Source organism: Choristoneura fumiferana, chromosome 3 (genome assembly GCF_025370935.1).
Source record: "Choristoneura fumiferana chromosome 3, NRCan_CFum_1, whole genome shotgun sequence".
In the NCBI taxonomy this organism is placed as follows: Eukaryota; Metazoa; Arthropoda; class Insecta; order Lepidoptera; family Tortricidae; genus Choristoneura; species Choristoneura fumiferana.
In genome coordinates this window covers 14,044,598-14,115,466 of record NC_133474.1, presented here as the reverse complement: position 1 = coordinate 14,115,466, position 70,869 = coordinate 14,044,598, and the positions used below count along the sequence as shown (strand labels likewise).

Sequence of the window (70,869 nt, the reverse complement as noted above, 5' to 3'; positions counted from 1 at the left end):
TCGGTACTCGGCTTGGACTAACGAACGAATCTTTCTCTCTCTCACGAATCTGTACTTCAGTTCAGTCAGCGGGTGGGGCACCGCAGTACCGTACCGACACCGACCGACCGAACCGAGCCGGGGCGGATCGGCCATAGATAAATTAATAATCGCTCGAAGAACCGGAGTCAATAAGGAATCGGATCAATAAGCGGATTCGGTACCACACCGGAGCTGGATCTAGTGAGTCAGATCACTTCGCGGAGTTGAGATTACCCATGTCTATAACCACTACGTTTTAAGAGGCGGGACTCCCATACCATGACGAACGAACACATCAATCAAGAATGAAGACCAAGTGACAATATATGGGTGGATCAACTATTTCTTGTTGTTATTCAGTCGCGTCAGCGAGGACAAAAGTAGTACAGTTTAATAAAAGAATATTGTGTCACATTATAGAACATGCTTATTACATGACCAAATTTTACTTATAATAGAAGGGCCTTAAAACTAAGAAGAAAAGAAGAATGTATACATTTTTATTCAATATTTTATAGACAACGCTCACGGAACTGCAATTTACTAATTTTATTCAGTGGGTTGAAACTCCATACAAAAATCTAATGTATGGAGCTAGTGACTTTTTTGTACCAACCTCTCCAAAATAACTTATTGGTTGCCATATTTATGAAATGATCTGTGTTTAGAAGATTTCACTTAAATTATAATATTTGCAATTCTTCACATTTAAGCTGTGAAAAAAAAAAAATAAGCGGAAAAAAATATTACTAAGATAAATAATACAATATAAAATAATTCTGACTGGATATCCTTTTTTATTTAAGTAAATGAAAAAAATTAGTTCTATTTTTCAATTTTATATGGCAGCCCACAAACCTTCATCTGCTGCGTGGGAACGGACGCCTTCGCGAGATTTGTGTTTACTGTTTGAATTTTCGTGTATTTTGTGTTTTTGTTTTGTTAATAGCGTTGAGTTTGAGATTATTTCTCCTCCGCATTAACTTTTCTTTCACTAAAGTGCATTTATTCGAGACAGGACTAGTTTTTACCGTTATTTTCACGGCTGTCCTTTACTAAGAAACCATTCAACATGAGAGATGCGAAATTTGTGTATTCAAGAAAAAACATTGTGAAAACAAAATGTTCTTTGCTAGATTTCCTCTAAGTGAACATGTGTAAGTAAAGTTACTGATAAATCTGATAATAGGTGTTGAGTTATATTTGGCTGGCCGACGTCAATTCGTATTATATAGTATCACGACAATTAAATTTATTTCAGTTGTAAGCAGTGGGTGAAAGTAGTTGGCAACGAGATTTCACAAAATCGAAAACCCGGCTGAAGAAGAAAGCCATACCAAATTGGGACTTCCCATGCCACCTCTTTCTGAAGAAATTCTTGAAGGGTTTCCCCTAAAGATGGCAAGAACAGCCAAGGTAAACACTTTATTTTATTTTCAATTTATCTCTATTGCAACTTGACTTACTGCATCTTATAAAATAATAATAAATAATAAAAGATATTGATTTAATAGTTTGTTTACAAATTCTACATAGGTACATAACAAATAATAAGTACAATCAAACTATCAAAAGGGAAAGCGACTCAGCTTATGCCTGCACCTTGCAGAACAAAGTCCCTTGGCTAACAGGCGCTTTTTTCAGTCGCCCCCATAAACCATAACCCTAATAAATACCATCAATACACATGCACATATTTTTTTTACATACAATATATGTTATAAATTAATTGCTTCGTCATCAAATAATAATGCTAGGTATTTTGAGTGTATAGTATAGTTGCCGGTCAGAGCATTAGTAATAGACAGAAAAATTGGCTATACTTCACCTGTATAAGTTAGTGGAAGCTTCTGGCTAAATTAAACTTTGTTTCAGGTTCAGCTTTGGAGTTGCCCAGTGTGGAATATTTACATGCACAGCCTTCTACAAGTGGTGCGCAGTGTAAAACTGACAATACAACAGGTAAGCTATCACTGATAAAAATCTATACCTTATAGCATAATTTAGAATTTTAGAGTTGATCTGATGATAAAGCTAGCGGGTGACCATAGGAACACTGTGATAAACAACACAACTGCATCGAGTTGGACTCGTTTGTCGTCTTGACGAGTACTTTGGTAACCAGGGCATATAGTACAGTCAGCAAAAAAAAAACTTATATTAGAAGAATTTTCAGAAAAACTTTTATTGAACTGTTTACGAACCTTTCATGTACGAGTCCAACTCGCACTTGATCATTTTTTCTGTATTGTCTGTGTTTATGGTACACTTCATGTAATAACACTCCTCTTTTTGCGTTAGGGGTAAAAATAGGTTGAGCTGCTTAGTAGTTAGAGGAGATAGAAATGGATATGCATACATACAGGTCAAAATTAATCCTCCTTTGGGCTTCACCAGAATCGGGTAAAAACTACAGAATTAATTTCATTACATTTGGCATGGCAAGTAGATTGTTTATCAGAGGTATACAAAATTATGTATTGTCAACTAACTCCAAGATCACCTTCATTTCATTTCATTCATTGACAAGTAAAGACATATTTGACAATAAGGCAAGAAATTGTAAGAAAGTTGTCTAGGTAAACATAGTCATTGACCTGCAATATGACAAAAATTGGATTGTGCGTACCAATTTTATTTTATCTTGCATTAGTTAGTGTAAGCTACTGGCTAAATTTAACTTTGTTTCAGGTTCAGCTTTGGAGTTGCCCAGTGTGGAATATTTACATGCACAGCCTTCCACAAGTGCTGTGCAGTGCAAAACGGACAATACAATACTACAATACAATACTTGTGTAACGTGAAACTGTATTTACCTATGTAAAGAAAAACAGATCCATGACATGAAAATAAATTATTATTAAGAAAAACAACTTTTTTTTCTTTAATTCGATCATTTAATTAATAAAAAGCGCACCACTACGTGCCGTTTTTGACAATATATCGATAAAAAAGCACAACACTGCTGTTACAATATCGATAATATCGACTGTTCCTAACAACACTACTTGTCAATGTGACTTTTTCGGCCCTGTTTAGTCTGTGCAGTTCGTTTCTTATGTTGCACCAAAAAGACACTGAATTTCATACTACAATCGTGGTATTGTTTTTGTATGAGAGTTCGACTCTTAAAACGTAGTGATTATATACTCTTTGATTTTATTTATTTCCTGGCAATGGTTAGAGAGGGACACACTGCTTGCGATTTCATCCGAACCGGAGGGAGGCCCATTTAGTTCTTATGTCAATGTTGTTTAGGTCGGTTTTTGCTTGTCTGCTTTTGGCGAGTGTTTATTCTTGTACGTAGTACTTACTATTTCGATGACGCGTTATTAGGGGCTAGGACATTATTTATTATTTATTACTATCTTATTATGCCCGCGACTTCATCTGCGCGGATCTAGGTTATCGCGCGGTGGCGCCCTCTACCGGAATAAAAGGTATCCTATGTTGATCCTTGGGGTTCAAACTTCCTATATATACCAAATTTCATCAAAATCGGTTCAGTGGTTTCGACGTGAAATCGTAACAGACAGAGACAGACAGAGTTACTTACTTTCGCATTTATAATATTATAATATAATATATAATAAATAATAAAATAATAAATAATAAACATATAATAATAATAGTAGGGAAGTAAGGATTACATTTCGGGTCGTACCATAACAGTGTCTTCTCAATCAAATGGGTGACACTCTTTCCCGGCCCATATAATACCGGGATGGAAATACCGACCCTGTTTTTCGTGTACACGCCCATAGAAGCTCCTATCACTCCTTTCAGGCAGGTTACTCCGAAACTCGAAGTTCGTGTCGTGCGGTCCCTCTCGCACTCGTATTAAACAGTGTAAGTGTCAGAGGGACCGCACGACACGAACTTCGAGTTTCGAGTTTCGTAGTAGCCTTGCAGTTTCTATGGGCGAGTATACTAAAAACAGGGCCAGTATTTCCATGTCAGTGTTATCCGGGCCAGGAAAGAGTGTCACCCGTCACCCGATGAAATGTCAAGTCAACTGAACATTCCATGATTCCATTCCATTTATTTGATGTTATGCTTTTTCATAGAGTACATTTTGTGCTTTTTCTTATAAGAAAGACCAGCAGTCTTGTTGAACATCGTGCTGTAATAAATAATCAAAAATAGTCTTTCAAAAGTGCATAATTTTCTAACTTTGACATTAAATGATTCTGTCAAAATTCGAATTCAAAACAAAGTTTTAGTTTTGTACTTTTAGATGAGTTTTAGGCTCGGAATAAAGGACATAAATACATAATGTAGTATTTTGTTAGTGGCGAATCCAGCGAGTGCGTTTTGACTTTCATGCGAAGTTTTCACGTGAAGCTGTAAGTATTAGACCGGCCACAAGCCGGCCATAACCCTACCGATTCAGTAGGGCTATTACGAAAATCGAAGTTCGTATCGTATCTTATACAATTTTTTTAATGAGAGTGGGAGAGGCTACTATACGAACCATTACGAATTTCGTAGTAGCCCTGCTGGAGTGGCTAGTCTGAAATTCTATCCAAATTCGTATCATGCTGTCCCTCTTACTCTGCGCTATTAATTATAGTCCAGTCAAAATAGCATTGAAGACTAGAAGGTCACAGAAGAAGGGATTCTAAACATTTTTTGTGAAGTAATAATGATGATGATGATGATGATGATGATGATGAATAAAAGAAGAAACAAGATGAAGTCATAATTTTTGTTTATTTTGTAAGTAGATTAATATGTAACACAATATTAGTAGCAATTTGCTACATAATATTAATTCGATTTATATTTATACATTTAATAACTGTGTTTCATGGACTCATCCACTCTCATTCCCCGTTTAAAAATATTGTACTCATAGCTCCTGCTATGAAGTTCAACCTTTTTTCCATTCCAAATTTCATCAAATTTGTTGAACTAAAAATATTATAAACCTCCCATTTCTTGCAGAATGTTGTTTACCTCTGCCTCTTTATGTATGTATTTTATAGGAAGACTTTTCTGCGTTTGGCAAAATACAATGACAAGTCAAAAAAAAGTCCAGCGGCGGTGTAGCGGTATAGCACGCGGCACGGAATGCCGAGGACCTGGGTTCGATTCCCAGCGCTGGTCTTATTTTTCTGGTTTTTCTATGAATCTATATTTCAGTTTGTATTTTCTATATGGGTTTTACGGGATGAAAAAATACACAAAGATTCCAAAAAACCAATCTTAAAAGTCAAAAAAGCAATTTCTTTTTCCCGCGTAAAGCGGTGCGTTCAAAAGTTTGCAACACCCTACATCGGTCTTTTTCTTTTGTGAGAAATCTTTACCCTTCATAAGGGCCCCCAAACAAATTTTTATACGGGGCTCCGCCAAGGCACGCTACGCCAATGTTCCAGTACCACCTGTGCGACATGCAATGTTTTTAATTTTTATCACATTTGTGAGCAAGAGTTTATAGGTACCTATTTGTAATTCAAAAATTGCCTATACCGTTGGCGCAGCTTGAGGGCAGACTCATAAATTTTCACAATAACTGAAATGGCTTTTTTTTGTAGGGTTCGCCAATCAACACTCGTATATCCCTCCTATTCTCCCAAATGTAACTTATTCCCTTTTCACTTCCATCATCTCCAGCAGTCTATTGCCTCCTCACCCATTTCTTCTACCCTGTGTCCAAGTACAAGCCAGCAGAAATGGAGGAAGAAGATGTATATGCCTCAAACGTGCCATCACCCGCCATGTAAGTAAGACTCCTTGGTGCCTAGCTGTACCTAATGTTGTTTACTAAAACTAGTTTCTATTAAAGAGGTTTGGAATTTGGAAACTGTTTTCTTTCAGGTTCACGGAATGTGACGGTAGTTCTGCAGGCGACAGAAGCAACTTTCGGCGTCCTACAAACGGCACCGATATTTTCGCGGCCTTTAACCTGGGTAATGTTCATTCCCTTATATAGTCAAATAATAATAAGACTTATTATTTGTTCGTAGGGGTGATACTATTTACCGGTCCGGATAATACCGACCTGATTTTTCGTATACATACATGACATACATAGACGCCCATAAAAACTCATGTCAGTTTGAGTTTGGGCCGGTAAATAGTGTCACCCGATTTGAAGACGGTTAGTTTGTAAAATTCAGAATTCTCATTTTTATTCTTATCCTTATTCTTATTATTTTCCAGGTAGCGAGAGCGAAAGTGATGACGGCGATGATGATGACGCAGTAGCCCTACCCGTCATCCCGAGAGTATTCAGGGCTACACTGGATACGTCAGAGAACGAGCCTATAGATACGATTCAGCCGCCGCAACAGTCCTCGTTACATCCCACCTTCCCTGCCGAGTCACCTTCGTCATCCACCACCCTGTTCGAGCCAAACGATTTTTTTGATTTTAGGTGGAGTCCATTTCCAATTCCTCCAATTCAAAGTGACTTGAGGAGGGAATTGTTCTCCAACATCAATGTTGGTCCGACACTTACAAAAGCTGACCCGTATGAAATATTTGTTCACATTTGGGATCGGCAGTTTATGGAGCATATAGTCTCGGAAACTAATAAATATGCTCAGCAGTTGGCGACCCAGTTTATCCTTAACAACAACATCCGTCCCTCTAGTCGCATATGCGACTGGAAGGACACTTCAGTCGATGAACTGTACGTATTCTTGGCTATAACTATAGCGATGGGGGTTGTAGCTAAGGGTCAGGTGGTGGATTACTGGAATAGCGATGAGAGTATATTTATTACGCCCGGGTTCCGCGATTTCAGCTACATGCCTTCAGTGATAATAAGGCGAAGAGTCCTCCACAGATGCCTTCATTTTCGTGATAATAAAGATATGTACAATCACAGAACCTGAGTCTTCCGAGTCATCATATTTCCAACAGAACCGTACTAGTCTTGAACTCTTCCAGTCATCATATAAGATCTCTGCAACAAAATTGCGCAGCTGATGAGCATCTGTTGCAGTGGAAAGGATGGTTGGAGATCAATCAATTTATCTCGAACAAAGCTGCAGCTGTAGGCATCAAAACCTACGAGATCTGTGAATCACAAACTGGCTACTTGTGGCGGTTTGTGGTTCACGCACGTAAGCGTTCAGTAACAGCGGTTCCTGACTCGGATCCGCTACAAGCATTCATACCGAACCTTGTTTTGACGCTTGTACAAGGGCTCGAGAACAAGGGCCACACGTTATGGATGGATAATTTCTATAATTCACCGGCTCTAGCCCGAAAGTTAAAATCGCTCGGTTTCGACTGCGTTGGAACACTACGTACCAATCGTCGGTTTGTACCAACAATGCTGGCAGATGTGACCAGGGCGAAAATGCACCCGGGTGAGATCATTGGCTTGACCTCAGGTGATGTCGATCTCTTGGTATGGAGAAATAACAACCGAGTGGCGATGATCTCTACGTACCATGGGAACGCTACCGCCGAAATCAAGGGGATTACCAAACCAGCTGTTGTGCACGACTACAATTACATGATGGGAGGCGTGGACAAGAAGGATCAGATGCTGGCTGCATTTCCCATCGAGAGGAAACGGACAAAGGTGTGGTACAAAAAATTGTTCCGCCGTCTCCTGAACGTCTCCGTCTTAAATGCATATGTAATATGTAAGCATAGCAAGCCCATTTCTCATCGCTCCTTCCGAATGTCTCTCGTTCAATCTATGTTAAAACACCATCTCCCCGGCACTTTTCCTCCTGTAACTTTATTGCAAGGCCTGCGAAATGTCTATTCCGTCAGGGACCATCATCTGGCGGAATACGACTTGGACCCGAAGCTTAAAGGCCGAAAACGGCGACTATGTGTGGTTTGCAAAAACGGGTCACTACATACTGCGTTGGGTGCAATAAGGCTGCATGCCTGACTCGATGTTTTGTATCTATTCATTAGTCTATTTTTATATATATATTAATATACTCAGTCGCACAAAATTTGGCCCACCCTTCATACAAAATTACCGATTTTGCATATACATTTGAGGGCCAGATTTTTTGCCGTTCAGTATATTTTAATGTGACAACTTATTTTATTTTTAAGTTTAATAAACGTCTTTGGTACGTAGGTACTTGCCTATTTTTATTACCCGACTGCCCGAAGGAGGGTAATGTTTTTCGAGCGTATGTATGTATGTATGTCCATTTCTTTGGTCCTCGCTGCAGCCTAAACGGCTAGACGGATTTTAACACATAATGTATCATTGGATTCGTCATATCTGTCGGAGTGACATAGGCTATATAATATTTCAATATGGCGTCTGCAAAAAAAAATGGCGGACGAATAAAAAAATATATTTTGTATTGTAACAATATGGGTATCAAATGAAAGCTAATAATTAGCCCATTCTAAATATAGATGGGTTATAATACTTTGAATCTACCGTTTTCAAATAAATATCAAAAAAGTGTAAAATAAAACATTAAACTTAAAAAATCAAAAAACCCGACTGCCAAAACTAAAAGGATGAAAATAAGCCTAGTGGTCTAGAACTCTGTTAAGTAGCTAATTTAAAGTTCAACAGTCGGGACCCATTTAAATCGTGACGCCCAAAAACTCTTAGTAATGGGTTCCGACTGTTGAACTTTAAATTAGCTACTTAACAGAGTTCCATACCACTAGGCTTATTTTCATCCTTTAGTTTTGGCAGTCGGGTTTTTTGATTTTTTTAATTTAATGTTTTTTGTATAGGTATTGAGTTTTTTCTCTAGTACTAGTGTATTCCTTACATGTCAACATGTCTTCATGAGGGGGCAGGAGAACATGTACGAGTAAAACATGCACAATAAAACATTGAAATTTATTTATTGTAAAATAACTTTCTTCTCTTTTGTCGCAGAAAGATATTAATTTTATTAAAATCAATGAGTAGAAAAAACCTATTGTTTTTTTACACTAAAAAGATCATACTAAGTATTTAACACTATTTACAAGGTTTATAATACCGTTTAAAAAGCCGTGGTGGCATAGTGGTTTGACCTATCGCCTCTCAAGCTGAGGGTCGTGGGTTCAAACCCCGGCTCGCACCTCTGAGTTTTTCGAAATTCATGTGCGGAATTACATTTGAAATTTACCACGAGCTTTGCGGTGAAGGAAAACATCGTGAGGAAACCTGCGCAGACCTGCGAAGCAATTCAATGGTGTGTGTGAAGTTCCCAATCCGCACTGGGCCCGCGTGGGAACTATGGCCCAAGCCCTCTTGTTCTGAGAGGAGGCCTGTGCCCAGCAGTGGGACGTATATAGGCTGGGATGATGATGACAAGGTTTATAATACAGTTTAAAATTTATTCACACTAGTCGAGCTTCTTATTATTTAATACACAACATAGGTACGAAGTCCGCCGAATTTCCCGCGAATGGACCGCGCTGACAGCTATTTTTTTTTGAGCCGCGCGCGGCGCGGTGCGGGCAATGGTTTCAGAAGCAAACAGCCAGAACCAAGGAGGATGAGAATTGTTTTTTATTCGAAATACTTGCACAAGTGCTTACATTTCGGCGATATTTTTAGAAGCTTTTCTTTAGCTTGCCCTGTTTGTTTATTTTTTTATTTATTGTTTGTTTGGGCAAATCTTGGAAGCTTCATTTGACCCACTTCCAGTGGTCCGATCAACTTGAAATTTGGCATACTTAAGTATGTAAATTTGATGACAATACAATAATCTGGTATTGACATCTTGGTGGTCTTGCCAGGTTCGTCTCTGCAGGAGGGAACTCCTCAATAGTTAATAGCACTGACTTGAAATTTGGTACAGATATGTAGTTTAGACGACAATGCAAGTACAGTCAACAAAAAGTACATTCGGCAAAAAGCTTGCCTTAAAAATGTAATTTTTAACTAAAACTTATTACAATACTTATTACATTTGCATGCTAGTACTTATAAGAAAATTGTACAAATAGCAGGATAAGAAACCTTTTGTCTCATTACCATCTAATGACAGTTGATGTAACTACTTATTCTATGCAAGTAAATCTTCTATTATATTCTATTCTATTCTACAAGCATTATATTTATTTGCAGTGTAATGTAACTAACTATGTTTGCTCGGGTGGAACCTTTCAACACAAATTTGAAGTGGATCTTTTCAACCGATTGAGCTGAAATTTTACACGCATGTATTAGATCCGATGACAATGCAATATTATTATAACATGGAGTTGATCTGATGATAAAGCTAGCGGCGGTATCCATAGGAACTCTGTGATAAATGACACGACCGCATCGAGTTTGGGCTCGTTTGTCGCCTTGACGAGTACTTTGATAACCAGGGGCATAAAGTACAGTCAGCAAAGAAAAACTTATATATAAGAATTTTAAGAAAAACTTTTACTGAACTGTTTACGGAACCCTTCATGTAAGAGTCCGACTCGCACTTGGCCAATTTTTTATTGTGCCCAGTCTAAAAGTTACAACAGAACTGCAACAGGCGCTAGTTAAACATTTTAGCGAGGTTGCATATATACTAGGTATTTCGATAATTTAATACCTACTGGCTGGTTTGCTGTCACTGTGTGATTTTCTTCTAAAAACGTCAAAGTGCAACTGAAAGAAACAAATTATGAATGTAGAGGTAGAAATGAAGTAGAATTACTGACTTAGCAAAACATACCAATATCTTTTAAAGTCGTGTTTGAAATAATGAAGATATTCAAAAATAAATTCAATCCACTTAAAAAGAAAAAATATTTTTGGGGTGTCTGAGGTTTTCAGTTATTTGTGTACTTCACCTTGTATAGGTATGTAACTGGTGTAATCTGTACTGTACAGACATAATGAAATGTAATATTTTTAAAAATACTTTGTACCATAAAATAATAAGTAAATGTAAATTACCACCAAAACTTTAATTCCATTCTAATGATAGTGAAATGACCTATAGTAAAACTTTTTTCTTTTTTTTATAGACAATCCTTAACCACCCTAATCCTAAAAGATCGGCAACGCACTTGTGACTCTTCTGGTGTTGCAGGTTGCAGGTGTCCGTGGGCGAAGGTAATCGCTTACCATCAGGCGATGTTTGCTCGTTTGCCTCCTATTCCATAAAAAAACCCTAACCTTTTTGGTTTTAGGGTTCCGTACCCAAAGGGTAAAAACGGAAACCCTATTCCTAAGACTTCGCTGTCCGTCCGTCCGTCCGTCCATCTCATGAACTGTGATATACAGTTGAAATTTACACGGATTATGTATAACTGTAGCCGCAATAACAACAAATACTAAAAACAGAATAAAATTAATATTTAAGGGGGGCTCCCATACAACAAACGTTGTTTTATGCCATTTTTTGCTAATGTCAAATGAATGTTGTATAGATGGTACCTACGGAACCCTTCGTGCGCGAGTACGTCTCGCACTTGTCCGGTTTTTTACATAAACCTAATTATTGACTTTTGATTGTTTGCATACAAAAGCTGTCTGATCGCGAGTGCCAGAAACGTTAGACAATATAGGGCCTCTGTTTAGAGTAGTTTAGACATTTTGCAACTTGGCACGACTCTAATAATAGTTAGGTACTTTCAGAAATTCAACACATCGCAACGCAAGCCTACTAATTTGCTCGTTGCGAGGTGATCAATATAAAGGTGTCTAAATTATACACTAATATAATTTAAGATTTTAGACTTTCCTTTTTTTTGGTTACCCAGCCTGGTGTTCTGAAAATTGTTTGATCTTCCCACATGGTTGGGATGTAGAGGTACGACGAGGTCGACGAAGCTTGAGGTCCCGGGTTCGATTCCCGTGTCGGGGCAGATATTTATATGAAAAATACGAATGTTTGTTCTCGGGTCTTGGGTGTTTAATATGTATTTAAGTATGTATCTATATCTATATAATTATATTTATCCGTTGCCCATACCACAAGCTTTGCTAAGCTTTACTTTGGGACTAGGTCAATTAGTGTGAATTGTCCCGTGATATTTATTTATTTTATTTATTTATGAAGTTGGTTGGTTGGTTTTTCTTTCCATGGGAATATAGTAAATTACTGCAGTTTTAATTCAACTGCCAGATCTAATCGATCACGCGAGCAAAGCCGCGGGCAAAGCCCAGTAAGAGATAAATCATTCTGCATTTGGCATTTATCACGGTACCCCACTTGTTGCAATTGCTGCGAGGCTGTAGCCTGTAACCACCCCCGTCGCCATAGCAACCGCCGGTCCATTTACCCCCTCCCCACACCCTGACTTCCGCACTGCCTCTTGTGAAGTCAAAAGCAGAGAGTGTTCTCGCGTCATGATGGTAATTACACATCTAAAGCCCTCTCCTTTTGTCCAGAATAGGGTCAGAAATATCGATTAAAATATTAACTTTAGCTTTATATATTTCAATCGTGATTAGTAGGTATTACAGGATAATTATTCAATGAAGTGGTTACCATGTAAGTATATTATTATCTAGCGACCCGACCCGGCTTCGCACGCGCAAAATTTTTAAAAACCGGCCAAGTGCGAGTCGGACTCGCGCACGAAGGGATCGGTACCATCTATACAAACAACACACACATACATCTATATTCATTAGACAAAAATAAAAAATAAACTTAAAAAACAAGCTTTTATTACTTATAAGTGAATAAAAATAACTAAAAAGTAAAAAAAAAAAACTGTTTTTAGTAGGTATTTGTTGTTATAGCGGCCACAGTAATACATAATCTGTAAAAATTTCAACTGTCTATGCTCGTTTGCCATCCAGTAGAATAATAAAAAAAGGATTTTTGGCGCCAAATTGTAAGTTTTCAAAAAATGATTTTTATTCAAACCTATCGAGTGGGGTATCAAATGAAAGCTAATAATTAGCCCATTCTAAAAATATATAGGTTATAACCGTTTTAATATACCATTTCACAGAAAAGTGTGAAATAAAACAATAAATTTAAAAAAACAAAAATGCCTTAAAAATACTTAAAAGAAGAAAACAAGTCTAGTGGGCTAGAACTTTGTTAAGTAGCTATATAACTTAAAGTTCCCCAACAAGTCAACAAGTCGGGACCCATTTAAATCGTGAAGCTCAAAAATTCTTACCTAATGGGTCCCGACTGTTGAACTTTAAGTTAGCTACTTAACAAAGTTCTAGCCCACTAGACTTGTTTTCTTCTTTTTAGTATTTTTTAAGGCAGTCGGGTTTTTGATTTTTTAAATTTATTTAGCATAAGAAAGAAGGTTAGCGATCTTGACGTCTTTTTATTGAAAAAAAAAAAACTTGAAAAATAAGTCACAGCCGATATGTAACAATTAGCAAGGACATGATCATTTATTTACATGCTTATCATTTCGGTTGTATTTCTTTTTTATGTTTGTTAACTCAGAACTCCGTCATTTATGAACCGAATAGAATTTTTTTTTTCGTTCGTCTAGGAATGCTTTCAATTAGGTCCCATAAGGAATCCAAATCAGGATCTGATGATTGGATCCTAGGGAAATCGAGGGAACTCTTCAAATATTGTAGGATTGCCTATGATAATTTCGATATATTTAGGAGTAGCTCGTGCATTTGCTCTTGAAAATCATCATTTGGTGAAGTGGAACTGATGATGAAGACCAAATTTGACCAATGGAGCGACTACTCAATAACAAGTAGCACTTCACGGGTTGAAATTCAATTACTTTAACGCAGTTGCTAAGCAATTTAAGCTCATCGTTATTCATATGGTGAAAGCACAGGGTGAAAGGGAACGGGTAATGTGATGAAGCACCAGAACTCCTCAATAATGAACGTCTCTGCATCGGAAAAAGCATTTTTTCGTAAAAGGTGACGAGCAGTTGACATTAAACTATTGTTAGTGAGGTAGACGATTATAGGTCCACTCCTGTTGGCTCGTGCTGAGGCACCGACTTCAGATTGGTAGAAAATTATTTTCATGGTTTTTTGTAGTCGGTTCTATTTTTTGTTAAAAAAATTTGGTATCATAAGTAATAGGTTACTGTTTTTTAGGGTTCCGGAGCCAAAATGGCAAAAACGGAACCCTTATAGTTTCGCCATGTCTGTCTGTCTGTCCGTCCATCCGCGGCTTTGCTCAGCGACTATCAACGCTAGAAAGCTGTTATTTTGCACGAATATAAACGTATACTATGCCGACAAAATGGTACAATAAAAAATTCTAGAAATTTTTTTTTAGGGTGCCTCCCATAGACGTAAAGTGGGGGTGATTTTTTTTTCTCATCCAACCCTATAGTGTGGGGTACCGTTGGATAGGTATTTTAAAACCATTAGGGGTTTGCTAAGACGATTTTTCGATTCAGTGATTTGTTTGCGAAATATTCAACTTTAAAGTGCAGTTCATGAAAATCGAGCGCCCCCCCCCCTTCTAAAATCTAAACCGGTTGGTGGAAAAATTTGAAAAAATTCAGGATGGTAGTAAATATATCAAACTTTCAAGGAAAACTATAACGGCTAAGTTTGCTTGAGAATTATTAGTAGTTTAAGAGTAAATAGCAGCCTAAGGTATAAAATATACCTAAACTTCCATATAAAATACGAAATCCTTAGAAAAATATTACTTAATTTTTTCGTAAGGGTTACGGAACCCTATTTTGGGCGTGTCCGACACGCTCTTGGCCGGTTTTTTTAAAAACGTTTTTCAACAAAAAGACTTGTCAAGATTGTTTACCCTTTTCCTAATTTTAAATAGCGCTGACTTTAACATGGCGTATTGACATAGTTAAGGGAACTAACAGCTACCATAAGAATGAATTAAGGTTAAAGTAAGGCCAGCAAAGTAAGCGTGCTGTAACGGCAGTTGGCAAAGCGCCAGAACAGAACAGAAGCTATATAGTAGGTTGGCTTAGGTTAGAACTGCGAACACAACATCGCGCGAGCCGAGCGAGCGAAGCGAGCGTGCCGCGGCAGGGGCCGGCGAAGCGTCAGAATCTTACTGTGCTGCCAATAAATCGCTTTTATTATCCTTATGCAGTGTAATATTATGAGATATGTCTTTTTGCGTAGCAACTATTCGAACATATAAATATTATTCTAATCGATATTATGTGATGTTAATATTCTGCTTTACAAAATTATAAGAAATGATAATATGAGAAAAACTATATGCGAAAAGTAATTCGGTGATATGATGATTCTGCTCAAGGTTGTTATGAGAAACGAAATTATGTATGAGCTATGATTTTATGCAACATATTAGTGAACCGTATGAGATATACACATATTTATCCCGGAAAATTACATAGTAAACTCGAACCGTTAGATTCCTGACCCACCGTAGAACGTTCACGCAGTAGGTTGTCAAGCAATCTGATGTCACTATGACTTTTTCTACGAAAAGGTTCTACAGTGGGTCGCGGGATGGCGATACATAAATGAATTCTGCACAGACGGACTCAGACGGAGTCGTGGTAAAAGCTAAAAGTGAAACAAAATTTCAGTTATTTCTTAACTCAGAATATTTCAATTTTTAAAATCAGTTTTCAACAGTTCTGGAGAATAATTGCTCCCCTTCCATACCAACTATAACCAACGATTATTCGCAGTAGTTCCTTCCTCTACTTCTACTTATGCTTTTTGTCGACGTATACTTTTAATAGAGAGTACCTACAGAAGTGTTAAAAAAAATACCCACTAGGTACATCTCAATAAAATACTACTTTTATAGGCGCTCTTAAATTGGAAAAAGTGCGACATTGAATGAATAGTATGGTAACATTTAATGCCTTTTATTGAGCACTTTTCGAGACGGATTCCCTCAAGATGGCGAGGCTTAAAGGGAATTGATTCAATTCCCGCGCGGCCTGGCTAGCACTGGGGCAGTGGGGTTTGGGCGGGCCCTCACACCACACCACCTTTATCCTCTTCAAAGATACACATTTCTATGAAAATGGATGAAGTAGATTGTGTAGCAGCCTAGGTACTGTGAAAAGGTATGTAGGTAGGTACTGTATAGGTTACAAAATTGAGAGTTCTTTGTAATCTTTAATCTTGTGCTAGTTAATAGTAAGTATCTAATGTGTGGTATGTGGTACAGGGCTCTATCATTGTGATGTGAGATTTCGAAAACCTCTATTTGCCTTGACAAAAATTAAATCATAAAACCCATTTAATAAATATTGCAAACGCGAAAGTTACACTTACAAGTCTGTTTGTTTGTTACCTCTTCTCGTCTAAACAGCTGAACCGATTTAGATAAAATTCGATATACCAATAGTTTGAGTCCCGGGGATAGTTTTTATCACGGAAAATTGCACAATTCCCACGGTTTAGCGATAAACGATTTCTGTACGATGTCTGAATGTACCGTGAAACGTTTTCATTCATAATACATAAGTAATTAAATAATCTAACTTTTTTAACATTTTTTGGTCTAAACCCAATGAAAATTTAGTTCATTTCCTGCTTGAGAGCTGGATTTGGTATACGTCTTTAAAATTAGTTTAGCTTCAAGTTTCAATGTCAGTATCTAGTTGCTATATGATCGGATAAAAGCGTTTCTTAAGAGAAGTTTCCCTGCCGGCCGCGTGGCCGCGTTAGGTATTCGTTTGGGATATTGCTGTCTTTATCGCTCGTGATATAAGCGCTCGCAGCCGTCCCCCCCATGCTCCCCCATGCCTTCCGCAACGACGTCCGTAATTTATATCGAGATAGCAGTAGGCTTTTCAAGATTTCGGCGGTTGAATTTTGGGTTTCGTTGTCCTCATATTATATACGAAAAGTATAGCACAGAAATCAATGATATTTTACAATCAAGATATTCATTATATTTTATATTCCTGTGGTTTTTTCGATTTTGGTAAAAATGCTTTATTAGGCTGTAATTCTCGTGCAAAGTTAACATCTTTTTTTTGTCGACTTTTGAGCTCCTGTAATTCTGATATTACACATTTATATGAAAATCTGAAAAACCACAGGCATAGATAATTACATCTAGTGCATACTTACAAAATTTGATCTATTTCTGTTGCCTAGTTTTCAAATGAGACCGGGGCTATGGAGAATGGAACGAAGAAACTTCTCTTAAGTAGGTACTTGTACTATTACTTATTCTGTGTCTTAAGTTAGGTACGTAAGCAATAATGAAACGGGAAACGATAAAATAAACATTTAAACTTAAATGTTAAAAGTTGTCATTTTTGAGGTAAGGCAAAGAAAAATATTTCCAAAGCGGAACCCAAATGTTACCTACTCGTAGGTACTACACGTCTATTCTAAGTTCTAAGGAGCATTAGGAGGGTTAGGTAGGTAGGAGCCGTTGGAATATTTATGTAATAAGATGTGCATGCGTAAGTTTCTTGGCCTCGTGGTCGTTAACACCCCATACGGGTTCACAAAGGCTAGTCTTGCAATTTTGCTATAGTCGAGTTTCGGTCTTGAAATCTCCACCTCTCTCCTCCTCTTTTCTATGATATAAAATATCAAATCATGTAGGTATGGTACCTAATTAATTAAACAGTTCGTTTAATAATCTATCCTATCTTTGACATGTTTATAAAACCGGCTATAGAACGGTCAGACATGCCCAAGATAGGGTTCCGTAGCCGTTACGACTCCTCAAGAATTAAGAATCAATCAATCAAGAATTAAGTAAATTAGGACACCTCAAGAATTAAAGTCTCTGCAAATGCAGAATTCAAATGAAAAGCAATCTTTTGCAAAATGTGACGAGCAGATGTCAATCAAATCAATAGAGTCAATCTTTTATCCGCAGTGTGCAATATTAATTAGCATTCTTTTGTTATATTTCCATGTTGTTTTATCATTAAATAGGAACCTACCTGCCAAAGCAGGCAACTAGATAGGTGTGTGACCCTCAGGAACAAAGAGTCTCCAACTGGACAAATCTGTAATAATCTAGTTAGATAGGAATCGAAACAATGAATTTAGCAGGTATTCCAATATTTATAAAGAGTTACCAATTAGTTTCATGTCAAAATGTTTTATTTAGTCTTCTATACCTAGTAACGATTATATAGGTAGAGTCATTCACGATGACGCGTGCCGTGGTTGTTATTACAATGTCATTAATGTCTAATTTTGACAAAATCAGGCGTCTTCGTGGATGGCACTAGGTAAGGTATATTATCGTGTATGCACCGCCCTTATACCAACTCAAACACCCTAAAATAATTAATTTTGGCCGTATTAAGTAAAAAGGTTAATCGACCTTGAATTGAACTAAGTAGGAGCAAATAAAATTACCAGAAAATATGTATACATATATCGGAACACCAGGATTAATTACAAAAAAAAATCCGGACGCGCATTAATTGGTTCACTACGATTTAGTGATAGTAGAAAAAAAAATAAACATCTCCTAATACCAAACATCAATAAATTTATTTAAGTACACAAATACGAGTACTTGGCTGTTAATCTGATTATCAGACATTTTTTTTGGTGCTCTTTTTGTTTGATAAGTTATTTTATTTGGTCAGCCTGGTGTTCGAAAATGTTTTTGGTGGTCGTTTTATGTTCCCACTTTTTTTTAGGGTTTTTTTTGGATTCAGGATCCATTTGTGCCATGATCGTGTTAAGTACGGGTCTGATCGCAAGTTTAGGTAGGTACCTACGTCATCTTGTGAGGATTTCAAATCTGGAGTCGGCCTGCGTGGGAACTACAGCCACAGAATAACTAATAGTACCTACTTACAGCTCGACCCAAACGTTAATCATTAAATTAATATTATATAGGTAGGTACTCATACTAAATTAACTTAGGCTAATTTTGCGGGAAATCAGCAGTCCCCGCGGGATAGGGATAAACGAATTCTTCGCAGGTGAAGTCGCGGGCAACAGCTAGGTAGTACATAATTATATTTTACTTTTTAGTTGTCATTTTTGGCGGCGTTTTTTTGTCGGGGTTTTTTTTGGACGTTTTTTTATTTTTGCTGGCGTTTTTTTGTGTCGGGGGTTTTTTAAATTATAAATTTGTTTTTTTTATACATAATTTTTTTCTCATATACTTACATACATACATATGTATATTTTTTACTTTTCTTGTACTTAGTCGAAATGAAAAGCAGTGTTTAATAACTCGGGAAAAAGACCAATATCCCACTCGAAATATTGGCACATGCCAAGTTATCTCGTGTGATATTGGTTCTTTTCCTCCCTTGTTGAACAATCTACTATTCCCACGCGCTATACTGAAATGCACCCCTATCCACACGTCCATGTTATCAGATTTAGTGCGGTCACGTATAATCCTAAAATTCAGCCTGTCGGTTCATGTGCGCAGCTAATCTTTCTGATGGAATTTCGTACCGCACACTGGCTGTATACGCGGTATATAAAAGCTGTGAAGGTCCGTGTCAGCGTAGTGTAAAGCCGGCAGCGCAAGCTACGTAACGTGTGACCGCAGCGCGTACGAGCGATCGCACGGAACCAATCAAATCAATTAGGTACTTACCCAGTTTAATTTTTGTCGTAGGTACTTGTAAACTATCGGGTGAAGGTTGTGTTTTTGTTTTAAGTCTTGTTTTTGTGTCTTACATTTTATTAGAAGGTAAGTGGTGGCGATCTAGACTCCAGCAGGGAACTAAATAGTTTAAATTCGGTTTATGCCCAAAATGTCACATCGAAGTACTAAATTTTATCAACTGAGTTTTATGAGTAAAGGCTAAATTTTAATAAGCATTGCTTCTTAATTAGATTGCACTTGAAAAAAAAAACCATTTGAATTCGAATTAAACTTAACCTTAGATAGACAGAGAATATAATATAAGTAGTAATTTATTAAGTTGGAATGAAATTAACAAATTAGCTTTACTGATTGAAATCAATGCAAACCTATTACCTGTATAAAAAAAAAAACAAAGTTAGAGCTAAATTTTAGAATTTTTGATGTTTTCACTAAAATTATTTCGCGAATAATATATGATAATATATAAGGTACACTACGAGTACATGATCCAAAAAAAAAATATAGGAATCGAATAATATTAAAAGAAAAATATCTTTCATTTCTTGAAAAAGGCGATGGAAAAGTCTCTTAAACAAGTAAAAGTCACGTTCGTAAGCGATCTGCGACGGGGAAAGTGAAAAAAATCGTTCAAGTCTGCTAAATTAACGAGGATCTCGTTATCTCTATTTGCCATTTGTTTAGGATCAGCAAAAATATATTTTTCACTTCTCATGCTCTTAAAATGTTAATTTAGTCTCTGCATATCGGGACTAAAGCTCCTCATTAATCTCTAGGGGATTACAGTTTTTTTATGTACTTTGGAAATCCCTTAACAGCCAAAAACGGTGTTTGTGTATGGAGAAATATCGCCATTTTCAGTGATTGTATTGTATGACAGTGATGTATAGACAATTTTAAGGCGTAGAAATAACCTAAAAAGACAACTGTGCAAAAATATTTAAAAAACACGATTTAATTTCGTGAAACTTGGTGAAACACAAGTAGGTAATGATTACGAACATGAATTTATTTATTCAATTATATGAAGGATGAGTTAATTATTTATTATTAATAGTTTTGAAGTTTGAGTCTGTTCAGTCTGTTGTCTAAATATGCTAGCAATTAAAGCGTATTCTGTGGCGTCACCTAGTCACTACAAAAAAAAGAAAAGAAAAACTTTTGCTATTCGTATTGAGCGTAAGTTTTTAGGGTTCCGGAGCCAAAGTGGCAAAAACGGAACCCTTATAGTTTCGCCATGTCTGTCTGTCTGTCTGTCTGTCTGTCTGTCTGTCCGCCCGTCCGCGGCTTTGCTCAGGGACTATCAATGCTAGAAAGCTGTAATTTTTCACGAATATATATGTAAAGTATGCCGACAAAATGGTACAATAAAAAAATTTAAAAAAATTTTTTTAGGGTACCTCCGAGGCTCCGATAGACGGGACGTACTTTAGGGGTGATTTATTTTTTCTCATCCAATCCTACAGTGTGGGGTATCGTTGGACAGGTCTTTTAAAACCATTAGGAGGTTGCTCAAACGATTTTTCGATTCAGTGATATGTTTGCGAAATATTCTATTTTAAAGTGCAAACTTTCATGAAAATCGAGCGCCCTAACCTAACCCCCCCCCCTCTAAAATCTTAACCGGTAGGTGGAAAAATTTGAAAAAATTCAGGATGTAGTAAGTATATCAAACTTTCAAGGAAAACTGTAACGGCTAAGTTTGCTTGAGAATTATTAGTAATTTAAGAGTAAATAGCAGCCTAAGGTATAAAATATACCTACACTTGGAAGATTCGGTAAAAAAAAGGAAATCCTTAGAAAAATATTACTTAATTTTTTCGTAATGGCTACGGAACCCTATTTTGGGCGTGTCCGACACGCTCTTGGCCGGTTTTTTTAAAAGTAATATTATAATTTTTAATAGAACGTCGTTTTTTTCCTCGCATTCAAAGTGAAAAGTAGTGTTTAACGCGAGACTAAACAACCACTGACACTCGATGTAATAGCCACCTTTGCTCTGCCCGGGTAGCTAAACATCTCGTGTCATTATGGCTTGTTTCAGTCCCTTGTTAAAAACCAAGCCCCCTCACCTCTGCCCTGACTACTAACTAATACTACAACTCGTTTTAAAAAGTACGGCTTGGCCGTTTCATAGATCTTTTCATGTCAAGTCAATATTAAAGACAAAAACTATTTTTTTTAGCATATCGGCCAGATAGTTCGATGGACTTACTCGTAGATATTAAAGGTACGATACCTAGAAAATTATGTTACAGGTCTTCAATGTATTTATGACATGCATTAGATGTCTATTAATCTTTATATTATGGTAATAGTAATACTATTATAAGAAGGTCGTTTTTTTGTTCCCTTTCAAAAATGTCATTAAACTGGTCTGTGACACGACACGACTATATATACCTAGGTACTGTGCACACTGTCAACTAACAACCTTGACCGAAACATTGAGAATATTGAGATCACGTTAGTGCAGTCGTTCCCAAACTTTAGCAAAACACCGAGCACAAGAGGCTAATCATATATTGCGATAACAGTTTCGACTCTCTAAACACTTAGCGATTTAAATCAATTTTATAAAATTTACAAATAATTCAGTTCAAAATTAAGTAGAAAACGAATTAAACCGCCGAAAAAAGTGAAAAGCAAAAAATAATAAGCCTTTTTCATTTAACCTTAATCTAGGTTCCAGTTTGAACTTCCACTAATGCTCGATTTTAATGAAAATTTGCATTTTAAAAGACCTATCCAACGATGCCCCACACTATAGGGTTGGATGAGAAAAAAAAAATCACCCCCACTTACGTCTATGGGAGGTACCTACACCATTAAAAATGATTTTTTTTTTTTAAATTTTATTGTACCATTTTATCGGCATTTTACATATATATCCGTGCAAAATTACACCTTTCTAGCATTGATAGTCCCTGAGCAAAGCCGCGGACGGACGGACAGACAGACAGACATGGCGAAACTATAAGGGTTCCGTTTTTGCCATTTTGGCTTCGGGACCCTAAAAAAGCTACTTTGTCTCACGGAGTGCGCAAAATGGGATTTTGCTCACTGATTTTTCATAGCAAAACCTGCCTGTTTGAGCTGCTGAGGTGAAAATACTTATTTCATCACTTCAGTACCCTTTCGAAACTACTCTACTTGGTGCGGTATTTGTGATAACTCATTGCTGCATAAACTTGTTTACATGAATGGAAACGAGTTGTTTTCGTATCGGTAGCCAATTTTAGATATTTTTTTTTGCAATTAAGTGTACATTTTTTATCGTCAAGAGGAAACGAAGAAATTATCATATTATGAGGAAAACTCACATACTGACAATACCTACTCTTAGTGATATCATCTTCAGTAGTCATTTTAATACTTAGGAACTTAGGTACTGGTTGGTTGTTATAGATAAGATAACGTAACGTAAAAATAAAAAGAGCTCAAGTTAAAAAACAATTAAATATTTGATCTAGCATCGGAGATACATTATCACAATCAATCACATATGACAATACATTGAAGATAGCGGATAGATTAAATATGTTCATATATTGCCACTTACTCCTCCGCTATTGGAGTAATGCAAGCTGCGCTGGGGTTTTACCTTTTCAACGTCACAAATATAATATTAAAGAAAACGCTTGAGGATAAAACCAAAGCGATGACGCACACGGTAGAACGGTAAAATAAAGGTAGGTCGCTGTCATTAGCTAATCGAAACGAGGGAATACCCTGTCTTGATACACAAATGTCACACTACCAACTTCCTGCAATTAAGATTATTAATTAAAAGCAGCCCAAGTGCTAAACGGGATCGCACACTTAGGGTTCGTGATACAGCCATCCAAATAAATGGTCTATCAATTTTTAAACACCTGCATATGAAATTAATATGCCGCAAAAGTCGAATATTTGAGTTGACAAACACATCGATATTATTGTTTTATAACATGCAAACTATAATCACTTTTAGTGACAGACATGTATATTTGGCTGATAGTATGTACCAACCTACCGATATAACAAAAGCAATAGTACATTGTGTCTTAAGGGCGGTAAATAAGGAATTACGAACGAGAGTCTATTAGAAGCCCGAAGTCGAAGACTGAGGGCTTTAATGAGTCGATGTTCGTAATTCTAGTACCGCCCGTGCGACATACAATGTTTTTCATCACATTTGCGAGTATAATTTTATATTTGTAAAAGAAAAATATAATTGTTCCAAATATTGGCGATACCTTAGGCTGCGCTCTTGGCAGCGCCGCCCTACCCCTGCCTCAGCATGTGCCTGAACCGCGTGTGCATGTGGTCCTGCTGCTGCACCATGCGCAGCAGCGCGCGCAGCGCCATCAGTACGGGCACTGACTCATTTACCGACCTTGGGCTTCATGACAAGACAATTTGTACGCGCAGTGACTCATTTACCGACCACGGGTTTCATGACAAGCACATTAAGGTCGAGGGTTTTATTTACGGGGTTGCAATCAAGGTAGCCTTCATGTTTTAACAATGTTTACAAGCAAGTGTGATGAAATAGTACATTGTGTCTTAAGGGCGGTAAACAAGGAATTACGAACGAGAGTCTATTAGAAGCCCGAAGTCGAAGACTGAGGGCTATAATGAGTCGATGTTCGTAATTCTAGTACCGCCCGTGCGACATACAATGTTTTTCATCACATTTGCGAGTAAAATTGTATATTTGCAAAAGAAAAACTAATATTTTTTCAAAAATTGCCGATACCGCTGACTACGCTCTTGGCAGCGCTAGCTCCGCGCCGCCCCACCCCACGCAGCATGTGCCCGACGTGCGCGCGCCGCGCTCCTGCAGGCGCTGCAGCTGCAGCACGCCATGCAGTAACAAACTCATTAAATTAATAAAATCAAAAAACCCGACTGCCAAAACTAAAAGGAAGAAAATAGGCCTATAATATTTTTCACCTATGATGAATTCTGTGACGTTTCGAGTTTGAAAGTTTTAGAGATGTACCATTCATCGAGTGAACTATCGATTTTTCTACGAGTTATTAGTGCCTATTTTTGGAGAAGTTGCATTATATTTAAAAAATAATATTTTCCAGTTTTCCGCCCACAGGGACACCGTTTAATCGTTCTCGCTCAAAATAATCCCTCAAACCCTTTTATTTTAATTAAACATGGATCTCCGAAAAGTAACGCCTGAACACATACAGTGTAATACATTTTATTTAAATAAATCGTACGTAGGCATACTTTGTTAGCGACGTTCAATCGCTGAATAACTAGTAAGTAAACTCACTAAGTGAAGTAGCTAATAGAATCCACAATTTAATATTTGACCTTAATTAATGCAATAAAGAAACAATCGCGTAAAAGATACTTAGTGAAAACATTTTATTTTTGTGGCGGATCGCGTGCATCCCTCGCCTTGGTCTTAATCTACTAAATCCGTAATAATCCGTGATGATGACGATTAATAAATGCCGAGAATCTGTAACGTTTCGGTTAGATAAAATTTCAATTCAATTCAATATTGCTCTGAGGCATTTCTATTTAAATCGATTTGACATTGAGCTACGATGTAATTGTGTCTCATGAAATATTGGTGGTGCTATTAAATTCATAGAACGCTGGACAGATAATTATAAAACGGATATAATGTACCCAGCAGCAGAGCTACTACGAAACTCGAAACTCGTTCGTGTCGTGCGGTCCCTTTGTCACTTACACTATTTAATACGAGAGCGAGAGGGACCGCACGACACGAACTTCGAGTTTGGAGTTTCGTAGTAGCCTTTCTGTTATAGGGAACAGAAACGGTTGCGAACGCCACGCATCGACGACGACGACGACGGAAATTTAGTTAGAATAGTTAGCTTTTGTCATAGATAAGTAATTATAAGTAACTCTGTAGCGTTAAAGTTTTAGTCACAGCCTAATCAGCAGGTGGTAGGACCTTGTGCAAGGTCCGCCCGGATTGCTACCACTATCTTGCTCGCTAATCCTGCCGTGAAGCAGCAGTGCTTGCACTGTTGTGTTAACTTGTATTTCGGCGTGGAGAGTAAGACAGCCGGTAGGACATTACTAGCACTTGAGGTATCCCATCTTAGGCCTCTAGGTTGGCAACGCATCTGCAATACCTCTGGTGTTGCAGATGTTTATGGGCGGTGGTGATACCAGTAGAATAAAAAAAACATTGTTATGCGGAATAAATTGCTTATGTATCTTTCATGTGAATACCTACGTAAAAGGCTTTGAACAGTCACTTTGCCAAGGTAGGTGTCGAATTGTAAATCAATGCCTACAGGTAAAACATGTATCATGAAAGTGATATTTTAATTCGCTATCTATGTCTAGCAGATATAAATATTGCCTTGTAATACATAGATAACGATTAAACTTAAAATAAAAACCGGTTAAGTGTATGTCGGTCGGGCCACGCAGTGTAAGCACAGAGCAAGTAATAATACTACGTGTAAGGTTATATACTAAGATGCGGGAAAAATTCAACATTAAATTTGGATCGGCTAGAACTCGTTAACTTAGTCTACTTAGCTATGATAGTTTTCTTTTTTAACTAGTTATGCATATAATATGTCCTACAGCAATGGTGAACCCAGACGAGCGTAATTTTTGAGTCGTGAGCCGCGTATTTTCGGTCGCGTAATTTCTGCTGCATTCGGTACCCTTAGTGTAAGTTTTCGGTTACAAAAAAATACATCTCGATCGCGTTCGTGTTAAAATCTCAATTTGTATGGAAACACGAACATCGCAAACGTTCCGCTAGAGGCGCTGTTCGTGTTTCCATACAAATTGAGATTTTAACGCGAACGCGATCGAGACGTATTTTGTAACCGAAAACTTACACTAAGGGTACGGTTCAAACAAAAGTCCAATTTGTGCCACACGGCGGCTGAACATGAGTTGTACACATCGTATGAAACGAAAATTACGCTCGTCTGGCTGCACCCTTAAAAAAATTACAGCCAACGATTTAACTTGTTTCGGGGCACATACGAGTACTAGTAGGTACACACACGGTACACACACTTCCCTAACAAATAATTAGCGCTTTAAAGTTTAATATTTTACAAACAGATCCCTAAATCGAAAAATAGTCTTGGAAAACGGCTAATGGAATATTGTTTTTATAGTGTAAAAGAATTTTTTAATCTTGAAATGACATAAGATTATAATGAAAAAGTATCAAAACAAAATAATTTATTTTTAAGCAATAAGTGAATGTTGTCTAAATCAAGTCATAACCTAATATGTAGACCCAAAACAAATGATTTCGAATGGAACATATTTACAGTTCATCATAATTTCTGAGTGTACGGAAATACAATTGGTCGTTTTTTTCCCGGCATAGTCAATTTTCGATGATATTCAGAATAGTCAATTTTCCTTTGATGTTGCAAATTGTAATTTTTCTGCTTTGACCTATAATTTTGAGTTGTCCAAAATGACAAATGACAATAAATCCACTTTACGTGTGGAGGTAACCTATTTTACAAGCTTTTATTTAAATTCACCTGTCCCGTTGTCTGTCTGTCTGTAATCAAATCTTGCAATGCTTGCTTGGTTGGATTGACTTGAAATTTGGTATGCTTAAATGTAAATTGCGTGACAATACCTACAATAATCTGGTAGTGACATCCTGGTAGTCCGGCCAGGAACGTCTCCACAGGACGGAACTCTTCAACGGTTAATGGCATCGACTTGAAATTTGGTATGCAAATGTAGTTTGGGTGACAATAAAAGTAGGTACAGTCAACAAAAAGTACAGTCAGCAAAAAAAAAGCTTTTATTACAAAAACAATTTTTACCAAAAGCTTTTTTCAATAATTAGGTAGGTACATACTATATACTTTTAAATTAAAACTATGTACCTACACAAAAATATCTCAAGACTTAAAATGCTTACACAAATTAAAAATAACAATAATAAATAAACCTACAACTAAAACAAATTGCTTAAAGTACCCCCCTTAGGCAATGTAGGTACCGAAGATGCTGGCAGCATTTCCTCTTTGAATAGCTAAGCTAATTCTTTGTCCGAGGAAGCTGCCAGATCTTTTAATAATACGTCTTTATGTCTGTGTGTACGTCATCCGTTTTGTTGTCAAATATGTATGTATAAGAATGAACTCGTGAATCATGTGGTGCTTAAATTGTGATAGTTAGGTCTGGTCTGTCTGTATGTCGATTATATTATGGAGGTAAAGGAGGGCGGGTCTGCATGACAATATATTATGTCACACAGACGCGGCTGACACGCATGTGTCTGCATGCGCATCTGAAGATTTGAAACAAAATTCATTAACTTTACGTGTAAAAACTACGATGTAATGTAAAATTATAAAACAATCGATTGTTTGAAAGCCTACTGCGAACCAGCGTTCGCGAGGTCTGCGCATAACCTCGCACCACTTGCTCGCCGCGCGGCGTTGCGCAAGCGCCGCCGCCGTTCTCTCGACATTGAACAAGGACCACCAATTTAAATGAACTTTCTGACCTAGGCTAATTCTAAGGTCTACAATTAGTTTATTTTTGCACACGCATTACTTCATATCCGGTAGAAGAAAGCGAAAAAAGGTAGAAAATAAAGCCATTTACATTTTAGTCAAAATTAATACATTGTAATCATTTTTTATGTATATATTTTTTATGTAGTGTATTGCTGCATTGTTTCTATTCATTTAGGTAACGTTTACCAGGAGTTAATAAAATATGATAGGTACAATATGCTATAAATTAATTAATATTAAATCCTTTGAAACCAATAAGCCAAAGAAACTCAAATTTAAGGTTTATGTTTTGCAGCTAATTAAGTAAATTCTACGTGAACACGGATTTTAAAATGATTTTCAATTCTAGGTCACAACTCACAACACCATAACATGACGCAACAGGACACAACAATTAAATTTGGTTTGTCGACATTTTATAGAAGTTTATTTATTTGCTTATTCGAAATATTATTTGTTTTTCTAATCTTTATATGTTCTGTTAGAGAACTTGAGTAACATCTCTATATTTAATTTTTCAATAAATTTCTAATTACTTGATCTTATCTTTTTCGGCATTGAATACTACTTTTTAATATAAATAAGTACATCATATAGTCTTCTCTAGCTAGATATGCGAATCTTGAGTACTTACTTTTGTATGAGTTGCATTATGTTGTAGAATTACCTATCCTTAAGTATGTGTCTGATCATAATAGTTATTAATCTTTTGATTATGAAGCTACTAGCTTCTTCCCGCGGCTTCGCTTGCGCAGAATTGGTAGTTAACTTAAACCTTTTTTGATCCCACATAGGTATGAACCATAAATTATTTCGGGACATAAAAGTAGTAGGTACCTATGTTAATCCAGGGTATATATTACCTGTATGCCACATTTCATGAAAATCCGTTCAGTAGCTTTTGCGTGAAAGAGTAACAAACATCCAAACAAACAAACATCCATTCATACAAACTTTCGCGTTTATAATATTAGTAATCTTAGCAGTGATGGACCATGGCATGTTTTACTTTTATTTGGATGCATGCGCTGTAAGAGTGGGTTCAAAATAAATTACGCCAATTTTCTTGCATTCAGTAAAAGAGGAAGCAAATCACTCGTCTCTTCTGTCGTAAATTAGATTGGAGCTGCCTTTTAGACAGGAGGTGGCGCTGCAATTGTTGTAACTAATAGCAATTTCACCCGATCATATACCTAACACAGAAAACGTGTGCGACCTTAATTAAATCTCAATGATTTTATTGGGTCGAACACACTTGAAAAATATTATATTACATCCCGTACTATGTTTATACGTACAAAAGTACCTATATAAAATTCAATGAAGTTGTTCGTGGGTGATGATCACAGATCCAGAAAGTTGATATATGTTGTGTTATGATGGCTAATTCTATGCAATGTTTGGTCAGAAGTCAGAATCATTTAAAAGTATCGTGTAGGTACTTAATTATAACCAAATATGTCAATGCATTTTTCAGAAACCATGGAAGCGGGTGACTTCAAAGATTTCGCTAAGGCGATGACGGACTACATCGCGGAGTATTTAGAAAACATAAGAGACAGGTTAGTTTTTATGACATTGTAGTAGTAGGTAACTTAGTAATTATTATCTTTTTGCATTTCGGTCAGAAAAAATTTAAGTAAGGATATTCACTGCCATATATCTTTTACAAAGAGAGCGCAAATTAAAAAAAAGGTTACACGCCAAGCGATTAATTTACTCCTTCGCCCGCCTAGAACAAGTTACGGTAAAAAAGCTTCTTATATGAAGGAGCACAGTTTTATAATAAATTTCCAAGAGATGTTAAAGAGACTAAATCGCATATACTTTTTAAAAAAGCGCTTAAACGACACATTTTGAAGGTTTCCTTATTGGATTGAATGAGTAATATGGTACATATTTGAGTAACTTAATAATAATAATGTCATATTGAGAAAATAATAATAATAATGCGGCTGTTATTAAAGTTGTTAGTAAACGGCAGTTAATTTTGTTTAACTGGCCCTATCGGTTACTATGCTCATTGCTGGAAGCGCATCGATATTCTCACGATATATTTGTTGTGTTACGCCAATCTACCCTCATGTGTTTTTGTGTACTTTTAGTTTTATATACTTTGTTTTTAACGTAAAATATAGTTAAAGTATCCCTCCCTTTTTGTATATTTATATCAAGGTTAAAAATGTATTTCTCTGTAAGCGATTTTGTAAAAATCTTTTGAGAAAATATCTTATACCATAAACCATTTTTAACGCCTTCAAAAAAAGGAGAGGGTTATCAATTCGGTTTCATTTAATGTTTATAACCTCAGAACTCCATCATTTATGAAACGATGTTTTTTTTTCATTAGAATGGGAATAGGTACTTCTAATTAAAACAATATCGTACCTAACTGTTAATAGTAGGTGCCTCAGTACGAGCCGGCAAGAGTGGAGTTGTCCTTTCTCAAAGGCAAAGCAACGCATCCGTAACTCAAGTTATGTTATGGCTGTCCTTGGACGGCGGTGATTGTTTTCTATTAGTTGTCCCACCTGCTCGTTTTCCCCTATCATGTAAAAAAACATTAACTTATGTTATTACTAGCTTTTGCCCGCGGCTTCGCCCGCGTGGAATTCGTTATCGCGCGCTGTTCCCTCGGGAACTGTGCATTTTCCGGGATAAGAAGTGGCCTATGTCACTCTCTGGCCCATAAACTATCTCTACCTACCTACTTATGCCAAATATCACGTCGATCCGTCGCTCCGTTTTGACGTGAAAGACGGACAAACATACAAAACAAACACACACACTTTCGCATTTATAATATTAGTATGAATGTTGCATTCTATAGGTTTTTAATCTCCCGAAACATGTCGAGCTAAACTCGATTTAAGACATGAGTTATCCGGATTTATTTCATTAAATATGGAGTCTCACGGTAGTTACATGTTCAAAGTTGCATTCTATATTTTAGACAAGTGGTCCCTTCAGTGAAGCCGGGGTACCTTCGGCCGCTAGTCCCAGAGCAGGCGCCGCAGCAGGCCGAGCCGTGGACGGCCGTGATGGCGGACATCGAACGAGTAGTCATGACGGGAGTAACCCATTGGCACTCCCCTCGGTTCCACGCCTACTTCCCGACGGCCAACTCTTACCCCGCCATCGTAGCAGATATGCTCAGCGGGGCTATCGCCTGCATCGGATTCACTTGGGTGCGATATTTCATTACACGACATTTTAATTTGCCATTGTTCTTTTATCCTATTCTATTTCATTAGCGAAGCACTTTGATCAGTTGATGCTATAGATTGAATAACTTTTGCAGGTAACTTTGCCAGCTATCGCATAGAATTCATGTTTATCTCACAGCACAGACAATAAGAACAGATGAGAAAAATTTACCAAGAAAGATAACAATGAAGTAGCACAGTGATTATGATTACAGAAAGGTTACCTAGACATTCAATTTTAATTCTAATTTTAAAGTTATTGCTCAATAATTAATCATTCTTTAAAGTGGCTCGATATTTTATAAAATCAATGCCAGTGTCAAGTTCAATCAAGAAATGCGAACAAGGAAAACCGGTCCCGTTCTTCCGATAATAATATTACCTTTATCGTTTCGCTTGCTTACTGTTACCAGTTACCACATACAATCATACAATGGTCAGTATTTATGTCAATCAGTGACATTGTTAAACGACGCCGATGGCACAAGGTCATTCATACTTCTCTTTTTATGGAGTTTACTTGTTTTTTCATAAAAATTAGCTAAAAGCAGGCTAAAAGCAACCGAAACGTCTTCGTCTATCGTCGAGCTTTTACAGAAAAGTGTACATGAAATCAAGTTCAGAAATTAGGCAGACAAGTACGGATTTTTCATCGATAAATAGGTAGATACAATTGATCGTAAAAACATGACAGTAATTTTTTTTAATTCTTATAAACAACTTGCTTATACTGCCGTCCACTTCAAGTGATGGAAGTCAAGAACCTATATCAGAAAATGAACCAATATCAGAAAATATGAAACCTTCTATTTCACGTCAAGGTACTGTAAATTATGACTTTTAATTTTTTAATTTACTCCAAAATCAATCTGAACAGCATGTTGAGAACCACTGCATACATAAAAATAACAAAATTCAATTTTGTAAAAACCGTCCCACTGTAACGAGTCTCAACACATGCTAACACTTGTAAACACAGTTACGAAACTTTGTCTTGAGTTTTATACTTTTTCATTTAATTTTACTTAATTACCTACCTAAGTATCAGTTTTCCAGAATAAGCTTTTGTTAAATTAATATAAACTATACTAATAAAACATTTTACATTGTTCGAAAATACGATTTTCACCGTTGTTGTTTTCCATATTACGAGATTGTATTGAAGACGACAACAATAGCAGAAAAAAATTCAATTGAATTTTATAAAATTATGAGGGCGCACCGGTGAATTCGTTTAAGTGACATCAAATTGCACGATCAATTTCATTTCGCAGTGTATTTCCGTTCGATTAAGAAGTAAATATCACAATATTATTTCCGATGGTGGCGAAGATTTAATGACGACACACTTGCGACACATCCATGAAAAAGAAATACGAAACACCAACAAATTTAAACAATAATAAAAATAACAATTACAATGAGCGGTACCAATAGAACGACGAATGAATTAATGAATGAATACGCGTTAGAAATGAAAACAAATAAGTTGCGATGTGTCGACATTGCGACAGCTGTGTGACTGAAATTTGTTACGATTATTCCCCACTTTTCGAAACGGCGCCGAAACGTGGGTTTTGCACGACAACGTAACGTTACGGAACAATGTTACAAAAATCCATCCGTTACGACACAATAAGTGTTGACTTATGTCGTAACCGCTACTTGATATGGCTTTATGGGGTAACAGTTCAGAAAATCAAAGTATGTATCACACACTGCCAATCAAATGGTTATTTGAATGAATGGTAGCATTATATGCATTTACACCTACCTAACAACATAGGTAGCGCCATCTGACATAACAAAGCATGAATAAATACCTGATATATACGACTCTATTTCTAGGGCCGGTAGGACATGTCAGATATTTTTGCACGCTCCGCTGTGGCAGATAGCAGGTGACTGTACCTAAGTTAAACGAAAATGTTAATCGAGTCTTCATAAAAATGTTCTTCGCAGATTTGGAGCTACAAAGCTAGCTACGCTCACGCTCATTATGTAGAAAATGTCACGGTGTCTCGCTTACCTTGCAGATCGCCAGTCCGGCGTGCACTGAGCTGGAGGTTGTGATGCTGGACTGGCTGGGCCAGATGCTCGGTCTCCCGGAGTGCTTCCTAGCTCGCTCGGGCGGCGAGGCTGGCGGCGTCATCCAAGGCACCGCCAGCGAAGCCACTCTCGTGGCTCTGCTCGGGGCCAAGTCCCGCGTGATGAAGAGAGTTCGGGAGCAACATCCCGAATGGACAGACTTCGAAATCACTTCAAAACTTGTGGGATACTGCAATAGTAAGTACAAATATATCTGATATACTCGTAGGTCGGTACTAAGTAATTGGTTTTATTAGCGGTCCGTCATTAACCCATTGGGAGCCCTGGGCACGTTAGGATAGTGGCGCCCTAAACTCTTGGTTCCCAAAGTATTTTTTTATAATCACGAGGTGGCTATCGTTCGCGACGCGAGGCCCTGAAAATCAATTAAAATTTAAAAACTGAATCTTAAGTTTTATGATTTAAATTCGGGTTTCGTTCCGCGTAGGTACCTTGATTTTAGAGAAGCTCAATATTTCGACACAGTAAACTCGAATTTAAATCATAAAATTAGTAATGACGGCGATAGTCTAAAATATTAAATGTGACAGGTACCAACGTACCAAGGTACTGTTTCTTAGGAGGAGTCATGATTGCAGAAAATCGCACCCTGTTTATAGTTTTACCCGATGGTCATACCACTCGAAAAACGCAAAACATGGTACGAGAGTTTGCCCGTTTAATTTATCCTAACGTGATTAAATGTTTTTTTTTTTTCAGAACAAGCCCATTCATCAGTAGAGCGTGCTGGGCTCTTAGGTGGCGTGAAGCTTCGTACGCTGCAACCGAATAACAAGAGGTGCCTCACTGCAGATATCTTGCGCGAAGCTATGGAGGAAGATAAACGCAACGGACTTATACCCTTTTACGTAAGTTAATTTTATTATATGTATAAAAAATAATCGACGAGACGGGTGGAATGATGAAAAGCTATCATACTTTCAAGCTATCATGAATAGCTACACATAGGTAGGTATACACTACCCGGAGGAAGTGGATTACGTATATGTTCACTCCATGCGTGACCAAAAGGATCAAAGTTGTATTAACGAAAGGTGTGTGTTGCTTTGTTAACATAAGTATTTATCTTGAGTACCGGCGCGTATGACTGATGAAAAAAAAGTTATCAAACTCCATCCATGAATCGTAATTTTAACAATTTTCAGGTGGTAGCAACTCTGGGGACGACGTCATCTTGTACTTTCGACGCTCTGGACGAGATTGGGGACCTGTGCATGGCCGATGACAACGTGTGGATCCACGTGGATGCAGCCTATGCTGGATCTGCATTTATCTGTCCCGAGTACCGCTATCTGATGAAGGGCATCGAGAAAGCAGATTCATTCAACTTTAACCCGCACAAATGGCTGCTAGTTAACTTTGATTGCTCCGCCATGTGGCTCAAGGAACCTAGATGGATAGTGGACGCGTTCAACGTGGACCCTCTCTACCTAAAACACGATCAGCAAGGTTCTGCCCCGGATTACCGCCATTGGCAGATTCCGTTGGGACGTCGTTTCAGAGCTCTCAAGCTGTGGTTTGTGTTAAGGCTGTACGGCGTAGAGAACCTTCAGAAATATATTAGGAAGCACATTGCACTAGCTCATCTTTTTGAAAAACTTTGTCTTGAAGATGAGCGATTTGAAATTTATGAAGAAGTCACGATGGGACTCGTCTGTTTCAAGTTAAAAGAAAGTAATGAAGTCAATGAGGCCCTGCTGCGAACGATTAATGGTCGTGGCAAGATTCATCTTGTTCCTTCCAAGATTGATGAGGTGTATTTCCTGAGACTCGCAATATGTTCGCGTTTCACTGAAGATAAAGATATCCAGGAATCGTGGGAGGAGATTCAAGCTTCTGCTAATGAAGTATTGAAGAGCCTAAAGAAGTAACTGTTTCACGAACTTTGAACGAAAAACAAAATTTTGATTGGGTTCTTCAAACTTAACATCAGGTCCAATCACATACCAGCGTAACCTAATAGGTATTCAGATAAGTAAGCAGTTTGCTACAAAGGAACCCAACTAAGAGGTTTCAGAACTATTGTGTTTGTTGAAGTTAAATTATATGAGACGTAACAATAATTTAGATGCTAATTCCGACCGAGAACTGCATGAGACGAAGTTTAAATCTGACTTCGAAAGAACGGGACCATAAAGAATTACAAGGGACGGATAATTTATTTATTTTTTTGAAGCTATAATGAAAATGAATCACGCATTTTGTAATATATTTATACCAAATATAATATTTACTTGTATAAATTCGACACATATTTAAGAGTAGAAATATGTCATATTCATATCCTACTATAAACGATAGTTGGTAAAATTTAAATTTACCCACTAAATGTTATGAAATACGTAAACAGCTGATTAACGGGCTGTTTCACCATCCATTGCTTAGTGTTAACTGGCGGTTAGGTGTGATGCCGTCTCTATTTGTTTTGTTCGAATAGACGGAGATGGCATCTGATTTAACCGTCGGTTAACGCTAATCAATGGATGGTGGCCCCTAAGTGTAAAATAACTACCTATTTACTTAGTAGGATGTTACGATGATTTTTGAAGACAAAGTTTTTAAATAAGAACGCGATTTTTATTAGTGTAGATACTTTTGTATTTGTTATGTAGGTAGGTAGTTAGGATATAATTATGAAAATACTTCTGATCTGAAGTAACTGGTTTTAACCTCGTTTTTTAAGCGCTAACTTAACCTTCGTTTGTCTCAATCTGTCACTTTAACGGTAGGTAAATTAGCCTTCATTTGTCAATGTTTATATCACTTGGTTTTTTTTTTGTCGCCCATCTAAATACACCTTGTGATGATCAACCAATACAATATGATTACCTACAGACTCGTACAAAAAATTACTATTATACATATATACTCGTACACCTACGTCTTTCCTAATCTCTAAATTTTAAGACCACATCTAAAACTACCTAAGTACATTGATGTACCACTGTATCCCTGCATGTAGATTATAAGGATATAATATGACGATAAAGATAAATTATATTGACTGTGTGTTATAATTTTGAATAAAAATAATATAATATTCATTATTTACTGTCACGTAAGCGATTAGTAGGTAATTAGGTACTTAGGCGATATTGATAATTAAATCATCATGATGAAATTTAGACTATTATTACATAACCAATAGGTACCCTTTTAATCTTCTATTACCTACTACAAAGTACAAACTAGGTAAGTGTTTTTTAATCTGTGCGCGTCGCGACCCCCAGGGGTCGCGGATGCCCCTTAAGGGGGTCGCAGTATCTTTAAAATACTCTCACTGTTATTGTGTATGATTATTGATTATTCAGTTTGTATTGTTCCTAATATCAACGTAAAATAATACAAAGGCGGAAAATCAGCATAGTCCCCGCGGGATAGGGATAAACGAATTCTTCGCAGATGATGTCGCGGGCAACAGCTAGGTAGTGCATAATTATTTTTTACTTCTTAGTTGCCTTTTTTGTTGGCGTTTTTTTTTCGGGCGTTTTTTTATTTTTGCTGGCGTATTTTAGTGTCCGGGGTTTTTTAAATTTTTTATTTCATGTTTTTTAAACTGGTATATTATTCTTTTAAAAGTGTACTAGTGTTGGATATCCTGGCTGGAGCATCAGCTCGTCGTGTTGCCACCACTGCATTGTATGTAGAATCAATTACTGATCAAATCGAATCCAAACACGACATATGTGCTATTATTTTTATAGAGTGTACTAGTGTGCTGGATATCCTGGCTGCAGCATGAGCTCATCTTGTTGCCACCATTGCATTGTATGTAGAATCAAATACTGATCAAAACGAATCCAAACACGATATATCTCTGCTATAGTTTTATCAAGAGTGTACCTACTAGTGTTCTGGATATCCTGGCTGCAGCATCAGACCGAGAATTTCATAATCTTGCATAGTTATATAGCATACATGGGTGTTTAAAATTTTAGCTCCCAAATATGTTTGAAAGTAAAGTAAATACCCATTATGCGTCTAAGATTCCTATCGCAGCCAACAAAAGAGCTGATGATCTTGAAACGGCTGAACCGATTTTGATAAAACATGTCTAAGATCTATCGCTAGAAACCAGCTCTCAAATAAAAAAAAACCGCATTCAAATCGGTCCAGCCGTTTAAGAGCTACGGTGCCACAGACAGACACACAGACATACAGACACACATAGCGATCAAACTTTATAACACCCCTCTTTTTGCGTCGGGGGTTAAATAGAGTTTAGGCTACACGAGACCGATACTAAAATAATGTGCCTCCATCGGAGCAATCGGATACAGAGAGTGAGTGACAGATAGTTCGAGATAGAAAATACCTAACATCGAAGGCTAAGACGGGAGCTACGCCTTAGCCTTCTGAACCTAAACTATCCAACTATCCGAGTCACTTCTGCCCTGAAGCGCCTTGCTCGCTCGCTTCGCTCGCTCGCTGTCAGCGAGGCACCAGCTGGGGTGTATCAAAGGGGAGCCCCAGGACTTAAAATAAATGTCATCGACGGGATGTCCTTAATTGTGACACCTACTTTTGGTACCTCGCTGGCAGCGAGCGAGCGAAGCGAGCGAGGAAGACGTTTCAGAGCAGAAACGACTTGGATAGTTTAGGTTCAGAGGTTGGATGTTAGGTATTCTTTGTAACAGCACAGAAAATGAAAATGTCAATCTACCCCCGCTTGGAAAAGTCAGAATGTTGTCATTTAAAAATAGATACAGCAGACTTTGGTGTAACGATGGTTTCGGTATTGTGATTTTCGATATATTGATTGTCGATTATTTTATTTGTAGGGATTATGACTGTTCGGCATTATGATTTTTCGGCCTTTCGGGTGTAGGTATTTTGATCTTCGGGATTGTAGTCTTCGGGTTTTTGGCATTCGGTCAAATGTATTTTCGGGATTTCAAACTTTCGGCCATATATCCATTCGACGTTTTAATATTCGGCCTTCCGTCTATAGGTCTTGTGAAATTCGGTCTTTCGTTTTTCGGTATTTCATACATACCCGTATTAGTCATACTTGTTAGAGACAAAATGCTGCACTTCGTGATGAAAGCAAGCAGCTTTGCACAGTGATAGTACAGGCTAAACTGAGTGATTTGACCCGCAGCAGCAGAAGTTTCACCCCTTGGGAACAGAGATGGCGCCACTTCTTTAAAAAATATTTCAAAAAATTCTACAAGCTAAACTAATAGACCAATTTCAATGTTTTATATCTCAAATGAGAGCCTATTATATACGTTACTTATAAAAAAATACAAAAAAAAAATATTTACTAAAAGCTTTTGGCAAAAAACGCCATCTTAAGTTTTTTTTTCTTACCTGATTCGTAGTTTTTACTTGATTGCTTAAAAACAGTATGCAACATGAATGGTTTAATGCATATACATATTACTGAGAACATAACGAGTATTTAAAAAAAAGAAACCGACACCGATACCTATCATATTTCACGAAATATGAAAGTTTAAATGTGAGCACAAATTGCTTTAAAAAATATTTCAAAAAATTCTACAAGCTAAACTAATAAACCGATTTCAATGTTTAATATCCCAAATTAATAGATATGCATTAAACCATTCACGTTGCATACAATACATACAATGTTTTTAAGCAATCAAGTAAAAACTACCAATCGAACCCAGGTCCTCGGTAATCCGTACCGCGTGCTACACCGCTACACCACTGATGGTGCATAGGGAAATTCGTGTCGGTACCGTTGACCATCAGTGGTGTAGAGGTATAGCACGCGGTACGGATTACCGAGGACCTGGGTTCGATTCCCAGTGATGGTCTTATTTTTCTGTTTTTTCTGTGCATCTATATTTCAGTTTGTATTTTCAATTTAGGTTTTACGGGATGACCGTAAAAGTAAAAATTTGGAATTGAAATAAAAAATACAAAAAGATTCCAAAAAAAAAAAAACAATCTTAATTTGATTGCTTAGTAACGATATCTCTTGTCCGGGTGAGCGTTTAGTTCCAATGGAATGCCGAAAAAGTTTCTCGATGAGGGCTACGGCATAGATGTCGCTAGCGTCGCTGCTTAAGTGACTAAGTAAGAAACAAAAACAAGCTGAGATATGAGGTGCATAGGGAAATTCGTGTCGGTACCGTTGACCATCAGTGGTGTAGCGGTATAGCACGCGGTACGGATTACCGAGGACCTGGGTTCGATTCCCAGTGATGGTCTTATTTTTCTGTATTGTCTGTGCATCTATATTTCAGTTTGTATTTTCAACTCTCATTTAAACTTTCATATTTCGTGAAATATGATAGGTATCGGTGTCGGTTTTTTTTAAAATACCTGTTATGTACTCAGTAATATGTATATGCATTAAACCATTCATGTTGCATACAGTTTTTTTAAGCAATCAAATAAAAACTACCAATCAGGTAAGAAAAAAAAACTTGAGATGGCGTTTTTGGCAAAAAAATTCAGTTAATATTTTTTTCTTAATAATGAATGTTATGAGCTTTAATTTGGTATATTAAACATTGAAATCGGTTTATTAGTTTGGCTTGTAGAATTTTTTTTAATATTTTTTAAAGAAATTTGTGCTCACATTTCAACTTTCATATTTCGTGAAATATGATAGGTATCGGTCTCGGATTTTTTTTTAAATACTCGTTATGTACTCAGTAATATGTATATACATTAAACCATTCATGTTGCATATAGTTTTTTTAAGCAATCAAGTAAAAACTACCAATCATGCAAGAAAAAAAAAAAAAGATGCCGTTTTTGGCCATTTTTTTTTAGTAAATATTTTTTTTTTATTTTTTTGTAAGTAACGTATATAATAGGCTCTCATTTGAGATATTAAACATTAAAATCGGTCTATTAGTTTAGCTTGTAGAATTTTTAGAAATATTTTTTAAAGAAGTGGCGCCATCTCTGTTCCTAAGGGGTGAAACTTCCGCTGCTGCGGTCAAATCACTCAGTTTAGCCTGTACAATCACTGTGCAAAGCGGCTTGCTTTCATCACGAAGTGCAGCATCCGGTCAAAAAATGGTCGTAACAAGTATGACTATATACAGCGTGTATTTTTGATACGACCTCAAACTTTAAGGGTAGTTAGCGAAGGCCCTAATAATCACGTTTTATTATGTTTTATTAAAAAAATAGACTTATTATTTTCCTAACAAAATTAATTAGCACGCAATGTACTTATCACTACGTGATGCTACTTTGTTTTTATTCAAAACGTCTCTGTTGTTAACGTGACAACTGTCACAGAAACGCTTCTCTCTCGTATCAAATTATTGTACGCATTACATTGCTGCTCGAAAATATTCCAAAAATTAATTACGCTCTGGTAGTTAATTCTAAATTAACAATTTGTTTTAATATCAGTTCGTCTGGTTACAGTTTGAGGTAGTATCAAAAATACACGCTGTATACCGATACGTGTGTATACTGTATACCCTACCTACTAACCTTCTACACCAGGGTTTCTCAAAGTGGGGTACGCGAACCCCTAGGGGTTCTCTATTCGACGGTAGGGGGTTCGCGACAAGGTTTACGTGATGGTGGCTGCAAGACTGGCAAGATGATTAAGATTGGTTTTTGGAGTCTTTTTGTATTTTTTATTTCAACTCCAAAGTTTACTTATTTGTTGTTGTTTGTTTCAGTTTGTATTTTCGTTGGCAAGTCGATTCTTACCTATATTTGTTACCTTTTATTGAAATAAATAATAAATAATATAGGTGCATTATATATTATGATGATGATTGAAATAAAAATAACCTCAGTTTCTCCAACAGTCAATTTTATTACTTTCTTTGGGGGGGGGGGGGCAGGTAGGGGTTCGCTGTCGTCTAGAAACTAACAGGGGTACGTGGAGCCATAAGTTTGAGAAACCCTGTTCTACACTAACCAACGAGTACTTATTTGTACTTACCTATAGAGAAACTACTAACGAGAATATATATATATATATATACTTATAGGTAGGTAGTTATACATGAATGAACCTACATAGAAGAATATCTAACTAAAGCCGTTAAAAAAAATACATCTCTGCGTTCTTCCTTCATGCTTATGGTTGCCTATGGAAATAGAACTGTCTTTCCAGGTACAATCAAAATTATAATGATATTCAAACAAAATTAGAAAGCGTCAAATAATTCACCGATGATGTAATTATAACTCTAAATTCATTGTAAAGTACGTGTTTCACGATGAAATTATCCCGTATTAAACTATTATTCAATAAAAAAAAGCAACTCACAGTGAAATGGTTCGTCGCGAGAGAAATAGAAAATGGCAGCGGGTTGTCAATAATAGTGAAACGGCGAGCAAGTTGCGCTGTGAGTACGGCGGGGCAGCAGCAGTGCATCATGGACTCGTGCAACATCGGGCCTTGCATCAAGGAGCCGCGCGTTGTCATCGTCGGCGCAGGCATGGCCGGTCTCTCGGCGGCACATCGCCTCACACAGTGCGGGATCCGTAACTTCGTCGTTCTAGAAGCCAAAGAACGGTTAAAAATATTTAATTTTATGTGCATGCCCTTTAATTTTCAAGCTTGAATAGTCTGTAAACATCTACACTTTTTTGCAGGCCGGGAGGAAGAATTCATTCATGTTGGCTAGGAGATACAATTATCGAAATGGGCGCTGAATGGATTTATGGTGCTTGTCTTCCGAATTCCGTATACACTCTGGCGTCACAAGACAGACTTCTGCAAATGCCCTTACCTCGTTTGGACCCAGCACGCGGCCTATTTTGCACAAGCGAGGGACGTCCGGTTGATTTGCCAGTAACGATTACATCTTATCACACGTTTCGGCAAATAGAGCAGCAAGCAGCAAATCTTTTTAGGTTGGGAGCGGAACGCTGTCATGGCACACTATTTAATTTCATTGGTTTGCGTATACAACAGGAGTTACACAACTTCCCAGAAGATCAGAGATACGATGCTGCTCGTGTGATGTTTGGTTTAAGTAATATTTTAAGGAATAGATGTGGTGACGATTTGTCGCTCGTCAGCGCAGATCAGTACGGCAGCTACATTGAACTACCTGGTGGAAGCGTCAGGGTACCATTAGGATATGTAGGCGTGATGGCACCGCTTCTACGAGGGCTCCCTGATAACTGCATTCGCTACAGTAAACCTGTAAACGTTATTCGTTGGGGAACAGGCGCTTCAGGCCCTGGCAGAGTAATGGTTAAATGCTGTGACGGCGAGGAACTATTTGCCGACTATGTAATTCTTACGATATCTCTGGGTTGTTTAAAATGTCAGGCCGATAAACTGTTCGCCCCACCACTCCCTGTTTGTAAATTAGATGCCATTTGTAATTTAGGCTATGGATTAAGTGATAAGATATTCCTTGAATACGATGAACCGTTCTGGGTATGTCACGAAGGAAACTTAAAGTTAGCTTGGTCTGCCGAGGAATTACAGTGCAGATGTGACTGGACGCGCGGCGTTTGTGCAGTTGACGAAATGCCGGGTAGTAAACACGTTTTGTGCGCTTGCATCTCGGGACAAGAGGCCGCTGCTATGGAATCGATGGCTGATAATGATGTAGCTGAAGGTTTAACAAACTTGTTGCGACGCTTTACGGGCAACCCATGTTTGCCATACCCGAGGATGATGCTACGGTCACGATGGGCGTCGGATCCTCATTTCTGCGGTTCTTATTCTTATATGAGTTGTTGCTCCTCTGTTAGCCATCAATGCGAGCTTGGCACGCCAGTGCCGGGACCTTGCGACGCTCAGCCACCGAAGCTTTTATTTGCAGGCGAAGCTACTGTTCCAGGGTATTTTGCAACTGTGCACGGAGCAAGGCTTAGTGGTATCCGTGAAGCAGAACGTGTCGTAATCCTCACTAAAAAATTTGAAGGGCCACCATCTGAATGATTTTATGCTCATGTGTTTAAAGTGTTGCAGTTTTGTCTTGAATTAAAAATTGAGATAATTTATTGTACTTAAGTAAAGTCATTTAAATAAACATTAACTTTTCATTGATTAGAATGACTACATAGCACATAGCATATTAGCATTACAGCACGATTAAATACATGCCTTTTAAAACATTCATAACAAGAAAAAATCTAATTCAGGTAGGTACACTAGGGCTTTTGGAAATAAAATTATTTTTTGAATTAAAATGTATTTATTGCACTTATCCAAATAAGTGGTAGAGTAAAATAGGTAAGGTGCATCACTAAATTTAATAATAAAATTACAATATCCCGTTGAATCAGATCAAATAGCTTTACTTTTTATTTGGTTTGATTCAGTTGCCCCCTTGCCCGAACTAACAGGGAATGTCCTACTAATGTGCGTAAGTACATCTAAAACAGCGTTTCCTAAACTTTTTTTGCTCGTCTTTATTATTATAAATAAAAGTCCTACATAAAAAAATGTTGGAGCATTTGAGAATAGTTCTATTTTGAAATTCTCGTTAAATTTTTTAATGGAATCTAAATGAAATGTTTTCGAATTTTTAGCATCACGAATACCTATTATTAAAATTATGAACAGTATGTATTTTTGCCCGCCTTTATATTTAAATACCTATGTGCCACGTTACCATGTGGCTCTTGCCTGCCAAAATGTTGCCGACCGCTCCCCTAGAGCTTCCTTCACGTCGCGGACCCCTAAAAACTTTTTACTTCTAATGCTCATAAAGTTAGCTAGGATCATAGACCCCAAGGGGTCCGCAGATCACAGGTCGCGAAACACTGATCTAAGTAAAACATTCGAATGTTAGTTTTATCGCACATTTTATTGAATTTAAAATTACCTATCGATTTTTATACTCCCAGAAGAAATCGGAGCATCTAGTTATTTCTAATAGCCAAAATCCTAAATAACTTACACTTGGAACATTCAAAGCGTTCTCACAATGTCACAAGTCCAAATGTGCATCTACATTGGGGGCACAGATTTTTAAGTAGGTATGAACTATGAATATTGTGGCTTAGGGCCAGAGGCTAATACGAACTTCGAAAAATCCAAATTTAATACGAGAGTGAGAGGGATGGTACTTCGTATTTCGAATTTCGTAGTAGCCCAGACGAGAGTATGCCCAGAGTTGCGTAGTACAGACGGACTGCATTCCAACTGCAACGCAACGGCAACTGCCGACTGCTCATACATTTTTATCGCAGTCATCGTGCAGTTGTGCCGACTGCAATGGAACTGCAATGATAAATGTATCGGCAGTTGGCAGTTACGTTGCAGTTGGAATGCAGTCCGTCTGTACTGGCCCTTAGTGTTATAGGTAGTCTGCCATCAATGTTTCGGAGCTGCCAAGGTGGTCACTTTGGCATAACGTAACTTTAATTAGCTTACGAGCGTTTATACCTGCTGAGCTGGCAACGTTGTATTTTTGTTAGTTTTTCTCGATTATTTCATAAAAATTTAATGAAAATGAAAAATGTTGTCTGATAGAACACTTCTTAATATACCTATAACTTATGTGTCTACTCCAATAATTATTCGGTACAGACTTATTCGTTTTTAAAGAATATAAAAGTTTATCACGAAGAATTATTGGAGTAGACACATTAAGTTATATATTAGGAAGTGTTCTATTAGACAAAATTTTAAATTTGCATTCAATTTTTAAGAAATAATCAAGAAAAACTAACAAAAATACAACGTTGCCAGCTGAGGAGGTATAAACGCTCTTAATTCCATGGCCAGGATTACAAATGTCGCTACATAATTTATTAGTGCTTCATGGATTTTGCATCAAGTACCTAAGTAAATTACGATTTGCCAGTTTTTTTGCACTGCAATCTTCTTGGCAATGAGGTAGGTATATCCGAAAGCGCCGCTTGAATATAAAACTGGCGTGTGGCGCTATCAAGTGTACAATTAACTATCTATAATTAATTTCATTTCCTTCACAAAACAAATTTCTCTCCTAAAGACAATCTAACAACTAAACTTTGTTAATACATCCAATTCAATGCTTAATCAAGAGATAAGATTAGTCAGATCTCACTGCTAAAAACTAATTACTAATATGTTAGGTGGTTGAAATACTGACATTTAGTCTAGAATAATACTGGCCGAATTACAAACAAAACTTCAAACCCCCAAGAAAACTACCTCCAGATCTTGCTATTGGTGACATGTCGTCAAATTCAAAACTAACCCTATGATCTGTGAATATTCTATCGCGATATTCCACTACATATGTAATAGTATCAAATGTTTGAGACCATTGAAAAGTTATTTTGTACCAATTATCCTTTTTGATAAAATATGGTTCTGTTAACTCGATTTCTACAGAGGCATCATAGTCAACTGTGTTCATAAAGTTAGTTAATTTGGTAACACTTTTATCAAATTCGCATTCTACCAAGACAGAGAATTGTTCAGAGTATGAATTGCCTATGTTATTGCGAAAGTTAAGCATCGGAGCCATTCTTGTGGGTATACAAAGAGAGTTTATAAATACAGATTTGTTTGATTTGAGTCTACTATTAATAATACTGTTACTGGAATCTATTATAATAGGAGCTGCTGATCTAAGTGGCCTGCGAAGACAAAGATCCCACTGTAGCTTCAGGGGGCACCGAGGCACAGAGCTTGTACAAATAGAATTGACTAAATGTGTATTTATATTTTGCTCATTTTTAATCAAACTCCTTATCATCAATGATTCTTTAGGCAGTAAAATATTATCAGAAGTCATAAGTATCCCATCAAATTCATCAAGAGTGAGGGCAGAAAATCTTAGTAACTTGAATAAGTTTTTCTCAATCAAAATGTTATGCCTAGTTTCCAGATCTTCAGTCAGATTGTTCTGTTTACAATAGTGTAAAGTCCATTGAAAAACATGAATAATCAGATCTTTTTCTTTGACATTCATTTCATTACTTTGTAAAATTGTTTTTAAGCAAGAGCTTGAAATTAAGTTTTTATGCTCCTGCAATAAATAGTTGGCATGCTCACAAAAAAGTTTCAGAGAGAATGCAACCAGTTGTTCATCTTGTAGATAATCTGGATAGTTCAACACTCTTATCACATTGTCTGTACTTATATTTGCTTGAATGTAAGAAATGCACAAATCAGTTAGGTGTTCAAGCAAATATTTCCTGGAAGCATATAAAAGCTCAAATGCTTGCTCAATGGAAGGTATTTCAACTTTATCAGTATATATATAATTCAGGAGTAACTGAAATACATCTGGTTCTATGTCAGTGATAGCTATTTCTTCATTGCTTGAAAGTGGACCATAAAACATTGCTTCGAAAACAGGGCTACTGATGCCTAAAATCAATTTATGTGCTTTGAAATCTCTTCCAGCCACTGTAAATCTACAATCACTCCATTCATATGAGAGAAGCAGCTTTTCCACCCGATCATAAAGGCTGCTGTGCCTGAAGACACTATTCTGATAAACCATCTGAAACAAAGCAAACTTTAGTACTTAAGCAAAAAATAATGTACGATATGGAACATATCAAAATCAAAGGCAAGAAAGCAAGTATCTATAAATTTTCACTGGGTAATTTTAAAGAGACTGATATGATCAAAGTACATAAATATGTGTACTGACTTTGTTGACAACATTAAGGTTGGGTATATAATTTTGTAACCTTGGCCATATCAATTTCTTTGTAGCTGAGTGTAATACACTGCTCACCAAGATAATCAATGTTTGGCGAGGATGAAAATGTAAAGGCACTTTACATAACTTTCCGCATTATACCCTCGGCAAGTAACTTTAATAAATAGTGTAGTTGTAGTGGATAATTTATTATCAAGCCAAAAATGGGGAAGCTCATTGAATGAAAAAAAAAACAAGCATTTAAAATATAAAAGCCACAATTGAGCTAAATTAATGTGGGTACTTTCCTAAGTACACAAGGCTTGAGGAAGTCGGGGCCAGCCAGTTCTTAAGTGGAACTTTGGTATATCAGTGCACATAAATATTATTCACATTCAAAGATTTTTTCCTGTTATTGACAAAGGAAGAATGAGAAACTGAAGGTAAAAACGATTAGTACGTAGGCACAAATATATTATTACGTTTCACAAATTAGCTTTAAAAGGATATTTTTTGTGAAGATATCATAACACAAACAATAAAAATAAGTCTCTCAGATAACAAACAGGTAATACGAACCGTTTAACTACTTTGGATGAATTCAATCTTGTCAACCTTGAACTTGATCAGATGCTGAAATAGGTGGTGGATTTCAATACTTGCATGAATCGGGTATCACTGAATGATTTTACAGCCGATTTACGCAAAATTAACACAATATTATGTCAATATAAAATTAACAAATTAGTTACACAGAACTTCAACGACGCCACAGCAAATATATCACCAGTTGTCGTGTTAATTAAAAAACTTGGTTAACAATGAGTAGATAACTGATGCGCTGTGCTGCTTTGTTTTGTTTACAGTTTTGCTTGCAGCGTGACTTCGTGTGATTGGTAGGTGTGGCGTATCGAATCGAATCGAGTCGAACGAGTGCTGCCAGCACCTTATAATATCACAGCTAGACTAGAATTAAAGCTATTATTATAGAATATACTGACATAATTTTACTGTTACATGTGGATTTTGTAATAAACATGTTATTTTGGCGTATGAAGTAATAACTGTCCAAGTGTCCAACCGTTATAAAATTTAATGTTGTTGTTTCTTTAAAAAAATATGGCTCTGTCCATCGGAGGACAATTTTGCCAGTGTCTAGTAGTTTTTGCCGTTGTACGGTAAAAAAATTCTAGAAAACGAAATATGAGAGGTAATGGTGGATGAACGATGACAGCGCGACCCAAAAAACAAAAACATCCTTATTGATTGATGGTTTGATATTGACCAAAATATTGACGTTTTGTTTGTATTGATGTCAGTGTCGCCAACTCCTAGAAACTCGAGTCGCTAAACTCAAAATCAAAATGCGCTAAGAAGTCGCTAAATTAATTCCACCGAGCGAGCGGACGGGCTTTGTCTGGGAGAGACACAAGAGGCCACTGGTGGTCTGAAAGGCTGGGATACGAAAAAAAAAAACAATTAAATTAGAAGATTTCCGAATGAGGGCTATCGCGTATGAATTCGCCGCTAGAGGCGCTAGTGTAGCGTGAGGTCTCCGAAATGTCAAATCTCATAGTTTTTGGGTGAGCTACGAGGGTTTATTTATAATTAGAATAATTTTGTGAATATTTTGCAATATCTGAAATTAATTATGGCAATTATGCGTTACGGGGCTATGAATGTCTGTGTATTGAGACAGTTTTGTCTTTCGGAAACTTTTGTCCTCCTTTTTTTCCGAACAAAACGGGGACTATGCAACACTGTGGTTGCTCGATATTTTTATGGTACGGTTTTAAGGTATATTAAATATGATTTTAATCTAAACTTTGTTTTCACGCCCGTAATAACAGACTTTGAAAGCCATACTTAAAAACCTCACGCAACAGTGCGCCATCTAGTGAGACAAAAAACGATAGCCCTCATTCGCTTAAAATTGATTTGAACATTTTTTTAAATAGCTAAAGCTAGAGCATAAACGAATAGAGCTATAATTCATAAATAAAGTTTGAATTTGGTGCGCAAACGCGTTTGTCGCTTTCCATATTATATATAGATATTTTTGCACTGTATTCGCTGGGTACAATCTATCTCAGCGCTCATAGTGGCTAAAAGTAGAAATAATATAGGCTCTGTCATCTGTCATACTCATTTGAATCTGTCATTAACAAAGCATTTGTTTAGACTTAACTACCTACTTTTAGTAAAAGAGGTTTGTCTTATGATGCGAGCTTGAATTATTGAACACTGTCCCTGTTTTGTTCTTAATTCCTCTACATCCCAGACATGTCCAGTAGATACCAACAATTTTCCTTTTGAAACGGTTTGTGTTTGAAATTTTATATTGGAGTGATACTTACCAACCCAGTCTTCAAAATGATACTCATTTCGATTTGAAAACCATATTTAAATTATTACTAGCGATACAAGAACAATTACATATGTTTACTATTAATTAAAGAAACCATTAAAGTAGCTTTATCTTTTTGTTTTACAGTAAAAGTTTAGCAAAGCTTGTGTTATGGCACAGAATAGGTATAATATATATTATAATAGTAGTTATGGGTACTAAGCAACGGATAAATATAATTATATAGATATAGATACATACTTTAATACATATGAAACACCCAAGACCCAAGAACAAACATTCGGAAAAGTACAACTAAACATGAAATAAACAAACCCTGACATAACCAAAATAAAACACCCTTTTTTCAATATATTTAATATTAGTGAGAGTCACGGTAGTTTCAAGTTCAAAACCCTTTTTTAATTTAATAAATTTTCTTACCTCATTTAATTTTAATGACCAAAAATGAAATCACAACCCTTTGTCCACAGTAATTTTGTATTATAAATGAATACGTGATATTTTTGATTTTTGTCACAAGGTCGCGATTTGGTCGTCAGAGCCTTAGAGCCAGCCAACAAAGTTGCGGATGCTAGGTGGCGCTGATGTCGTGCACAGAGCCAATACTTCTCGTCGTCATCAAGTTGACAAAAAATTATACATTATTGGCCCTAGAACTGTTTAAAAAGTTTAAACTTGTATTCCAAAAGTCGCCAGATAAGTCGCTAAAAGTTGATGGAGATAAAGCTTGTATTATTATTATTCCCCTTAATGGCGGCCTTAAGAATAAAGCTTGTAAAGCTTCATCTACACATGTCAACTGTCGCCTGCCTCAGAATTTGACAAAATCAATAACGAACGAGAAAAAAATGGAATGGTCTATGTCTACTTGTCTATGGTTGGTTTGAGGCCTCGATATTTGCCGGGTTAGGGATCGTGTTTTATTATGTTCAGAAAATAAGGGCTTAAAAATGGTTTAAATAGTGATTGAAAGTGGTCGTTAACAAGATGACTTCTACGTTTGAGGATTCAGTTTTGGATTTTGACATAAATCTCTTCCAACAATCATCAAACAATGCTGTGGTAAGTTAGGTTATAATCAAAATAATGTAATGTACCACTGAATAAAATCCACATTATCTTTGTTATTAAATTCCTGGGTTTGTTACCATTCTGTTAGCGTTTATATTATCTGCTTGAGTTACTAGAACTTTAATGCTATTCATTGCAATTTGGCGGTAAACATTATTTTTATCGCATTTATTATAATTATGTACCCATGTTACTGCAGTTAATGTGGTTTTTATTCTACTAATAAACTTAATTTTATTTTGAATTTAAAAATTTTAACTTGAAATTTTGATTACCTTAACCTATCATCATGTAAATACTATGTATTGTAAGTACATTAGTACAGTCAACTACAAAATTATGTATACCTACACGACATTATTTACTTAACTTTTAAAGTTTTCTTCTTTTAACGGATTTTATCAATCTACAGCAGATCTATTTATTTGTAGTCTACTGTATGTACCATGTATAGAATGTAACTACCTACATTATTAACGCATCATTGGAATATTATGCTAAATTTATAAGTCGTGTGTCTTTGCTCAAATGCAAGGAGTGATAATGTTTTTGTTACAGGTTCCAACCAATAAGGACAAAGTCCGCAAGGCAATATTTATTTCAAAGCGTAAAATAATGTCCACAGAGTAAGTTATTTTTAATTATTGTTTTAAAATAACATTAAATTTTTCATAGGAATATAAATTGTGCATGGAATTAAATAGAATCATATCCATATACTTGATACTTATGTTGAAAAATTACTACTGGTTGCTGATCATAACTAATATGTAATTAATGTCAATATTTTCATATTTCAGTTCCCTTATCAGAAAATTCTATGATAAAAGACTGGGATGTAAAGCATTAGAAAGATGTCTTCTCACTTCAAAAGAAGAATACAAACAAGCCTGTATAGAAAGCATGGAATACAGAGAAAAATGCACAGCATTAGAGGAAGTAAGTCTTGTAAAATACTTGTCAAGTTAAAATTAAAATAGGATAAATTTAATAAATTTAAAGCTAACACAAAATATATTACATTTTTAATTTGCTTTTTAATCTTATAATCTGTCTGTCTCCATCAATCCGTCCCTCTGTTTGTCAGAATCCTTTTGTTTAGGACGCATGAAGGTATCAAGCTGAAATTTATATCCAATACTCAGATCTGGCTACCCCTTAGAGCAGTGAAAAAATAAAACTTCTAAATCAATACAATCAAAAGACACTGTTATTAAGGGCTAGTTTTTCAACACAAATAAAAAAAACCTTTTTTTATCCAAAAACTATCCGAATTTACAACTAAATAGGTACTCAACTCAAAATATTACCTAATAAACTACAATTTATATTTGTGGCATACTGATTTTTATATTGAAGTAAAGCTTTTCTATGAGTGCACCACTATAATGACTATTACTACTACTGTTTTTTTTATAAATATAACTTCTATTTTTATATTTATTTTATAACATACAGCAGTTTACCTAAATGAAACAGCATTTTATTTGACAAAAAAATTATTAGCATAATGAGATCAGCAATAAAATATCAAATCCGCTTGTTCAGTCACCATCAGATATTTTTATTTGAATAATTTATTTGATGTAAAAAGAAAAAGGTGTATGAAATGATGAAAATAAATTATTACATTTACGAGCTTTTCTAAACTTGAACTTTGGTCTGACATAACCAATGAATAACAGTTTTTTTATTTTCTATACAATACTACTGACTGGAAATTTTTTTTTTTTATTGGTTTAAAATCTTGATTTTATTGCATAAATTTTATATCACTTATTTATATATTTCCATACAGCAGTTTACCTAAATAAACAGCATTGACAAAAAAATCATGAGCAACCAATGAATTTTTGATCCACCAATAAAATAAATAACAAATCCAAAATTTGTTCAGTCACCATCATATTTTTATTTGAATAAAATTTATTTGGATGTAAAAAGAAAAAGGTGTGAAAAATAACATAATTACATTTGATAATTTCTAATAACCTGTAGTTTTCGGTGTTGTCCCACTATTACTACATAATACTTTACCAGGTACTTTTTAAATTTTCTTGATTGAATCTTTATTTGATAATAATCCGTTATTATTTGCGGTGTTTTCATACCAATTACTAGAGAATCAGTACCTACTAATGTGGTACTTGCTGTTGTCCCAGAAACTTGAACTTTGGTCTGAAGGTAGCTTTTATAAGCATAACCAATGAAAATAACAGTTTTTTTTTCTGTTTGTCTATGTCAGTACCCAATCTAAAATTATCCCACACTGCATACATTTTGCTTAGGAGCAGGGTTCTGCTAATACTGGATATTAATAGATGTCTGGAAATTTGTATGGAACCCTTGGTGTTAGAATCTGATTTACACTTGGCTGGTTTCTAAAATTCTTGATTTTTATTGCGAGAGGCACTAGCCAAAGCACATGTGGACTATGTTTTAAAATATGGATCACTTAATTTTGTATGGAAAACACCCTTCACATGTTTGTTAGTACATTAAATTTCATATTTCCACAGGAAATAAAAAAAATGCAAACCTCAAGTTTGGAACTGGAAGAAAAATGTACTATGGCTGATAATAGATATGATGGAATGCAGTCCCATGCCAAACAGTTACAGGTAAGACATATTTCTAACTGTCTTTCAATTGTCTACCACATGATTTGATTGACATTGGATTGCTAAACAAGCCGTGGTGGCCTAGTGGTTTGTCCTATCGCTTCTCAAGCAGAGGGTCGAGGGTTCAAACCCCGGCTCGCGCCGCTGAGTTTTTCAAAATTCATGTGCGGAATTACATTTGAAATTTACCACGAGCTTTGCAGTGAAGGAAAACATTGTGAGGAAAGCTGCACATGCACAAACCTGCGATGCAATTCAATGTTGAGAAGTTCCCAATCCGCACTGGGCCCGTGTGGGAACTATGGCCCAAGCCCTTTTGTTCTGAGAGGAGGCCTGTGCCCAGCAGTGGGACGTATATAGGCTGAGATGGAATGGGGATTGCTAATTTTTTTTGATATAAATTACATAAATTTAATTATGATTGGATTTTTGGAGTCTTTGTATTTTTTATTTCAAGACTTACGGGTATCCCGTGAAAACATAGATGTCGCTAGTGCTGCTGCTTAAGTAGCAAAGTAGAAATAAGCAACCTGAGATGTATGCATAGGAAAAATTCGTATCTAGATTCCTGTCCAGCAGTGGTGTAGGGGGCGTCTGTATAGCACGCAGCATGGAATGCTGAGGACCTGGGTTTGATTCCCAGTGCTGGTCTCTTTTTCTGGTTTTTCTGTGCATCCATGTCTCAGTTTGTATTTTCGATATAATTTTAATAATTTAAATTGAGCTTGGAAAAATTGCTAACAAGTGGTGCTAGAGTGCTGGGACACATAAAACTTAAAAATCGATGAAGGCTATAAGCACAGTATGACACTTGGAATAGTTAGTTCTAGGCCACCATTCCCTTACTTAAGTCAGTAGACGCATTGCACTTCTCTCTGGCGCGGTTCCCCCAGCATAAAGGGCCGGGCCACTGGGGAGCGTCATGGTTGAATATCTGTGATCCCATGGCGCTTTCATAACGGCAGAGTGGACAAACGCCGATGTATTGTGTTTTTAGTGGGTATGCTCCCTAAATTGAGAGAGTCTTACATAACTTTCCACGGAAAGTATGGATAAAGCATTTTCACATCGCAAAAAAAGGACTAGTATATCATCAATGATCAATGTGGGCAAAAAGTGGGATTTGTGCAGCAAAAATTTTGGAGAACTAACAAGAGCATCAGTAGCTCTGTTTGCACATCAGTAAACCAAAACAACATTGTCCAAACCAACCAAAGCAACTAAATGCATTTTCATTGAAGTGATCTGATACATGGTATATCACACTAAACAGATTTTCTTAATTCTTTCACTAATACATGCATAGAAAGCTATATTACTTATCCCTGAATAACAAAACTGCCTTTGTATCCTGAAAAGGTACATTATTCATATGGGATACAGACAAGGTTTCTGGTAATAATGTAATAAATGCTTTGTCTGTAATCTACTAGAACTAGTTCTAGAAATTATCCCGACATACCAATACACAAACAAACTGATAAAGTTAACTTCTTTATTAGTTGGAGGATAGTAGAATGTTACTTGTAGACCATATATTTATTTATTTTTTATTTGTTGCAGCAACTAGTTAAAGAAAATGAAACTCAAATTGAATCACTGAAGATTGAACACAAACTAGAAAAAGCAAACTTTAAAGAACAAGAGAAGAAATTTGCAAATCTTCAAAAAGAACATGAACAACTGATTAAAAATATTTGCAGTATTAGCAAAGTTGTTCTTGGAAAAAGTAAGATATGATGAAGAATTCTTAACAGCAACAAACACACTCTTTATAACTTTGTACATGAAACTACCGTGAGACTGTAGTAAAACAAACAGATAACTCACGCCTTTAATCGAGTTTAGCGCGACCTGTTTTGGACTAATTCGTAGCCCTTGCTCTTGGATCTCTGAGTTGCGCTAGCATAGCGGTAGCGCGCAGCGCGCGTTTTGCAGCAGCCGCCGTGGCGTTTGCTCTGGGAGGAAGGGCTACGAATTAGTCCGAATCATGTAGAGCTAAACCCCGTTTCTTTCACTACACTTAATAATTTACTCCTATATAAAATGTCTATTTGTTTTCAGAAAAGCTAACAAAAGAACTAAAATTGTTTTTAATAAAATATGGAATGTCGGGTGCTGTTAACGACCGTGATTCAGGAGAAAATAGTTGTGATGAGGCAGATACCTTCAACACACCTATGTCCCCTCTGTCAGATTCTGGTGAATGTAATGAGGAACTTGTGAGTTTTATAGTTTTTTACTTTTATAGTTTCTTAACCCATTTTGATTTATTTACTTACAAACATTATAATGTTTTTCCAGCAGGTCTTGACCGCAACAAAAGGGATTGATAATAAAATTGGCGCCAAACTGGAAGATCTTCATATTAATGAAGGTAATGTTAGCATTTTAATGTTTGAGGTTTTTTAATAATCTCACGAAAATTTATACATGTGTGTTGGTGAAAATTTCAAAAACTTAATCTACACACATATCATAAACCCTCTATAATGCGTCCAAAAACCGGAAATTATGACCAGCGTAAGGATTAATCGTTTTGTAAGAAATTCCTTATTTGTGAAAATTTTATTATTGCGTAACAATAACATTTAGGTCAATTTTATTTACATTCCAATTTCGAACACCTCAATTCTAATATCAGTCGAGATGACGTATTAATCCAAATGAAATGCAGACAATTTTGACAAATCTCGCATGTTAGTTTGTCTGAATTTTTAAGAACTATTATTGAATTATTTTTCAATAACCGCCATTTTTGATGTTCAGTTTGTTTTGTAGCAAATTAGATTAGTTTCTCGTTGGCAAGCGCAGCGAAGGACGTCCACCAACGTGATGGACGGGTGACCTGGTTAAAGTCGCGGGTTCACGGTGGATGCAAGCCGCTTCCAACCGAGGCAACTGGAGGTCCATGGGGGACGCCTATGTCCAACAGTGGACGTCCTATGGCTGATATGATGATGATGATGATGAGATTAGTTTCTCATAGAATCACTATTGTCAGCCTGTCCGTCTGTCAGGACCTCTTTTCTCGGGAACCGCATGGAAATATCCAGCTGAACTTGCACTTGGCCAGTTTTTCCTTAATATTCTTTACTATTAGTGTTCTGTACCTAAAAAGAAATTTCATTCAATTGATATTTGTTTTTTTGTTTGTTATTTTAGGAAATACACCTACAAGGGATGATATTGATCATGATTCGGAATGCAGTAATGAAGTAGTAAGCTTAGATACTGGTCGAGGGTCATCTTTAGCGTTTTCAGACAGCGATAAATGCTTTAATAGTCCAGAATACTTTAGCCAACATAGTCCACTAAGTGCAGAAGTTGTAAGAAACAAAAATAAAATAACAGTTGATATTGCTACAAGTCCTGCCCCAGTAAGACAATTTACTAATGTTGCTACAAGCCCAATAATATTTGAAAACTTGGAGTGTATGGGAGGATTGGAGAAGAAAAGTTCTAGTCACACAATAAAAAAATGTTCATGTGAAAACTTAAAAGGAAGTAGTAATATTCCTACTATTATGATTGATAGAGTAGTGAGTCCCATAATAGTAACTCACTCTGTAGAAAAATCAACAAGTCCTGTTAAAAGTGCTACTAAGAATATTGCCGTTGCTACTAGTCCGCTTAAGTTGGGAGATACTACACCAGGTTATTGTAATAATGACAAGCATCAAAATATTCAAGAGAATGAATGCTTGGAATTGAACACCAGTAATTATTTAGAAGATGAAAATAGCAATGATGGCGAAATACAGATGATATTAGACACAATGCGATTCAGCCAAAAACTAATTACGCCTCTCCCAACTACACCTGCAAAATCACGCACTTTGGTAACAGGTAATTCCGCCACTCAAACAGTATTGCACAGCAGCTTGTGTCCAGATGCAGCGAAAATCAGAGAAGAAAATATTACTTTGCAAGCCACAGTTGCTAAACTCGCAAACGATATTATGAATATTAATAATTTCCTTCAGAAACTTAATCCATTAATTAACAAAGCTGGTGTCATGAATACTGGATGTACTCCAGTACTGTCAAGTGATGATATAGTAACAGCTAAAGATACAACAATGCAAGACGACCAAAAACTTGAACACAATTTTGCACAGAAAATTCAAGTGCCTGAGGAAATACCCAGTGGTATAGAGAAATTAGATTTTAATGACAAGAAATCAAAATTGGAAAGACTAAACAGCTTATTATTTGCTGATTCGTCACCACCAACTCCAAGTGATGACTTCTTGGCGCCACCACACCGGGCACGAGCATCATTGTTCTCCCCAGCGCCATCACTACCGTCGTCCGCGTCGCCACCACCGCCCGCGTCGCCTCCGCCGCCCGCGGCGCCACCGTCAACCGCGCCATCGCCTCCACCCGCTTTACCAACAATATCTGTGTTGTCACCACCACTAGCCGAGACCTCACCGCCTCCAGTATCATCGCCACCAGCTTCGTCACGAACACCAGTGTCGTGCTCGCCACCTGCGTCACCACCACCACCCGCGTCGCCACAGACGCCTGACTCGCTACGTCTGATTGTTGACATTGACGACGCTAGTTTCAATGATGATTATGAGGGGAATAATAACCTGAAAACAAAAGAAAGGTTGCAATTTGAAGAATCCCTACCGAATCAAGACATTTTATCGGATGAAGCATTGTCAGATTATGATGTATATGAACACGAAATTGTCATTGAATTAGGACCAGATTGCCTCGAAAGTGATACTAATAGCCTACATGAGATCTTAAAAGAGCAAGTGTTGAAAGAGAAGCTACCGCCTGAAGAAAAAGACGCCAAAAAAGCACCTAAGATGAGAAAAGCCACGAAATTACAAAAGTTGCGAAAGAAAATGATGCCTAAAGGCAAGATAAAAAAAGTAGACATTCTCAGTAAAAGAAAAAGACGTATACAATTAAATCGAAAATTGATACCATGTAAAGAAAAAAATCAATCCAATAGTTTTACCGACAATAAAGCTGCTTACGAAAAAGCTTGCAAAGTTATGGCTGAGATAAAATCTAAAGAAAAAGAGAACAAAAAAGCGAGTGTTGCCTCTCGGTTACCACTATCTAGGAAGACAAATGCTCGGAAGAAGAAGTCAAAAAGCACAGAAACTGCACCTACTAGTAATCAGTTGGAGGATACACAAGAAAAGAAAATAGTCAGTTATACGCAAAGTGTGGTTCATGATGGACTTCAAGAGATTACATTTGAAAATTCACCACCTCAATCAACTAACAGTCGTTCACTCCCACCTCAATCAACTCAAGACAAATATCAAAAAGTTGAAAATAACTCTAAAATAGTTTCTGAAACTTTTAAAGGATGTCAAAGAACAGCCAGAACTCGTAGCCAAAGTAAAAGTATTAGCAACGATAATTCAGTGTCACATTTGATGGAAGATCTTGATGGGAAAGATTTGGTTAACAATAATAAAGAAGTGAGTTTTGACAAGCCCTTCACGCCACATCTGCTGTCACCAAGTCAAACACGGCCAGTTCTTAAAATGTATAGCAGAAATCGAGACAAGAATAACAGTGCCAACAGTTTTACGAGTACTAGGCATAATGTTCCTAACTTTGCAAAGCCGTGTCTGCCAGCTGTGACGGAAGAAATAAATTATAGTAGTGACGCAGTACAATCGTCAGAATGCCGTAAAAGGCTTAAGCGTCCATCAGTAGATAAACCACATCTCTCTCCTAAGAGGATCTTAAGGAGTTCATCAGTCCTACATTCTGATAGTGAAGTAACACACAACGAGTCAAAAGCATTAACGAAAAAGGAACAAACAACACATTTAAATGAAAGACTTTTAGATTATGGAGACTTGGACATGTTCGATGAATCGCCAGTGAAAGAAAAGCAAAACAGTGCTTCGGGAATAGCCACGTCTAAATGTGGTGTACCAAACTCACGACGAGCAGAACATCCGAAATTCGGAATTTTATGCGCTTGCTTGGACAAATACGGCGGGAAATCTCAAAAATCGACAGCACCAAAAGTGTCAGGTAGTTTAATTTAATGCATTAAATATGGTGTTAAAATAGTATTTTTAAACTTTTAAATAAAAATGGCCTTTTTATTTAACGTCAATGATATTTATTTTCAGATAACGTCGTAAACGCCGTATGTAAGAAATTGGAAGATGATATTGCTGAAATTCAGAAGTTATCCCCTAAAGATACGAAGCAGGCAATGGATAAATTAGTTCAAGACTTGCAGAGCCGGAAGAAAGTACAATTTTTATTGGGATTGATGAAGTTCTTGAAGGATCCTGCAAGGAAGATAGAGCTATACAACAAAGTGTATGTGCCACCGGCACCGCCCATGACAAAGGCCGAACAGATACTCATTTATATAGTGTCACAGCTGAAAATTTGCTGGTCTGATATTGTTGAGAATATTTTGAAAAATATTGAATATTCACTATTTATGCTTAACCGAACACCAGAGTTTGAGGCCATCGAAACGCTCTCTCATTTTTACGCCGTATTGTGTAGATACGACAAGAATAGGAATCGATTGAGGCTATTTATTATAGACGCAATGTACTGTTTGCAGTACAAAGCTGTCCCGCTTATTAGGCAATGCTTGGATGTGTGGATGCATATTTTACCATTGGCGCACATGGGGATAGGTACGTATTTAACTGCGCGGATAAATTACAATTAGACTTTATAAAACTGAAATCTTGTTACTTAATGGTCGACTTTTTCTTCACAGCTAAAAATCCTCTGGTGACGTGTTTGGTCTACTTGCTGCACTTCTATAAATGCGAAGATAGATTCAATAGAGTACAAGAAATTAGAAATATTTTAAACAGAAAGTATTTCTATGAAATGTCGGAGTGGAATGAAATGAGAATTCTTGAAATGTTTAGGACTTCTATTATCGAATTGCGTGGTAATTACTATACATTTCTTATTATTATGTTAATTTCTTTCAAGTACCTACATCTGCATATGGACGCCAATGTAAACTTGTTATGCATCAATATTTTACAATATTTACATGTCCATTAAAATTAACTAACAATGAAATTTATTTAGATATTGCAGTCGAGAAGAAAATGTTGAGGATGGCGCTTATAATTCTTGCGAAAAGGCACGGCGCACGGTGGTGCCAAAACTACATAGTTAAAAATATGCTGTTACCCATCATGGAGCAGTCAGGAGCACCCGAACGAGTGAAGTGCTTCTGCGTATCGCTGCTAGGGCCGTTGCTTAAGCCCTATCCCATGGAAATGAAAGTCAATTGCGAAATTGTCATGAACCAATTATCTGATATGCTGAACAGAAATCGTGAGTAGTTATTCCATTTGGTGATTTGAACATTTTGTAAAGCTTACTCTCGTTTAGTCTCCATTGCCCTATTACTTCCCTGCTATTTTATTCGCCAAAATAACCACATTTTTAATTCTTTTTTCAGCTTCAAAACAAATGGAAGAAGCAATTTTTACTAGTTTAATATACATGAGTAGGCACAATCAAAACCGTGTCATCAAAGCGTTGCTCTTTTGGAAACCTGAGAATATTTCTTTAGAGCTCGAAGATTTACTGAAAAGTTATGTCAAAGAAAGGCCCATGAAGTCATGGAAGACCGTATTATCAAAAATATCTCTTCAACAAACCTGAATGAACAACAATTTGTTGTTACTATTCAAGTGGTGATCAGGGAGATTCAATAACTTCTGGCAAGTTAGTGCTGAAACTTTCTGATACTAATCATGGTATGAAGTGTGTGATTGTGAAATAGTTTCGTTAGATCCTATAAACGTGTAAATTTGATAGAAGAATGCAATACTTTAAGTGAAAAAGTAATTGTTAAGTGTAAAGAATAAGTCCCTATTATATTACATCTGTGATCCCGTAAGGTTAACTACTTCATTTTGGAAGTAGGTACAGTAAATTTTATTAAAAAATATCTTTCTTAGTTTTATTTTAATTCAAAGCCCTCACTAGTTAAAGGGATAATGTAAAAATAAAACAATAATTGGGTACCTTAAGTTTTCTGGGATTATAATGTAGCTCACTCCTGTAGATAGATTCTTTTTTTTCACTTGCCGTTGTTTTGTAAAAATAAATTGGAACTTAATTTCGGCAAACCACGTTTACTTTGTGCCTTGGTCTGTGGTTAAAAAAAAGGCCGTTTTTACAGCTGTCAGTTGTCAAACCGACCTTTTTTTTAAACAGACTAAGACACAAAACCTATTAATCTCACGAAACGTGTGGTTTGCCGAAATTACGTTTCAATTTCTTCATATCTTACATTATAAGTCTACTATCGATAAAAAATATAATATGGACCATCCTTGAAATCTTAAAGTACCCAATAGTGGCTACTAATTATTATCACTTCAGCCGTTTCGAGGTTCCCGAATAATCGCAGCATAGTCAGTATGCAGGGCCCGCAGCCCTTTAGTTCCTCATTAGAGACAGGTGTGACACCTCTATGTCTATACAGGATGATCAAATCAAATGGGTCAGTAGGGAGAAATCAGAAACTACGAGAGATACTTGAAATCTGTTCTTAGGAACCATGGCTTCGATTTACTTTTAATAAAAATGGCATTCAAATTTTTTTGATTTAACTCTCACACATAACCGAGAATCGAACCTGGTCAAAATCTTTGTAAAGTATGTTATAAATTCTGCTCATTTTTTCGTTGTTATTTTGGATTGTGTAGATCATAAGCGAAAGAAAATACATTTTAAAAGATTTATTTAACTTGCAAGTGTGTATGAATGTATGTATTGTATAATGTATGTATGTATGTACGGGTCCAATCTTGCATGTTGAATTTGACGCGCTTCCAGTAGTCGGATTGACTTAAATTTGGCATACTTATTTAAATATGGTGACAATACAATATTCTGGTGGTGACATTCTGGTAGTTCTGAAAGCAGAGCGGTACCGAGGACATGGTATTGCTTCCGTTCCCAAAGCTCTATGGGATCGTCTTGGGAACTTCGACTTGCGGAGACGATTCTGGCCGGACCACCAGGTTGTCACTACCAGATTATTGTATTGTCATCAGATTTAACTAAGAACTATAACAACGAAAACATGCGCAGAATTGATAAACATAGTTAACAGAGATTTTGACCAGGTTCGTTTCCCGGTTATGTACGAAACTTAGAAAAAAAAAATTGAATGCCATTTTTATTAAATCTAAAACAAAGCTATGGTTCCTAAGAACAGCAGGGCTACTACGAAATTCTAAGTTCGTGTCGTGCGGTCCCTCTTGCTCTCGTATTAAATAGTATAAGTGTCAGAGGAATCGCACGACACGAACTTAGAGTTTCGAGTTTCGTAGTAGCCCTGCAGATCTCGCTATCTCTCAGTTTCTGATTTCTCCCTACTGACCCATTTGGATTGATCAACATGTATACTTCGTTTTTTTTTTAGCATAAGAAAAAGAGTAAACAATATTGACAAGTCTTTTTATTGAAAAACGTTTTTAAAAATACAGTAACTAAGTATTACTTTTGATACCAAACTTGTACCAAACTATTTATATTATGTCCTAATTGTTACATATTTGCTGAGACTTATTTTTAAACAAACTCAAACTCACAACATTTATTGACAAAATAATCACACTACATCACAACAAAAACACAGTAAAAACATAAATAGGAGAAGAGAAGAAAATAAGAGATATTGTGCTGTGCTTTTCAAGTGTTTTTAAATAAAAAGACACGTCAAGATCGCTTACCTTCTTTCTGATGCAAAAAAAAAACGAAGTATAGCGGTGGACATGATACCAATGCCCATGACAAAGACGATAATTATCCTGTAATGCTGGTTTCAGTCTGAAGTGCAGATGTAGACACCACAGTAGTGCTACTTGGTGCTACTGTATGAACGCAATCGACAGCAGTGTTCTGCCTCCGATTAAATAAGCAGGTAGAATAACCAAAGAATGATAAAAGATACAGGTTCATTGTGCTAGGATTTTATTTAGGTACGGTACATTACAAATTGCCTAAAGCCATTCTAAGTATAATTATATTCAGTTAATCTTCAAGAAGTTTCACAGTAATCAATTCTTTCGTCATAAATAAACAGAATAGTTAATGAGAAGAGTCTGAAAACAAACCATAAGGTGAGCCTTAACAATAAATAAATGGAATGCTACATAATAAAATGAACGAATGAGATGAAATCGATTACATTTTTAATAGTTAGTTTTATATTTTTTTATTTCCACCATAATTACATGAATATTTACAAGTTGTGTTCTAGCATTGGGTGTTAGTAGTTTTACGAATTTATTATAATATTGCACAAAGTTTGTCAGCGCCATTTGCAGTAAACCTGATCCTGTTACTAAGTTAGGGAAAGATACAAGTACTTCCCGGTGTATTTCTTCAAGGCTTTGCTTCCAACTGGCGCTAAAGGATGCCACAAGCGACAAAGTCTTTTTTTCCATACTTAGAAGTTCCAATTTCTTATCACTTTCGAGTAGCAATTCCCCTTCTTTTACGAACTGTATCATGCCTCCAAAATGTGGACTCAGTATCTCTTCCACATATTCAGCACTCCTGGCTTGCAACTGATCCCTGAAGTTTTCCGCTTCTTTTGTGTTATCTCTAGTTCTCTCCATCAATATACTTAATATCATATCATAGTTATTAATCAGGAATATTAATTGTTGTATACGTTGCGAAAATTCAGCGGCCATTTTAAGCAAAAAGCAATTGACTTCATCTTGAAGATTCAAAAGCAGACTACTTAGATCTTCAGAAGGGAACTGTTCGCTAAGACTTAACATTGCAGCCGAGAACTCCGCGTACCGACGAGTGATCTGAAACAATTTTATTTCTTAAATAGGTGTAGAGTTTTTGCGTTTTTTGTTTTTGCTCCCTTAAAAATTGACAGATATTAACGGTTACTTATGTATATAATATGTCACACCTAGCTCGGTCTGTACACAACATTACCACCCATATCCGGATTTTCTCATTCTACCTTCTACCCGCGACTGAGATACATGTAATTCAGAGTATTGATTGAGTTTTTCGAGCGTATGTATGTATTTCGGAATAATTTTGTTGGAGCTAAACATGTTCATTTGTTATGAGCTCCTAAATAAATGGTATAGAAAAGTGTTCAAACTATCGAGCCCTAGCCCTCTCACTCGGAGGGGAGACCTGTACCCCGCAGCGGGTCGTAATGTGCCATACCTACTAGATGTCTAGTGTGTCGTTCAGTTAAGTGTAATGAATGTAATTACTTTTTTTCTGCGCGTATCTATCAAATATCCACTAATATCTGTTTGTTAGCTCATAACGCTTAAATTTCTAAACCGATTAGGATGAAATTTGGTTTAGGCAGAGATTGAGTTTCTGGGAAGGACAGAATAGTTTCTATCCCCGAAAATGGCATAGTTCCCGCGAGAAAGCGAGAAACGAATTCTTAGCAGAGGAAGTCGTGGGCAAAAGCTAGTTTGAAACCTTGGGAAGAATTATAGCGTAGTTTTTAATCCCAAAAAAATGCATCTCTTTTATACAAAAGGAGGAAAACGAGTATACGGATCACCCGATAATAGAAAGCAATCATCGCCGCCCATGGACACTTGCAATACGAGGAATTTCATAGGTGCGTAAGAATAATAATAATCCACGAGGAACGGAATAAACGAATTCTTCGCAGACATAGTCAGCTGGTTAAAAATATGTACTTACATAATGAGGTCCCAATTCTTTGTTGGATAATTTAGCTGGATCACACTCTCTTACGCTTTGAATATTAAATCTTAATATAAGATCCAACCTTGGCCATATTATGCTATGTAATGAATCCCAGTAACTGAAAAAAAAATAGAGATGCATATAAAATGTAGTCAATAATAACCCGTCAAACGCCCTGCGCGCCACTGTGGCGCGTATCTAAGTACTCGTGATTAGTCAATTTTTACTCGACTACGACACGCCAAAGGAAGAGTAATGATTTTAGCAGTATACGTATGTTCCACCGTAGCATCTAAACTACTCGTCCGATTTTAATAAATAAGGTGTCAATCGATTCATTACTGTTACTAGTTTCGATCACCCTTTAACATGGGGTACTAGTCCAAAATTACCCAAAAAAGTCGTTGGTCGCGCAACGGGTTAAAATAAAATCTCGTTTCTTTCCTGAGCATGTCTGACAGCAAGTCGGGTCGGCACTCGGCTGTCCGGCGGGCCTATTTACGTGGCTGTCTATGAACAACATCACACCGACAGCGGTCCCGGTGTGATGTCGCGCATAGAATAGATGTCAGCAAAATGACATGAAGGAAATAATTGATATTAGTTGATATTACTAATAAAGGAGCATGAGTATAAGAGTATAAAACCACGTAAATAGGCCCGCCGCACTCCCGGCCCGACCCGTTACCTTCACTCACGCACGTGTATGCTTCGCGCTTTAGTAATCAAATGTATATGAGAATTTATACAATGATTGATTCCAGGATGCGTTTGATGCATACGTCTATAGGCAGACTTAAAGCAAGAGAAAGAGATTATTTTATTTTTAACTCTGACAAAAATAATAATAATAATAAATTAATTTATTTCGGGCAACTTGGCCCATACAATAAATACCTTACAGACTAACATACATATTTATAATCAAAAATATTTAAAACTAATTTACAATTTTACAGTGTGTGTGTGTTAATTTATAATGTTACAGTTACCTGTCTAGAGCCGCCACTGCTCTTTTGTGACACATCCATCGGTATCTGTTTATTAGTTGAATGCATAAAAATAGCGCCAGGCAGTCAAAACATTCAACAACATAATTTTCGACATTTTTCTGTAAAATAAAAAATAATTGCCTTTGTATACATACTTTTTTTTAAAGATAGAGCCTTGTGATGGTCAGGCGAACAGAATAGACATATAGGATTCCGCTTTTTACCCTTCAGGTAGAGAATCCTAAAAACTATTATTAATGGCATAAGTTATTTTTTGGTTCATTTAATAATTTTGTTGTTTAAATTAGAATTCACAGGTACTAACCACAAGCAATGATAAAGTTTTTCCAAGTATTCTGTCAAACAGTTCCTGAGCATGGCTTCCCTTCACATGAAAGAACTCTGTTGTGAATAGGTACTCCCTGCAGCTGTTGTCTACCAGAGCATATTGTAGGCTTCTGAATAGAGCTTCATATGAATACTGAAAACAATCGCAATGAAAAGACACTGAAAAATACTAATTGAATACAGAACTTGGCCACACATTGCTGATTTTTGATAGGATGTACCACCTGAAAAAAAAATGATAGTAGGCAAAATAGTTCAAAATACTTCACAACCACAAAAAGTGTCTTTTTTATTTGATCTTTTTTTAGGGTTCCATACCCAAAGGGTGCTAACGGGACCCTTTTACTGAGACTCCGCTGTCTGTCTGTCCGTCTGTCACGGGGCTCTATCTCTGAAGCCGTAAAAGTTAGAGACTTGAAATTTTCACAGATTATGTATTACTGTGGCCGCTATAACAACAAATCATCATCCCAGCCTATATACGTAACACTGCTGGGCACAGGTCTCCTCTCAGAACAAGAGGGCTTGGGCCATAGTTCCCACGCGGGCCCAGTGCGGATTGGGAACTTCACACGCACCATTGAATCGCTTCGCAGGTTTGTGCAGGTTTCCTCACGATGTTTTCCTTCACCGCAAAGCTCGTGGTAAATTTCAAATGTAATTCCGCACATGAATTTCGAAAAACTCAGAGGTGCGAGCCGGGGTTTGAACCCACGACCCTCTGTTTGAGAGGCGATAGGTCAAACCACTAGGCCACCACGGCTTAACAACAAATACTAAAAATAAAATAATAGTTACAAATTAAAGGGGTCGTCATACAAGAAACTTGTTTTTTTCAGCGTTTTTTGGTTGCTAGGCGTTATTAGCCGTTGCTAATACGACCGAGTCGCCTAGCAACGGGTAGCTATGTCGTTTGAATATTTACCTTTAAGTTTTCAATTTAATGATGTTTTATAAAAGCTTCGATAGTATATTATAGTGACTGTCTGATTGTGTGGTTTATTCGTTTTTGTGCAAAATTAATAAGCAATTTATGAACCACAAACTTCAATGAAGCCAACTTTGTTAAAGCGCTGGCCAAATCCACACCGTATTAATCACTATGTTAACCTATTGTTTTTTACACTAAAAAATCATACTAAGTATTTAACACTATTTACAAGGTTAATAATACAGTTTAAAATTTATTCACACTAGTCGAGCTTCTTATTATTTAATTACACAACATACGAAGTCCGCCGAATGAGGGCTATCATTTTTTGTCTCACTAGATGGCGCACTGTTGCGTGAGGTTTTTAAGCATGGCTTTCAAAGTCTGTTATTACGGGCGTGAAAACAAAGTTTAGATTAAAATCATATTTAATACACCTTAAAACCGTACCATAAAAATATCGAGCATGCCACAGTGTTGAATAGTCCCCGTTTTGTTCGGAAAAAGGGAGGACAAAGGTTTCCGAAAGACAAAACTGTCTCATAACACAGACATTCATTGCCCCGGAACGCATATTTGCCATAATTAATTTCAGATGTTGCAAAATATTCACAAATTATTCTAATTATAAATAAACCCGCGTAGCTCACCCAAAAACTATGAGATTTGACATTTCGGAGACCTCACTCTACACTAGTGCCTCTAGTGGCGAATCCATACGCGATAGCCCTCATTTCCCGCGAATGAACAGAGTTGACAGATAATTTTTCGCGGCAAGTTGCTGGCAATGGCTTCAGAAGCAAACAGCCAGAAGCAAAGAGGATGAGAATACAAATTGTTTTTTATTCGAAATACTTGCACAAGTGCTTACATTTCGGCGATATTTTTAGAAGCTTTTCTTTAGCTTGCCCTGCTTGTTTATTTACTTATTTATTGTTTGTTTTTTATCTTTATCTTGGAAGCTAAATTTGACCCACTTCCAGTGGTCCGATCGACTTGAAATTTTGCATACTTATGTAAATTTGGTGAAAATACAATAATCTAGTAGTGACATCTTGGTGGTCCTGCCAGGATCGTCTCTGCAGGAGGGAACTCCTCAATGTTAATAGTACCGACTTGAAATTTGGTACAGATATGTAGTTTAGACGATAGTGCAAGTACAGTCAACAAAAGTACATTCGGCAAAAAAGCTTGTGTAAAAATGATTTTTTTAAGAAAACCTTATTACAAGCATTATATTTATTTGCAGTGTACCTAATGTAACTATGTTTGCTCGGGTGGAATCTTTCAACTCAAATTTGAAGTGGATATCTTCAACCGATTGAGCTGAAATTTTACATGCATGTATAAATCCGATGACAATGCAATATTATTATAACATGGAGTTGATCTGATGATAAAGCTAGCGGGTGACCATATGAACTCTGTGATAAACGACACGACCACATCTTTGAACTCGTTTGTAATCTTGACGAGTACTTAAAGCAGCAAAAAAGGCAGAGAATTTAAGAAAATATATGAGAGTTTACGGAAGAAAAACTTTTACTGAACTGTTTACGGAACTTCATGTACGAGTCCGACTCGCACTTGACCATTTTTTTAATTGTTTATATGATAACTAGTACATTTTGGTTGCGATGCAAATCTATAAAGGACATAATTTCATAATTTGACATCTTAAAAAAATCACAAGTCAAAAACTGGTACATTATGATGATCATACTTCTTTATAAGAATTCTCACTATAAGAAAAAAACCAAGCTTATTTGATGTAAGGGTTGACTTACTATGGAACCCAATATGGCCTTTTATGGAGATAGTTTAAGACCTATGGCAGGGTATAATTTTAGCTTAAAATAGCAAAAGAGAGGCATACCGGGATAGTGATAAACAAATTCAAATAAGTTCCTTTGATTTTGGATGAGCATGTGGTACTATAAAAGCTTCAAGCTGTTGAGCCAGAACATTTGTATTTCCGATGGTGAATATGAGCATGTTTTTAAGTTGATTTTTGGGAGACCAGGTTATTCCATCTTCTATCCCCATAAGGTCATCCTTAGTTGGTGCTTCTTAATATTTCAGTTTGTCTAGCCTAGAGGCATATGATTTAAAGTACGAGTAATACACTTTCAATGTATCTTATATATTACATATTTCTTGCCACATTTCTCTCAAGGCTAATATAAATTCAAAGAAAACCTTGCTTAAGCATGCATTTTGAGGTATCTGATATTCCATTGGGCTTTAAATTTATATATCTGAATATGTAAGTTCTTAAACTTGTACTCAGCATAATTATTTTAGACAAGATAAGAGATTCGACTAATTTGATGCGCAATTCAGTAGTAAGATAGTCCCGCACTCTGTACAGCACCTTCAAACGATAGAAACAATTTCGGGTGACCTCCATAATGTGAGATTCGAAACGCATTTCAGAATCCATTTTCAGACCTAAATTGCGCACTTGGTCAGTCTTTTCTATTACCTCACCATTAATGGTGATTTGAGGATTTTTAGAGTTGATTTTATTGACTTGGTGCTTTGAACCCATGACAATGTACTTTGACTTGATAGGATTTAACGTAAGTGAGTTACGCACGGACCATTCACTTATTCTTGACAGGTCTTGATTTATTTGATCTACAGCTGATTTTACATCGTTCGGTTTGAAAGATAAGTACAGTTGCACGTCATCAGCGTACAAATGAAAACGACAATTTTTGATACATTTTACAATATCTGAAATATATAAGATAAACAATAAGGTCCCAGTATAGAGCCCTGGGGAACTCCATTTGAAACCGGTTTGACAGAGGAGGAGGACTCAGAACCGTCGCTCTTAATTAGTTTGACAAATTGGGCACGGTTACTTAAATAGCTGTCGAACCACTTTACTGTCTTTTCGTCAAAACCGTAATAGGCTAGCTTGGATAAGAGTAGCGGTAAGCTTATCGTGTCAAACGCACGGAAAAATCGAGTAAAACGAGTATAGTGCCCATACCACTATCCTGAGCCTCCAAAATGTTACCTGCAACATCGAGCAATGCCGTGGCTGTACTGCGATTCCTCCTGAAACCCGATTGGACATGTGGAAGAAGCCCGTTGGATTCGAGATAATCAGTGAGCTGCAAGCAAACAGCTTTTTCTAGAACTTTTGACAGGCAAGGCAGGACACTGATAGGTCTTAGATCCTTAAGGAAGTTGGATTGGAACATTTCGGTAAAGGACGAACAACAGCAGTCTTCCAGAGGTCAGGAAAAGTGGATGAAACTATAGAAGTATTTACAAGTGATACAAAATATTATGGTATGAGGCAGTGTTAAAATAATCATGTCCAAAGAGATCATATCGACCCCCTGACAGTTAGTTTTAATACCACTAATTATTTTGGATATAAGAGTAGGACTCACTTCTTTAAGACTGAAAGTTGAAGTTCCAAACCTATGGTATTCATAATAAGTTAATAAGGAAATGTCAGTGTGTTTAGAGTTAGGTATGTTAAGAAAATGATTATTTATATCTTCAGGCGAACAAAGTTTAGGCGGTAATTCAGTTTTTTGTTTTGGAGGTAGGACATTTAATTTAAGGTTCTTCCACAGCGTGACGGGAGTTTTAATGTGTCCGTTAATATGATAGTTAAAGTATGCTTTCTTTTCATTATGAATAGCCGAATTAACAAGTCTTTTAAATCTTTATAATACTCTCGGTGTGAATCACTTTTGGTTTTACAATACTTAGTATGGGCCGCGTTCCTACACCTTATCATGAGTTTAACGTTATCAGTTATCCAGGGGTAAGAGCGAGACTTAATTAACATTGATTTGACAGGTGCATGTAGGTCAAAAATATACATAATACAGTTGTTTATAGAGAAACCATATTGTAATATCATTAAGAGCTATATATCATGCCAAGGTAAAGCTTTCAAGTCATTGTTAAATATTTCAGGGTCTGTCCTTTAATGGTCTAAATTTAATATGCTGAGGTAAAATTTTTCAGTTTTTAAAATTGAGAGTACAAGTAAGTGCATGATTAGATAATTTTTGGCCTATAATTTCAGTAGTTACACATCTAACTTTGGCATCAGTACAATTATAGTCTATGAGCGTTTCACTCT

The 70,869-nt window shown here is 36.6% G+C and overlaps 5 protein-coding genes across 11 annotated transcripts; 3 read left to right on the top strand and 2 right to left on the bottom strand.

Moving 5' to 3' along the window:
- Positions 1 to 19,248: 19,248 nt before the first annotated feature.
- LOC141426677 (aromatic-L-amino-acid decarboxylase-like) lies at positions 19,249 to 36,316 on the top strand. 3 transcript variants are annotated; one of them, XM_074085776.1, is made up of 7 exons: positions 19,274 to 19,353; positions 28,230 to 28,283; positions 29,358 to 29,442; positions 30,834 to 31,068; positions 33,123 to 33,372; positions 33,895 to 34,043; positions 34,341 to 36,316. In XM_074085776.1, the coding sequence occupies exons 2-7, from the start codon at positions 28,253 to 28,255 to the stop codon at positions 35,064 to 35,066; spliced, it is 1,476 nt and encodes a 491-aa protein (XP_073941877.1). In that variant the 5' UTR covers positions 19,274 to 19,353; positions 28,230 to 28,252; the 3' UTR covers positions 35,067 to 36,316. The 3 variants fall into 3 exon arrangements, with proteins under 3 accessions (XP_073941878.1, XP_073941877.1, XP_073941879.1); XM_074085777.1 differs by lacking the exon at positions 28,230 to 28,283 and having other exon boundaries at positions 19,249 to 19,353; XM_074085778.1 differs by lacking the exons at positions 19,274 to 19,353; positions 28,230 to 28,283 and adding an exon at positions 19,366 to 19,457.
- A 4,909-nt stretch (positions 36,317 to 41,225) lies between these two features.
- LOC141426675 (peroxisomal N(1)-acetyl-spermine/spermidine oxidase-like) lies at positions 41,226 to 43,305 on the top strand. Its single transcript, XM_074085770.1, has 2 exons — positions 41,226 to 41,668; positions 41,749 to 43,305. Exons 1-2 carry the CDS (start codon positions 41,370 to 41,372, stop codon positions 43,052 to 43,054), a joined length of 1,605 nt encoding a protein of 534 aa, XP_073941871.1. The 5' UTR covers positions 41,226 to 41,369; the 3' UTR covers positions 43,055 to 43,305.
- Positions 43,306 to 43,906: 601 nt separating this feature from the next.
- LOC141426676 (BTB/POZ domain-containing protein 6-B-like) lies at positions 43,907 to 49,631 on the bottom strand. 4 transcript variants are annotated; one of them, XM_074085772.1, is made up of 3 exons: positions 47,788 to 47,982; positions 47,286 to 47,339; positions 43,907 to 46,562 (listed from the first exon to the last, which is right to left on the bottom strand). In XM_074085772.1, exon 3 carries the CDS (start codon positions 46,560 to 46,562, stop codon positions 45,225 to 45,227), a length of 1,338 nt encoding a protein of 445 aa, XP_073941873.1. In that variant the 5' UTR covers positions 47,286 to 47,339; positions 47,788 to 47,982; the 3' UTR covers positions 43,907 to 45,224. The 4 variants fall into 4 exon arrangements, with proteins under 4 accessions (XP_073941873.1, XP_073941872.1, XP_073941874.1 ...); XM_074085771.1 differs by lacking the exon at positions 47,788 to 47,982 and adding an exon at positions 47,708 to 47,752; XM_074085773.1 differs by lacking the exons at positions 47,286 to 47,339; positions 47,788 to 47,982 and adding an exon at positions 49,498 to 49,631.
- A 307-nt stretch (positions 49,632 to 49,938) lies between these two features.
- On the top strand, positions 49,939 to 60,708 carry LOC141426673 (uncharacterized). 2 transcript variants are annotated; one of them, XM_074085768.1, is made up of 12 exons: positions 49,939 to 50,139; positions 50,707 to 50,774; positions 50,949 to 51,087; positions 52,668 to 52,769; positions 54,333 to 54,498; positions 54,834 to 54,991; positions 55,077 to 55,146; positions 55,935 to 58,793; positions 58,895 to 59,422; positions 59,509 to 59,688; positions 59,835 to 60,086; positions 60,214 to 60,708. In XM_074085768.1, the coding sequence occupies exons 1-12, from the start codon at positions 50,065 to 50,067 to the stop codon at positions 60,417 to 60,419; spliced, it is 4,803 nt and encodes a 1,600-aa protein (XP_073941869.1). In that variant the 5' UTR covers positions 49,939 to 50,064; the 3' UTR covers positions 60,420 to 60,708. The 2 variants fall into 2 exon arrangements, with proteins under 2 accessions (XP_073941869.1, XP_073941868.1); XM_074085767.1 differs by having other exon boundaries at positions 55,074 to 55,146.
- A 2,019-nt stretch (positions 60,709 to 62,727) lies between these two features.
- Positions 62,728 to 69,967, bottom strand: LOC141426102 (vacuolar protein sorting-associated protein 52 homolog). The gene is made up of 6 exons (XM_074084966.1): positions 69,781 to 69,967; positions 69,157 to 69,491; positions 65,799 to 65,990; positions 65,474 to 65,592; positions 64,476 to 64,599; positions 62,728 to 63,595 (listed from the first exon to the last, which is right to left on the bottom strand). Exons 1-6 carry the CDS (start codon positions 69,965 to 69,967, stop codon positions 62,966 to 62,968), a joined length of 1,587 nt encoding a protein of 528 aa, XP_073941067.1. The 3' UTR covers positions 62,728 to 62,965.
- Positions 69,968 to 70,869: the final 902 nt, after the last annotated feature.

What these genes read in the sequence shown, in the direction of transcription:
- LOC141426677 (XM_074085776.1), top strand. Translation starts at nt 28,253, where the DNA reads ATGACGCAACAGGACACAACAATTAAATTTG. An exon ending in GGACACAACAATTAAATTTG is followed by an intron (nt 28,284 to 29,357) that starts GTTTGTCGACAT and finishes TGCATTTTTCAG; the next exon opens with AAACCATGGAAGCGGGTGAC. An exon ending in ACGGACTTATACCCTTTTAC is followed by an intron (nt 34,044 to 34,340) that starts GTAAGTTAATTT and finishes AACAATTTTCAG; the next exon opens with GTGGTAGCAACTCTGGGGAC.
- LOC141426675 (XM_074085770.1), top strand. Translation starts at nt 41,370, where the DNA reads ATGAAATTATCCCGTATTAAACTATTATTCAATAAAAAAAAGCAACTC. An exon ending in GTTCTAGAAGCCAAAGAACG is followed by an intron (nt 41,669 to 41,748) that starts GTTAAAAATATT and finishes ACTTTTTTGCAG; the next exon opens with GCCGGGAGGAAGAATTCATT.
- LOC141426676 (XM_074085773.1), bottom strand. Translation starts at nt 46,562, where the DNA reads ATGGTTTATCAGAATAGTGTCTTCAGGCACAGCAGCCTTTATGATCGG.
- LOC141426673 (XM_074085767.1), top strand. Translation starts at nt 50,065, where the DNA reads ATGACTTCTACGTTTGAGGATTCAGTTTTGGATTTTGACATAAATCTC. An exon ending in CCCATGCCAAACAGTTACAG is followed by an intron (nt 52,770 to 54,332) that starts GTAAGACATATT and finishes TATTTGTTGCAG; the next exon opens with CAACTAGTTAAAGAAAATGA. An exon ending in TTCTATTATCGAATTGCGTG is followed by an intron (nt 59,689 to 59,834) that starts GTAATTACTATA and finishes AAATTTATTTAG; the next exon opens with ATATTGCAGTCGAGAAGAAA.
- LOC141426102 (XM_074084966.1), bottom strand. Translation starts at nt 69,967, where the DNA reads ATGTTCCAATCCAACTTCCTTAAGGATCTAAGACCTATCAGTGTCCTG. An exon ending in AAACTTTATCATTGCTTGTG is followed by an intron (nt 65,593 to 65,798) that starts GTTAGTACCTGT and finishes TTTATTTTACAG; the next exon opens with AAAAATGTCGAAAATTATGT. An exon ending in GCAGTGGCGGCTCTAGACAG is followed by an intron (nt 64,600 to 65,473) that starts GTAACTGTAACA and finishes TTTTTTTTTCAG; the next exon opens with TTACTGGGATTCATTACATA.